This window comes from Schistocerca americana, unplaced genomic scaffold (genome assembly GCF_021461395.2).
Source record: "Schistocerca americana isolate TAMUIC-IGC-003095 unplaced genomic scaffold, iqSchAmer2.1 HiC_scaffold_13, whole genome shotgun sequence".
NCBI lineage: Eukaryota > Metazoa > Arthropoda > Insecta > Orthoptera > Acrididae > Schistocerca > Schistocerca americana.
Window position 1 is genome coordinate 10320447 of NW_025725371.1, and position 72089 is coordinate 10392535.

Below are 72089 nucleotides of genomic sequence, written 5' to 3' on the forward strand. Positions count from 1 at the left end.
TTGACGATGAAACACAGAAATCGCATCGGAATGAAATAAAAAAGGCAAACTGCCGCGTAAGTACAAGAATAGAGACTCTTCTTACAGTCGGTGCTTTCAGCATTCCCTGTGAGACCAGTATTAGTTTTCCGATACATCTGAGCAGGTTCAATGTATTCCTAGGACCTTCACATTGACGATGAAACACAGAAATCGCATCGGAATGTAATACAAAAGGCACAATGTCGCCTTAAGTACAAGAATAGAGACTCTTCTTACAGTCGGTGCTTTGAGCATTCCCTGTGAGACCAGTATTAGTTTCCGATACACCACTGCAGGTTCAATGTATTCCTTGCACCTTCACATTGACGATGAAACACAGAAATCGCATCGAAATGAAATAAAAAAGGCAAACTGCCGCGTAAGTACAAGAATTGAGACTCTTCTTACAGTCGGTGTTTTGAGCATTCCCTTTGAGACCAGTATTAGTTTCTGATACACCACTGCAGGTTCAATGTATTCCTTGGACCTTCACATTGACGATGAAACGCAGAAATCGCATCGGAATTAATTACAAAAGGCGCAATGCCGCCTTAAGTACAAGAATAGAGACTCTTCTTATAGTCGGTGCTTTGAGCATTCCCTGTGAGACCAGTATTAGTTTCCGATACACCACTGCAGGTTCAATGTATTCCTTGGACCATCACAATGACAATGAAGCACAGAAATCGCATCGGCATTAAATACAAAAGGCACAATTCCGTCTTAAGTACAAGAATAGACACTCTTCCTACAGTCGGTGCTTTCAGCATTCCCTGTGAAACCAGTATTAGTTTCCGATACACCTCAGCAAGTACAATGTATTCCTAGACCTTCACATTGACGATGAAACACAGAAATCGCATCGGAATTAAATACAAAAGGCACAATGTCGCCTTAAGTACAAGAATAGAGACTCTTCTTACAGTCGGTGCTTTGAGCATTCCCTGTCAGCCCAGTATTAGTTTCCGATACACCAGTGCAGGTTCAATGTATTCCTAGGACCTTGACATTGACGATGAAACACAGAATTCGCATCGGAATGAAATAGAAAAGGCAAACTGCCGCGTAAGTATAAGAATAGAGACTCTTCTTACAGTCGGTGCTTTCAGCTTTCCCTGTGAGACCAGTATTAGTTTCCGATACACCTCAGCATCCTCAATGTATTCCTAGGACCTTCACATTGACGATGAAACACAGAAATCGCATCGGAATTAAATACAAAAGGCGCAATGCCGCCTTAAGTACAAGAATAGAGACTCTTCTTACAGTCGGTGCTTTGAGCAGTCCCTGTCAGACCAGAATTAGTTTCCGATACACCACTCCAGGTCCAATGTATTCCTTGGACATTGACATTGACGATGCAACACAGATATCGCATCGGAATGAAATACAAAAGGCAAACTGCCGCGTAAGTACAAGAATAGAGACTCTTCTTACAGTCGGTGCTTTGAGCATTCCCTGTGAGAGCAGCATTAGCTTCCGATACACCTCTGCAGGTTCAATGTATTCCCAGGACCATCACATTGACGATGAAACACAGAAATCGCATCGGAATGAAATACAAAATGCACAATGTCGCCTTAAGTACAAGAATAGAGACTCATCTTACAGTCGGTGCTTTGAGCATTCCCTGTGAGACCAGTATTAGTTTCCGATACACCACTGCAATTTCAATGTATTCCTTGGACCTTCACATTGACGATGAAACACAGAAATCGCATCGGAATTAAATACAAAAGGCACAATGCCGTCTTAAGTACAAGAATAGAGACTCTTCTTACAGTCGGTGCTTTCAGCACTCCCTGTGAGACCAGTATTAGTTTCCGATACACCTCAGCAGGTTCAATGTATTCCTAGGACCTTCACATTGACGATGAAATACAGAAATCGCATCGGAAATAAATACAAAAGGCACAATGCCGCCTTACGTACAAGAATAGAGACTCTTCTTACAGTCGGTGCTTTGAGCATTCCCTGTGAGACCAGTATTAGTTTCCGATACACCACTGCAGGCACAATGTATTCCTTGGACCTTCACATTGACGATGAAACACAGAAATCGCATCGGAATTAAATTCTAAAGGCACAATGCCGCCTTAAGTACAAGAATAGAGACCCTTCCTACAGTCGGTGCTATGAGCATTCCCTGTGAGACCAGTATTAGTTTCTGATACACCATTGCAGGTTCAATGTATTCCTTGGACCTTCACATTGACGATGAAACACAGAAATCGCATCGGAATTAATTACAAAATGCACAATGCCGTCATAAGTACACGAATAGAGACTCGTCTTACAGTCGGTGGTTTGGGCATTCCCTGTGAGACCAGTATTAATTTACGATACACCACTGCAGGTTCAATGTATTCCTTGGACCTTCACATTGACCATGAAACATAGAAATCGCATCGGAATTAAATACAAATTGTGCAATGCCGCCTTAAGTACAGGAATAGAGACTCTCCTTACAGTCGGTGCTTTGAGCATTCCCTGTGAGACCAGTATTAGTTTCCGATACACCACCGCAGGTTCAATGTATTCCTTGCACCTTCACATTGACGATGAAACACAGATATCGCATCGGAATTAAATACAAAATGCGCAATTCCGCCTTAAGTACAAGAATAGAGACTCTTCTTACAGTCGGTGCTTTGAGCATTTCCTTTGAGACAAGTATTAGCGTCTGATACACCACTACAGGTTCAATGTATTCCTTAGACCTTCACATTGACGATGAAATACAGATACCGCATCGGAATTAAATACAAAAGGCTCAATGCCGTCTTAAGTCCAAGAATAGAGACTCTTATTACAGTCGGTGCTATGAACTTTCCCTGTGAGACCAGTATTAGTTTCCGATACACCACTGCAGGTTCAATGTATTCCTTGGACCTTCACATTGACGATGAAACACAGAAATCGCATCGGAATTAAATACAAGAGGCGCAATGCCGCCTTAAGTACAAGAATAGAGACTCTTCTTACAGTCGGTGCTTTGAGCATTCCCTGTGAGACCAGTATTAGTTTCCGATACACCACTGCATGTTCAATGTATTCCTTGGACCTTCACATTGACGATGAAACACAGAAATCGCATCGGAATAAAATACATAAGGCACAATGCCGTCTTAAGTACAAGAATAGAGACACTTCCTACAGTCGGTGATTTCAGCATTCTCTGTGAGACCAGTATTAGTTTCCGATACACCTCAGCAGGTTCAATTTATTCCTAGGACCTTCACATTGACGATGAAACACAGAAATCGCATCGGATTTTAATACAAAAGGCACAATGTCGCCTTAAGTACAAGAATAGAGACTCTTCTTACAGTCGGTGCTTTGAGCATTCCCTGTCAGACCAGTGTTAGTTTCCGATACACCACTGCAGGTTCAATGTATTCCTTGGACCTTCACATTGAAGATGAAACACAGTAATAGCATCGGAATGAAATACAAAAGGCAAACTGCCGCGTAAGTACAAGAATAGAGACTCTTCTTAAAGTCGGTGCTTTCAGCTTCCCTGTGAGACCAGTATTAGTTTCCGATACACCTCAGCAGGTTCGATGTATTATTAGGACCTTCACATTGATGATGAAACACAGAAATCGCATCGGAATTAAATACAAAAGGCACAATGTCGCCTTAAGTACAAGAATAGAGACTCTTCTTACAGTCGGTGCTTTGAGCATACCCTGTGAGACCAGTATTAGTTTCCGATACACCACTCCAGGTTCAATGTTTTCCTTGGACATTCACAATGACGATGAAACACAGAAATCGCATCGGAATGAAATACAAAAGCCAAACTGCCGCGTAAGTACAAGAATAGAGACTCTTCTTAAAGTCGGTGCTTTCAGCTTCCCTGTGAGACCAGTATTAGTTTCCGATACACCTCAGCAGGTTCGATGTATTATTAGGACCTTCACATTGATGATGAAACACAGAAATCGCATCGGAATTAAATACAAAAGGCACAATGTCGCCTTAAGCACAAGAATAGTGACTCTTCTTACAGTCGGTGGTTTGAGCATTCCCTGTGAGACCAGTTTTAGTTTCCGATACACCACTGCAGGTTCTATGTATTCCTTGGACCTTCACATTGACGATGAAACACAGAAATCGCATCGGAATGAAAAACAAAAGGCAAACTGCCGCATAAGTACAAGAATAGAGACTCTTCTTACAGTCGGTGCTCTCAGCATTCCCTGTGAAACCAGTATTAGTTTCCGATACACCTCAGCAGGTTCAATGTATTCCTAGGACCATCACATTGACGATGAAACACATAAATCGCATCAGAATTAAATACAAAAGGAGCAATGCCGCCTTAAGTACAAGAATAGAGACTCTTCTTACAGTCGGTGCTTTGAGCATTCCCTGAGAGACCAGAATTAGTTTCCGATACACCACTGCAGGTTCAATGTATTCCTTGGACATTCACATTGACGATGAAACACAGATATCGCATTGGAATTAAATTCAAAAGGCACAATGCCGCCTTAAGTACAAGAATAGAGACCATTCATACAGTCGGTGCTTTGAGCATTCCCTGTGAGACCAGTATTACTTTCCGATACACCACTGCAGGTCCAATGTATTCCTTGGACCTTCTCATTGACGATGAAACACAGAAATCGCATCGGAATTAGGTACAAAAGGCACAATGCCGCCTTATGTACAAGAATAGAGACTCTTCTTACGGTCGGTGCTTTGAGCATTCCCTGTGAGACCAGTATTAGTTTCCGATACACCACTGCATGTACAATATATTCCTTGGACCTTCACATTGATGATGAAACACAGAAATCGCATCGGAATGAAATACAAACGGCAAACTGCCGCGTAAGTACAAGAATAAAGACTCGTCTTACAGTCTGTGTTTTGAGCATTCCCTGTGAGACCAGTATTAGTTTCCGATACACCACTGCAATTTCAATGTATTCCTTGGACCTTCACATTGACGATGAAACACAGAAATCGCATCGGAATTAAATACAAAAGGCACAATGCCGTCTTAAGTACAAGAATAGAGACTCTTCTTTCAGTCGGTGCTTTCAGCACTCCCTGTGAGACCAGTATTAGTTTCCGATACACCTCAGCAGGTTCAATGTATTCCTAGGACCTTCACATTGACGATGAAATACAGAAATCGCATCGGAAATAAATAGAAAAGGCACAATGCCGCCTTACGTACAAGAATAGAGACTCTTCTTACAGTCGGTGCTTTGAGCATTCCCTGTGAGACCAGTATTAGTTTCTGATACACCACTGCAGGTTCAATGTATTCCTTGGACCTTCACATTGACGATGAAACACAGAAATCGCATCGGAATTAATTACAAAATGCACAATGCCGTCATAAGTACACGAATAGAGACTCGTCTTACAGTCGGTGGTTTGGGCATTCCCTGTGAGACCAGTATTAATTTCCGATACACCACTGCAGGTTCAATGTATTCCTTGGACCTTCACATTGACCATGAAACATAGAGATCGCATCGGAATTAAATACAAATTGTGCAATGCCGCCTTAAGTACAAGAATAGAGACTCTCCTTACAGTCGGTGCTTTGAGCATTCCCTGTGAGACCAGTATTAGCTTCCGATACACCACCGCAGGTTCAATGTATTCCTTGCACCTTCACATTGACGATGAAACACAGAAATCGCATCGGAATTAAATACAAAAGGCGCAATTCCGCCTTAAGTACAAGAATAGAGACTCTTCTTACAGTCGGTGCTTTGAGCATTTCCTTTGAGACCAGTATTAGCGTCTGATACACCACTACAGGTTTAATGTATTCCTTAGACCTTCACATTGACGATGAAATACAGATATCGCATCGGAATTAAATACAAAAGGCTCAATGCCGTCTTAAGTCCAAGAATAGAGACTCTTATTACAGTCGGTGCTATGAACATTCCCTGTGAGACCAGTATTAGTTTCCGATACACCACTGCAGGTTCAATGTATTCCTTGGACCTTCACATTGACGATGAAACACAGAAATCGCATCGGAATTAAATACAAAAGGCGCAATTCCGCCTTAAGTACAAGAATAGAGACTCTTCTTACAGTCGGTGCTTTGAGCATTCCCTGTGAGACCAGTATTAGTTTCCGATACACCACTGCTTGTTCAATGTATTCCTTGGACCTTCACATTGACGATGAAACACAGAAATCGCATCGGAATAAAATACATAAGGCACAATGCCGTCTTAAGTACAAGAATAGAGACACTTCCTACAGTCGGTGATTTCAGCATTCCCTGTGAGACCAGTATTAGTTTCCGATACACCTCAGCAGGTTCAATGTATTCCTAGGACCTTCACATTGACGATGAAACACAGAAATCGCATCGGATTTAATTACAAAAGGCACAATGTCGCCTTAAGTACAAGAATAGAGACTCTTCTTACAGTCGGTGCTTTGAGCATTCCCTGTCAGACCAGTGTTAGTTTCCGATACACCACTGCAGGTTCAATGTATTCCTTGGACCTTCACATTGAAGATGAAACACAGTAATCGCATCGGAATGAAATACAAAAGGCAAACTGCCGCGTAAGTACAACAATAGAGACTCCTCTTACAGTCGGTGCTTTCAGCATTCCCTGTGAGACCAGTATTAGTTTCCGATACTCCTCAGCAGGTTCAATGTATTCCTAGGACCTTCATATTGACGATGAAACACAGAAATCGCATCGGAATTAAATACAAAAGGCACAATTTCGCCTTCAGTACAAGAATAGAGACTCTTCTTACAGTCGGTGCTTTGAGCATTCCCTGTGAGACCAGTATTAGTTTCCGATACACCACTCCAGGTTCAATGTTTTCCTTGGACATTCACAATGACGATGAAACACAGAAATCGCATCGGAATGAAATACAAAAGCCAAACTGCCGCGTAAGTACAAGAATAGAGACTCTTCTTAATGTCGGTGCTTTCAGCTTCCCTGTGAGACCAGTATTAGTTTCCGATACACCTCAGCAGGTTCGATGTATTAATAGGACCTTCACATTGATGATGAAACACAGAAATCGCATCGGAATTAAATACAAAAGGCACAATGTCGCCTTAAGCACAAGAATAGTGACTCTTCTTACAGTCGGTGGTTTGAGCATTCCCTGTGAGACCAGTTTTAGTTTCCGATACACCACTGCAGGTTCAATGTATTCCTTGGACCTTCACATTGACGATGAAACACAGAAATCGCATCGGAATGAAAAACAAAAGGCAAACTGCCGCATAAGTACAAGAATAGAGACTCTTTTACAGTCGGTGCTCTCAGCATTCCCTGTGAAACCAGTATTAGTTTCCGATACACTTCAGCAGGTTCAATGTATTCCTAGGACCATCACATTGACGATGAAACACATAAATCGCATCAGAATTAAATACAAAAGGAGCAATGCCGCCTTAAGTACAAGAATAGAGACTCTTCTTACAGTCGGTGCTTTGAGCATTCCCTGAGAGACCAGAATTAGTTTCCGATACACCACTCCAGGTTCAATGTATTCCTTGGACATTCACATTGACGATGAAACACAGATATCGCATTGGAATTAAATTCAAAAGGCACAATGCCACCTTAAGTACAAGAATAGAGACCATTCATACAGTCGGTGCTTTGAGCATTCCCTGTGAGACCAGTATTACTTTCCGATACACCACTGCAGGTTCAATGTATTCCTTGCACCTTCTCATTGACGATGAAGCACAGAAATCGCATCGGAATTATGTACAAAAGGCACAATGCCGCCTTATGTACAAGAATAGAGACTCTTCTTACGGTCGGTGCTTTGAGCATTCCCTGTGAGACCAGTATTAGTTTCCGATACACCACTGCATGTACAATATATTCCTTGGACCTTCACATTGATGATGAAACACAGAAATCGCATCGGAATGAAATACAAACGGCAAACTGCCGCGTAAGTACAAGAATAAAGACTCGTCTTACAGTCTGTGTTTTGAGCATTCCCTGTGAGACCAGTATTAGTTCCCGATACACCACTGCAGGTTCAATGTATTCCTTGGACCTTCACATTGACGAAGAGACACAGATATCGCATCGGAATTAAATACAAAAGGCACAATGTCACCAAGAACAAGAATAGAGACTCTCTTTACAGTCGGTGCTTTGAGCATTCCCTGTGAGACCAGTATTAGTTTCCGATACACCACTGCTGGTTCAATGTATTCCTTGGACCTTCACATTGACGATGAAACACATAAACCGCATCGGAATTAAATACAAAAGGCACAATGCCGCCTTAAGTACAAGAATAGAGACTCTTCTTACGGTCGGTGCATTGAGCATTCCCTGTGAGACCGGTATTAGTTTCCGATACACCACTGCAGGTTCAATGTATTCCTCGGACCTTCACATTGACGCTGAAACACAGATATTACATCGGAATTAAATACAAAAGGCACAATGCCGCCTTAAGTACAAGAATAGAGACTCTTCTTACAGTCGGTGTTTTGAGCATTCCCTGTGAGACCAGTATTAGTTTCCAATACACCACTGCAGGTTCAATGAATTCCTTGGACAAACACATTGCCGATGAAAAACAGAAATTATATCGGAATAAAATACAAAAGACACAATGCCGTCTTAAGAGCAAGAATAGGGACTCTTCTTACTGTCGGTGCTTTGAGCATTCCCTGTGAGACCAAAATTAGTTTCCGATACACCACTGCAAGTTCAATGTATTCCTTGGACATACACATTGACGATGAAACACTGAAATTACATCGGAGTTAAATACAAAAGACTCAATGCCGTCTTAAGTACAAGAGGAGTGAGGCTTCTTAGAGTCTGTGTTTTATCCATTCCTGTGAGACCAGTATTAGTTTCCGATACACCACTGCAGGTTCAATGTATTCCTTGGACCTTCACATTGACGATGAAACACAGATATCGCATCGGAATTAAGTACAAAAGGTGCAATGCCGCCTTAAGTACAAGAATAGAGACTCTTCTTACAGTCGGTGCTTTGAGCATTCCCTGTGAGACCAGTATTAGTTTCCGATACACCACTGCAGGTTCAATGTATTCCTTGGACCTTCACATTGACGATGAAACACAGAAATCGCATCGGAATTAAATACAAAACGCACAATGCCGCATTAAGTACAATAATAGAGACTCTTCTTACAGTCGGTGATTTGAGCATTCCCTTTGAGACCAGTATTAGTTTCTGATACACCACTGCAGGTTCAATGTATTCCTTGGACCTTCACATTGACGAAGAGACACAGAAATCGCATCGGAATTAAATACAAAAGGCACAATGTCACCAAGAACAAGAATAGAGACTCTCTTTACAGTCGGTGCTTTGAGCATTCCCTGTGAGACCAGTATTAGTTTCCGATACACCTCAGCAGGTTCAATGTATTCCTAGGACCATCACATTGACGATGAAACACATAAATCGCATCAGAATTAAATACAAAAGGAGCAATGCCGCCTTAAGTACAAGAATAGAGACTCTTCTTACAGTCGGTGCTTTGAGCATTCCCTGAGAGACCAGAATTAGTTTCCGATACACCACTCCAGGTTCAATGTATTCCTTGGACATTCACATTGACGATGAAACACAGATATCGCATTGGAATTAAATTCAAAAGGCACAATGCCGCCTTAAGTACAAGAATAGAGACCATTCATACAGTCGGTGCTTTGAGCATTCCCTGTGAGACCAGTATTACTTTCCGATACACCACTGCAGGTTCAATGTATTCCTTGCACCTTCTCATTGACGATGAAACACAGAAATCGCATCGGAATTAAGTACAAAAGGCACAATGCCGCCTTATGTACAAGAATAGAGACTCTTCTTACGGTCGGTGCTTTGAGCATTCCCTGTGAGACCAGTATTAGTTTCCGATACACCACTGCATGTACAATATATTCCTTGGACCTTCACATTGATGATGAAACACAGAAATCGCATCGGAATGAAATACAAACGGCAAACTGCCGCGTAAGTACAAGAATAAAGACTCGTCTTACAGTCTGTGTTTTGAGCATTCCCTGTGAGACCAGTATTAGTTCCCGATACACCACTGCAGGTTCAATGTATTCCTTGGACCTTCACATTGACGAAGAGACACAGAAATCGCATCGGAATTAAATACAAAAGGCACAATGTCACCAAGAACAAGAATAGAGACTCTCTTTACAGTCGGTGCTTTGAGCATTCCCTGTGAGACCAGTATTAGTTTCCGATACACCACTGCTGGTTCAATGTATTCCCTGCACCTTCACATTGACGATGAAACACAGAAATCGCATCGGAATTAAATACAAAAGGCGCAATTCCGCCTTAAGTACAAGAATAGAGACTCTTCTTACAGTCGGTGCTTTGAGCATTCCCTGTCAGACCAGTGTTAGTTTCCGATACACCACTGCAGGTTCAATGTATTCCTTGGACCTTCACATTGAAGATGAAACACAGTAATCGCATCGGAATGAAATACAAAAGGCAAACTGCCGCGTAAGTACAACAATAGAGACTCCTCTTACAGTCGGTGCTTTCAGCATTCCCTGTGAGACCAGTATTAGTTTCCGACACTCCTCAGCAGGTTCAATGTATTCCTAGGACCTTCATATTGACGATGAAACACAGAAATCGCATCGGAATTAAATACAAAAGGCACAATGTCGCCTTAAGTACAAGAATAGAGACTCTTCTTACAGTCGGTGCTTTGAGCATTCCCTGTGAGACCAGTATTAGTTTCCGATACACCACTCCAGGTTCAGTGTTTTCCTTGGACATTCACAATGACGATGAAACACAGAAATCGCATCGGAAAGAAATACAAAAGCCAAACTGCCGCGTAAGTACAAGAATAGAGACTCTTCTTAATGTCGGTGCTTTCAGCTTCCCTGTGAGACCAGTATTAGTTTCCGATACACCTCAGCAGGTTCGATGTATTAATAGGACCTTCACATTGATGATGAAACACAGAAATCGCATCGGAATTAAATACAAAAGGCACAATGTCGCCTTAAGCACAAGAATAGTGACTCTTCTTACAGTCGGTGGTTTGAGCATTCCCTGTGAGACCAGTTTTAGTTTCCGATACACCACTGCAGGTTCTATGTATTCCTTGGACCTTCACATTGACGATGAAACACAGAAATCGCATCGGAATGAAAAACAAAAGGCAAACTGCCGCATAAGTACAATAATAGAGACTCTTTTACAGTCGGTGCTCTCAGCATTCCCTGTGAAACCAGTATTAGTTTCCGATACACCTCAGCAGGTTCAATGTATTCCTACGACCATCACATTGACGATGAAACACATAAATCGCATCAGAATTAAATACAAAAGGAGCAATGCCGCCTTAAGTACAAGAATAGAGACTCTACTTACAGTCGGTGCTTTGAGCATTCCCTGAGAGACCAGAATTAGTTTCCGATACACCACTCCAGGTTCAATGTATTCCTTGGACATTCACATTGACGATGAAACACAGATATCGCATTGGAATTAAATTCAAAAGGCACAATGCCACCTTAAGTACAAGAATAGAGACCATTCATACAGTCGGTGCTTTGAGCATTCCCTGTGAGACCAGTATTACTTTCCGATACACCACTGCAGGTTCAATGTATTCCTTGCACCTTCTCATTGACGATGAAACACAGAAATCGCATCGGAATTAAGTACAAAAGGCACAATGCCGCCTTATGTACAAGAATAGAGACTCTTCTTACGGTCGGTGCTTTGAGCATTCCCTGTGAGACCAGTATTAGTTTCCGATACACCACTGCATGTACAATATATTCCTTGGACCTTCACATTGATGATGAAACACAGAAATCGCATCGGAATGAAATACAAACGGCAAACTGCCGCGTAAGTACAAGAATAAAGACTCGTCTTACAGTCTGTGCTTTGAGCATTCCCTGTGAGACCAGTATTAGTTCCCGATACACCACTGCCGGTTCAATGTATTCCTTGGACCTTCACATTGACGAAGAGACACAGAAATCGCATCGGAATTAAATACAAAAGGCACAATGTCACCAAGAACAAGAATAGAGACTCTCTTTACAGTCGGTGCTTTGAGCATTCCCTGTGAGACCAGTATTAGTTTCCGATACACCACTGCTGGTTCAATGTATTCCTTGGACCTTCACATTGACGATGAAACACATAAACCGCATCGGAATTAAATACAAAAGGCACAATGCCGCCTTAAGTACAAGAATAGAGACTCTTCTTACGGTCGGTGCATTGAGCATTCCCTGTGAGACCGGTATTAGTTTCCGATACACCACTGCAGGTTCAATGTATTCCTCGGACCTTCACATTGACGCTGAAACACAGATATTACATCGGAATTAAATACAAAAGGCACAATGCCGCCTTAAGTACAAGAATAGAGACTCTTCTTACAGTCGGTGTTTTGAGCATTCCCTGTGAGACCAGTATTAGTTTCCAATACACCACTGCAGGTTCAATGAATTCCTTGGACAAGCACATTGCCGATGAAAAACAGAAATTATATCGGAATAAAATACAAAAGACACAATGCCGTCTTAAGAGCAAGAATAGGGACTCTTCTTACAGTCGGTGCTTTGAGAATTCCCTGTGAGACCAAAATTAGTTTCCGATACACCACTGCAAGTTCAATGTATTCCTTGGACATACACATTGACGATGAAACACTGAAATTACATCGGAATTAAATACAAAAGACTCAATGCCGTCTTAAGTACAAGAGGAGTGAGGCTTCTTAGAGTCTGTGTTTTATCCATTCCTGTGAGACCAGTATTAGTTTCCGATACACCACTGCAGGTTCAATGTATTCCTTGGACCTTCACATTGACGATGAAATACAGATATCGCATCGGAATTAAGTACAAAAGGTGCAATGCCGCCTTAAGTACAAGAATAGAGACTCTTCTTACAGTCGGTGCTTTGAGCATTCCCTGTGAGACCAGTATTAGTTTCCGATACACCACTGCAGGTTCAATGTATTCCTTGGACCTTCACATTGACGATGAAACTCAGAAATCGCATCGGAATTAAATACAAAAGGCACAATGCCGCATAAAGTACAATAATAGAGACTCTTCTTACAGTCGGTGATTTGAGCATTCCCTTTGAGACCAGTATTAGTTTCTGATACACCACTGCAGGTTCAATGTATTCCTTGGAACTTCACATTGACGATGAAACACAGAAATCGCATCGGAATTAAATACAAAAGGCACAATGCCGTCTTAAGTACAAGAATAGGGACTCTTCTTACAGTCGGTGCTATGAGCATTCCCTGTGAGACCAGTATTAGTTTCCGATACACCACTGCAGGTTCAATGTATTCCTTGGACCTTCACATTGACGATGAAACACAGAAATGGCATGGGAATTAAATTCAAAAGGCACTATGCCATCTTAAGTACAAGAATAGAGACTCTTCTTACAGTCGGTGCTTTGAGCATTCCCTGTGAGACCAGTATTAGTTTCCGATACACCACTGAAGGTTCAATGTATTCCTTGGACCTTGACATTGACGATGAAACACAGAAATCGCATCGGAATTAAATACAAAAAGCACAATGCCGCCTTAAGTACAAGAATGGAGACTCTTCTTACAGTCGGTGCTTTGAGCATTCCCTGTGAGACCAGTATCAGTTTCCGATACACCACTGCAGGTTCAATGTATTTCTTGGACCTTCACATTGACGAAGAGACACAGAAATCGCATCGGAATTAAATACAAAAGGCACAATGTCACCAAGAACAAGAATAGAGACTCTCTTTACAGTCGGTGTTTTGAGCATTCCCTGTGGGACCAGTATTAGTTTCCGATACACCACTGCTGGTTCAATGTATTCCTTGGACCTTCACATTGACGATGAAACACATAAACCGCATCGGAATTAAATACAAAAGGCACAATGCCGCCTTAAGTATAAGAATAGAGACTCTTCTTACGGTCGGTGCATTGAGCATTCCCTGTGAGACCGGTATTAGTTTCCGATACACCACTGCAGATTCAATGTATTCCTCGGACCTTCACATTGACGCTGAAACACAGATATTACATCGGAATTAAATACAAGAGGCACAATGTCACCGAGAACAAGAATAGAGACTCTTCTTACAGTCGGTGCTTTGAGCATTCCCTGTGAGATCAGTATCAGTTTCCGATACACCACTGCAGGTTCAATGTATTTCTTGGACCTTCACATTGACGAAGAGACACAGAAATCGCATCGGAATTAAATACAAAAGGCACAATGTCACCAAGAACAAGAATAGAGACTCTCTTTACAGTCGGTGCTTTGAGCATTCCCTGTGAGACCAGTATTAGTTTCCGATACACCTCAGCAGGTTCAATGTATTCCTAGGACCATCACATTGACGATGAAACACATAAATCGCATCAGAATTAAATACAAACGGAGCAATGCCGCCTTAAGTACAAGAATAGAGACTCTTCTTACAGTCGGTGCTTTGAGCATTCCCTGAGAGACCAGAATTAGTTTCCGATACACCACTCCAGGTTCAATGTATTCCTTGGACATTCACATTGACGATGAAACACAGATATCGCATTGGAATTAAATTCAAAAGGCACAATGCCGCCTTAAGTACAAGAATAGAGACCATTCATACAGTCGGTGCTTTGAGCATTCCCTGTGAGACCAGTATTACTTTCCGATACACCACTGCAGGTTCAATGTATTCCTTGCACCCTCTCATTGACGATGAAACACAGAAATCGCATCGGAATTAAGTACAAAAGGCACAATGCCGCCTTATGTACAAGAATAGAGACTCTTCTTACGGTCGGTGCTTTGAGCATTCCCTGTGAGACCAGTATTAGTTTCCGATACACCACTGCATGTACAATATATTCCTTGGACCTTCACATTGATGATGAAACACAGAAATCGCATCGGAATGAAATACAAACGGCAAACTGCCGCGTAAGTACAAGAATAAAGACTCGTCTTACAGTCTGTGTTTTGAGCATTCCCTGTGAGACCAGTATTAGTTCCCGATACACCACTGCAGGTTCAATGTATTCCTTGGACCTTCACATTGACGAAGAGACACAGAAATCGCATCGGAATTAAATACAAAAGGCACAATGTCACCAAGAACAAGAATAGAGACTCTCTTTACAGTCGGTGCTTTGAGCATTCCCTGTGAGACCAGTATTAGTTTCCGATACACCACTGCTGGTTCAATGTATTCCTTGGACCTTCACATTGACGATGAAACACATAAACCGCATCGGAATTAAATACAAAAGGCACAATGCCGCCTTAAGTACAAGAATAGAGACTCTTCTTACGGTCGGTGCAATGAGCATTCCCTGTGAGACCGGTATTAGTTTCCGATACACCACTGCAGGTTCAATGTATTCCTCGGACCTTCACATTGACGCTGAAACACAGATATTACATCGGAATTAAATACAAAAGGCACAATGCCGCCTTAAGTACAAGAATAGAGACTCTTCTTACAGTCGGTGTTTTGAGCATTCCCTGTGAGACCAGTATTAGTTTCCAATACACCACTGCAGGTTCAATGAATTCCTTGGACAAACACATTGCCGATGAAAAACAGAAATTATATCGGAATAAAATACAAAAGACACAATGCCGTCTTAAGAGCAAGAATAGGGACTCTTCTTACAGTCGGTGCTTTGAGCATTCCCTGTGAGACCAAAATTAGTTTCCGATACACCACTGCAAGTTCAATGTATTCCTTGGACATACACATTGACGATGAAACACTGAAATTACAACGGAATTAAATACAAAAGACTCAATGCCGTCTTAAGTACAAGAGGAGTGAGGCTTCTTAGAGTCTGTGTTTTATCCATTCCTGTGAGACCAGTATTAGTTTCCGATACAAAACTGCAGGTTCAATGTATTCCTTGGAACTTCACATTGACGATGAAACACAGATATCGCATCGGAATTAAGTACAAAAGGTGCAATGCCGCCTTAAGTACAAGAATAGAGACTCTTCATACAGTCGGTGCTTTGAGCATTCCCTGTGAGACCAGTATTAGTTTCCGATACACCACTGCAGGTTCAATGTATTCCTTGGACCTTCACATTGACGATGTAACTCAGAAATCGCATCGGAATTAAATACAAAAGGCACAATGCCGCATTAAGTACAATAATAGAGACTCTTCTTACAGTCGGTGATTTGAGCATTCCCTTTGAGACCAGTATTAGTTTCTGATACACCACTGCAGGTTCAATGTATTCCTTGGAACTTCACATTGACGATGAAACACAGAAATCGCATCGGAATTAAATACAAAAGGCACAATGCCGTCTTAAGTACAAGAATAGGGACTCTTCTTACAGTCGGTGCTATGAGCATTCCCTGTGAGACCAGTATTAGTTTCCGATACACCACTGCAGGTTCAATGTATTCCTTGGACCTTCACATTGACGATGAAACACAGAAATGGCATGGGAATCAAATTCAAAAGGCACTATGCCATCTTAAGTACAAGAATAGAGACTCTTCTTACAGTCGGTGCTTTGAGCATTCCCTGTGAGACCAGTATTAGTTTGCGATACACCACTGAAGGTTCAATGTATTCCTTGGACCTTGACATTGACGATGAAACACAGAAATCGCATCGGAATTAAATACAAAAAGCACAATGCCGCCTTAAGTACAAGAATGGAGACTCTTCTTACAGTCGGTGCTTTGAGCATTCCCTGTGAGACCAGTAACAGTTTCCGATACACCACTGCAGGTTCAATGTATTTCTTGGACCTTCACATTGACGATGAAACGCAGAAATCGCATTGGAATTAATTACAAAAGGCGCAATGCCGCCTTAAGTACAAGAATAGAGACTATTCTTACAGTCGGTGCTTTGAACATTCCCTGTGAGACCAGTATTAGTTTCTGATACACCACTGCAGGTTCAATGTATTCCTTGCACCTTTAGATTGACGATGAAGCACAGAAATCGCATCGGAGTTAAATACAGAAGGCACAATGCCGCCTTAAGTACAAGAACAGAGACTCTTCTTACAGTCGGTGCCTTGAGCATTCCCTATGAGACCAGTATTAGTTTCCGATACACCACTGCCGGTTCAATGTGTTCCTTGGACCTTCACATTGACGATGAAACACAGAAATCGCATTGGAATTAAATACCAAAGGCGCAATGCCGCCTTAACTACAAGAATAGAGACTCTTCTTACAGTCGGTGATTTGAGCATTTTCTGTGAGAAAAGTATTACTTTCCGATACACCACTGCAGGTTCAATGTATTCCTTGGACCTTCATATTGACAATGAAACACAGAAATCGCATCGGAATTAAATTGAAAAGGCGCAATGCCGCCTTAAGAACAAGAATAGAGACTCTTCTTACAGTTGGTGCTTTGAGCACTCCCTGTGAGACCAGTATTACTTTCTGATACACAACTGCAGGTTCAATGTGATCTTTGGACCTTCACATTGACGATGAAACACAGAAATCGCATCGAATTAAGTACAAAAGGCACAATGCCGTCATCAGTACAAGAATAGAGACTCTTCTTACAGTCGGTGCTTTGAGCATTCCCTGTGAGACCAGTATTAGTTTCCGATACACCACTGCATGTTCAATGTATTCCTTGGACCTTCACATTGACGATGAAACACAGAAATCGCATCGGAATAAAATACATAAGGCACAATGCCGTCTTAAGTACAAGAATAGAGACACTTCCTACAGTCGGTGATTTCAGCATTCCCTGTGAGACCAGTATTAGTTTCCGATACACCTCAGCAGGTTCAATGTATTCCTAGGACTTTCTCATTGACGATGAAACACAGAAATCGCATCGGATTTAAATACAAAAGGCACAATGTCGCCTTAAGTACAAGAATAGAGACTCTTCTTACAGTCGGTGCTTTGAGCATTCCCTGTCAGACCAGTGTTAGTTTCCGATACACCACTGCAGGTTCAATGTATTCCTTGGACCTTCACATTGAAGATGAAACACAGAAATCGCATCGGAATGAAATACAAAAGGCAAACTGCCGCGTAAGTACAAGAATAGAGACTCTTCTTAGAGTCGGTGCTCTCAGCATTCCCTGTGGGACCATTATTAGTTTCCAATACACCTCAGCAGGTTCAATGTATTCCTAGGACCTTCACATGGAATATGAACCACAGAAATCACATCGGAATTAAATACAAAAGGCGCAATGCCGCCTTAAGTACAAGAATAGAGACTCTTTTTACAGTCGGTGCTTTGAGCATTCCCTGTGAGACCAGTATTAGTGTCCGATACACCACTCCAGGTTCAATGTATTCCTTGGACATTCACATTGACGATGAAACACAGAAATCGCATCGGAATGAAATACAAAAGGCAAACTGCCGCGTAAGTACAAGAATAGAGACTCCTCTTACAGTCGGTGCTTTCAGCATTCCCTGTGAGACCAGTCTTAGTTTCCGATACTCCTCAGCAGGTTCAATGTATTCCTAGGACCTTCAAATTGACGATGCAACACAGAAATCGCATCGGAATTAAATACAAAAGGCACAATGTCGCCTTAAGTACAAGAATAGAGACTCTTCTTACAGTCGGTGCTTTGAGCATTCCCTGTGAGACCAGTATTAGTTTCCGATACACCACTTCAGGTTCAATGTATTCCTTGGACATTCACAATGACGATGAAACACAGAAATCGCATCGGAATGAAATACAAAAGCCAAACTGCCGCGTAAGTACAAGAATAGAGACTCTTCTTACAGTCGGTGCTTTCAGCTTCCCTGTGAGACCAGTATTAGTTTCCGATACACCTCAGCAGGCTCAATGTATTCCTAGGACCTTCACATTGACGATGAAACACAGACATCGCATCGGAATTAAATACAAAAAGCACAATGTCGCATTAAGTACAAAAATAGAGACTCTTTTTGCAGTCGGTGTTTTGAGCATTCCCTGTGAGACCAGAATTAGTTTCCGATACACCACTCCAGGTTCAACGTAATCCTTGGACCTTCACATTGACGATGAAACACAGAAATCGCATCGGAATGAAATACATAAGACAAACTCCCGTGTAAGTACAAGAATAGAGACTCTTCTTACAGTCGGTGTTTTCAGCATTCCCTGTGAGACCAGTATATGTTTCCGATAAACCTCAGCATGTTCGATGTATTCCTAGGACCTTCACATTGATGATGAAACACAGAAATCGCATCGGAATTAAATACAAAAGGCACAATGTCGCCTTAAGCACAAGAATAGTGACTCTTCTTACAGTCGGTGGTTTGAGCATTCCCTGTGAGACCAGTTTTAGTTTCCGATACACCACTGCAGGTTCTATGTATTCCTTGGACCTTCACATTGACGATGAAACACAGAAATCGCATCGGAATGAAATACAAAAGGCAAACTGCCGCATAAGTACAAGAATAGAGACTCTTCTTACAGTCGGTGCTCTCAGCATTCCCTGTGAAACCAGTATTAGTTTCCGATACACCTCAGCAGTTTCAATGTATTCCTAGGACCATCACATTGACGATGAAACACATAAATCGCAACAGAATTAAATACAAAAGGAGCAATAACGCCTTACGTACAAGAATAGAGACTCTTCTTACAGTCGCTGCTTTGAGCATTCCCTGAGAGACCAGAATTAGTTTCCGATACACCACTCCAGGTTCAATGTATTCCTTGGACATTCACATTGACGATGAAACACAGATATCGCATTGGAATTAAATTCAAAAGGCACAATGCCGCCTTAAGTACAAGAATAGAGACCATTCATACAGTCGGTGCTTTGAGCATTCCCTGTGAGACCAGTATTACTTTCCGATACACCACTGCAGGTCCAATGTATTCCTTGGACCTTCTCATTGACGATGAAACACAGAAATCGCATCGGAATTAAGTACAAAAGGCACAATGCCGCCTTATGTACAAGAATAGAGACTCTTCTTACGGTCGGTGCTTTGAGCATTCCTTGTGAGACCAGTATTAGTTTCCGATACACCACTGCATGTACAATATATTCCTTGGACCTTCACATTGATGATGAAACACAGAAATCGCATCGGAATGAAATACAAACGGCAAACTGCCGCGTAAGTACAAGAATAAAGACTCGTCTTACAGTCTGTGTTTTGAGCATTCCCAGTGAGACCAGTATTAGTTCCCGATACACCACTGCAGGTTCAATGTATTCCTTGGACCTTCACATTGACGAAGAGACACAGAAATCGCATCGGAATTAAATACAAAAGGCACAATGTCACCAAGAACAAGAATAGAGACTCTCTTTACAGTCGGTGCTTTGAGCATTCCCTGTGAGACCAGTATTAGTTTCCGATACACCACTGCTGGTTCAATGTATTCCTTGGACCTTCACATTGACGATGAAACACATAAACCGCATCGGAATTAAATACAAAAGGCACAATGCCGCCTTAAGTACAAGAATAGAGACTCTTCTTACGGTCGGTGCATTGAGCATTCCCTGTGAGACCGGTATTAGTTTCCGATACACCACTGCAGGTTCAATGTATTCCTCGGACCTTCACATTGACGCTGAAACACAGATATTACATCGGAATTAAATACAAAAGGCACAATGCCGCCTTAAGTACAAGAATAGAGACTCTTCTTACAGTCGGTGTTTTGAGCATTCCCTGTGAGACCAGTATTAGTTTCCAATACACCACTGCAGGTTCAATGAATTCCTTGGACAAACACATTGCCGATGAAAAACAGAAATTATATCGGAATAAAATACAAAAGACACAATGCCGTCTTAAGAGCAAGAATAGGGACTCTTCGTACAGTCGGTGCTTTGAGCATTCCCTGTGAGACCAAAATTAGTTTCCGATACACCACTGCAAGTTCAATGTATTCCTTGGACATACACATTGACGATGAAACACTGAAATTACATCGGAATTAAATACAAAAGACTCAATGCCGTCTTAAGTACAAGAGGAGTGAGGCTTCTTAGAGTCTGTGTTTTATCCATTCCTGTGAGACCAGTATTAGTTTCCGATACACCACTGCAGGTTCAATGTATTCCTTGGACCTTCACATTGACGATGAAACACAGATATCGCATCGGAATTAAGTACAAAAGGTGCAATGCCGCCTTAAGTACAAGAATAGAGACTCTTCTTACAGTCGGTGCTTTGAGCATTCCCTGTGAGACCAGTATTAGTTTCCAATACACCACTGCAGGTTCAATGTATTCCTTGGACCTTCACATTGACGATGTAACTCAGAAATCGCATCGGAATTAAATACAAAAGGCACAATGCCGCATTAAGTACAATAATAGAGACTCTTCTTACAGTCGGTGATTTGAGCATTCCCTTTGAGACCAGTATTAGTTTCTGATACACCACTGCAGGTTCAATGTATTCCTTGGAACTTCACATTGACGATGAAACACAGAAATCGCATCGGAATTAAATACAAAAGGCACAATGCCGTCTTAAGTACAAGAATAGGGACTCTTCTTACAGTCGGTGCTATGAGCATTCCCTGTGAGACCAGTATTAGTTTCCGATACACCACTGCAGGTTCAATGTATTCCTTGGACCTTCACATTGACGATGAAACACAGAAATGGCATGGGAATCAAATTCAAAAGGCACTATGCCATCTTAAGTACAAGAATAGAGACTCTTCTTACAGTCGGTGCTTTGAGCATTCCCTGTGAGACCAGTATTAGTTTCCGATACACCACTGAAGGTTCAATGTATTCCTTGGACCTTGACATTGACGATGAAACACAGAAATCGCATCGGAATTAAATACAAAAAGCACAATGCCGCCTTAAGTACAAGAATGGAGACTCTTCTTACAGTCGGTGCTTTGAGCATTCCCTGTGAGACCAGTATCAGTTTCCGATACACCACTGCAGGTTCAATGTATTTCTTGGACCTTCACATTGACGATGAAACGCAGAAATCGCATTGGAATTAATTACAAAAGGCGCAATGCCGCCTTAAGTACAAGAATAGAGACTATTCTTACAGTCGGTGCTTTGAACATTCCCTGTGAGACCAGTATTAGTTTCTGATACACCACTGCAGGTTCAATGTATTCCTTGCACCTTTAGATTGACGATGAAGCACAGAAATCGCATCGGAGTTAAATACAGAAGGCACAATGCCGCCTTAAGTACTAGAACAGAGACTCTTCTTACAGTCGGTGCCTTGAGCATTCCCTATGAGACCAGTATTAGTTTCCGATACACCACTGCCGGTTCAATGTGTTCCTTGGACCTTCACATTGACGATGAAACACAGAAATCGCATTGGAATTAAATACCAAAGGCGCAATGCCGCCTTAACTACAAGAATAGAGACTCTTCTTACATTCGGTGATTTGAGCATTTCCTGTGAGAAAAGTATTACTTTCCGATACACCACTGCAGGTTCAATGTATTCCTTGGACCTTCATATTGACAATGAAACACAGAAATCGCATCGGAATTAAATTGAAAAGGCGCAATGCCGCCTTAAGAACAAGAATAGAGACTCTTCTTACAGTTGGTGCTTTGAGCACTCCCTGTGAGACCAGTATTACTTTCTGATACACAACTGCAGGTTCAATGTGATCTTTGGACCTTCACATTGACGATGAAACACAGAAATCGCATCGAATTAAGTACAAAAGGCACAATGCCGTCATCAGTACAAGAATAGAGACTCTTCTTACAGTCGGTGCTTTGAGCATTCCCTGTGAGACCAGTATTAGATTCCGATACACCACTGCATGTTCAATGTATTCCTTGGACCTTCACATTGACGATGAAACACAAAAATCGCATCGGAATAAAATACATAAGGCACAATGCCGTCTTAAGTACAAGAATAGAGACACTTCCTACAGTCGGTGATTTCAGCATTCCCTGTGAGACCAGTATTAGTTTCCGATACACCTCAGCAGGTTCAATGTATTCCTAGGACCTTCTCATTGACGATGAAACACAGAAATCGCATCGGATTTAAATACAAAAGGCACAATGTCGCCTTAAGTACAAGAATAGAGACTCTTCTTACAGTCGGTGCTTTGAGCATTCCCTGTCAGACCAGTGTTAGTTTCCGATACACCACTGCAGGTTCAATGTATTCCTTGGACCTTCACATTGAAGATGAAACACAGAAATCGCATCGGAATGAAATACAAAAGGCAAACTGCCGCGTAAGTACAAGAATAGAGACTCTTCTTAGAGTCGGTGCTCTCAGCATTCCCTGTGGGACAAGTATTAGTTTCCAATACACCTCAGCAGGTTCAATGTATTCCTAGGACCTTCACATGGAATATGAACCACAGAAATCACATCGGAATTAAATACAAAAGGCGCAATGCCGCCTTAAGTACAAGAATAGAGACTCTTTTTACAGTCGGTGCTTTGAGCATTCCCTGTGAGACCAGTATTAGTTTCCGATACACCACTCCAGGTTCAATGTATTTCTTGGACATTCACATTGACGATGAAACACAGAAATCGCATCGGAATGAAATACAAAAGGCAAACTGCCGCGTAAGTACAAGAATAGAGACTCCTCTTACAGTCGGTGCTTTCAGCATTCCCTGTGAGACCAGTCTTAGTTTCCGATACTCCTCAGCAGGTTCAATGTATTCCTAGGACCTTCATATTGACGATGCAACACAGAAATCGCATCGGAATTAAATACAAAAGGCACAATGTCGCCTTAAGTACAAGAATAGAGACTCTTCTTACAGTCGGTGCTTTGAGCATTCCCTGTGAGACCAGTATTAGTTTCCGATACACCACTTCAGGTTCAATGTATTCCTTGGACATTCACAATGACGATGAAACACAGAAATCGCATCGGAATGAAATACAAAAGCCAAACTGCCGCGTAAGTACAAGAATAGAGACTCTTCTTACAGTCGGTGCTTTCAGCTTCCCTGTGAGACCAGTATTAGTTTCCGATACACCTCAGCAGGCTCAATGTATTCCTAGGACCTTCACATTGACGATGAAACACAGACATCGCATCGGAATTAAATACAAAAAGCACAATGTCGCATTAAGTACAAAAATAGAGACTCTTTTTGCAGTCGGTGTTTTGAGCATTCCCTGTGAGACCAGAATTAGTTTCCGATACACCACTCCAGGTTCAACGTAATCCTTGGACCTTCACATTGACGATGAAACACAGAAATCGCATCGGAATGAAATACAAAAGACAAACTGCCGTGTAAGTACAAGAATAGAGACTCTTCTTACAGTCGGTGTTTTCAGCATTCCCTGTGAGACCAGTATATGTTTCCGATAAACCTCAGCATGTTCGATGTATTCCTAGGACCTTCACATTGATGATGAAACACAGAAATCGCATCGGAATTAAATACAAAAGGCACAATGTCGCCTTAAGCACAAGAATAGAGACTCTTCTTACAGTCGGTGCTCTCAGCATTCCCTGTGAAACCAGTATTAGTTTCCGATACACCTCAGCAGTTTCAATGTATTCCTAGGACCGTCACATTGACGATGAAACACATAAATCGCAACAGAATTAAATACAAAAGGAGCAATAACGCCTTACGTACAAGAATAGAGACTCTTCTTACAGTCGCTGCTTTGAGCATTCCCTGAGAGACCAGAATTAGTTTCCGATACACCACTCCAGGTTCAATGTATTCCTTGGACATTCACATTGACGATGAAACACAGATATCGCATTGGAATTAAATTCAAAAGGCACAATGCCGCCTTAAGTACAAGAATAGAGACCATTCATACAGTCGGTGCTTTGAGCATTCCCTGTGAGACCAGTATTACTTTCCGATACACCACTGCAGGTCCAATGTATTCCTTGGACCTTCTCGTTGACGATGAAACACAGAAATCGCATCGGAATTAAGTACAAAAGGCACAATGCCGCCTTATGTACAAGAATAGAGACTCTTCTTACGGTCGGTGCTTTGAGCATTCCCTGTGAGACCAGTATTAGTTTCCGATACACCACTGCATGTACAATATATTCCTTGGACCTTCACATTGATGATGAAACACAGAAATCGCATCGGAATGAAATGCAAACGGCAAACTGCCGCGTAAGTACAAGAATAAAGACTCGTCTTACAGTCTGTGTTTTGAGCATTCCCTCTGAGACCAGTATTAGTTCCCGATACACCACTGCAGGTTCAATGTATTCCTTGGACCTTCACATTGACGATGAGACACAGAAATCGCATCGGAATTAAATACAAAAGGCACAATGTCACCAAGAACAAGAATAGAGACTCTCTTTACAGTCGGTGCTTTGAGCATTCCCTGTGAGACCAGTATTAGTTTCCGATACACCACTGCTGGTTCAATGTATACCTTGGACCTTCACATTGACGATGGAACACATAAACCGCATCGGAATTAAATACAAACGGCACAATGCCGCCTTAAGTACAAGAATAGAGACTCTTCTTACGGTCGGTGCTTTGAGCATTCCCTGTGAGACCAGTATCAGTTTCCGATACACCACTGCAGGTTCAATGTATTTCTTGGACCTTCACATTGACGAAGAGACACAGAAATCGCATCGGAATTAAATACAAAAGGCACAATGTCACCAAGAACAAGAATAGAGACTCTCTTTACAGTCGGTGCTTTGAGCATTCCCTGTGAGACCAGTATTAGTTTCCGATACACCTCAGCAGGTTCAATGTATTCCTAGGACCATCACATTGACGATGAAACACATAAATCGCATCAGAATTAAATACAAACGGAGCAATGCCGCCTTAAGTACAAGAATAGAGACTCTTCTTACAGTCGGTGCTTTGAGCATTCCCTGAGAGACCAGAATTAGTTTCCGATACACCACTCCAGGTTCAATGTATTCCTTGGACATTCACATTGACGATGAAACACAGATATCGCATTGGAATTAAATTCAAAAGGCACAATGCCGCCTTAAGTACAAGAATAGAGACCATTCATACAGTCGGTGCTTTGAGCATTCCCTGTGAGACCAGTATTACTTTCCGATACACCACTGCAGGTTCAATGTATTCCTTGCACCTTCTCATTGACGATGAAACACAGAAATCGCATCGGAATTAAGTACAAAAGGCACAATGCCGCCTTATGTACAAGAATAGAGACTCTTCTTACGGTCGGTGCTTTGAGCATTCCCTGTGAGACCAGTATTAGTTTCCGATACACCACTGCATGTACAATATATTCCTTGGACCTTCACATTGATGATGAAACACAGAAATCGCATCGGAATGAAATACAAACGGCAAACTGCCGCGTAAGTACAAGAATAAAGACTCGTCTTACAGTCTGTGTTTTGAGCATTCCCTCTGAGACCAGTATTAGTTCCCGATACACCACTGCAGGTCCAATGTATTCCTTGGACCTTCACATTGACGATGAGACACAGAAATCGCATCGGAATTAAATACAAAAGGCACAATGTCACCAAGAACAAGAATAGAGACTCTCTTTACAGTCGGTGCTTTGAGCATTCCCTGTGAGACCAGTATTAGTTTCCGATACACCACTGCTGGTTCAATGTATACCTTGGACCTTCACATTGACGATGAAACACATAAACCGCATCGGAATTAAATACAAACGGCACAATGCCGCCTTAAGTACAAGAATAGAGACTCTTCTTACGGTCGGTGCTTTGAGCATTCCCTGTGAGACCAGTATCAGTTTCCGATACACCACTGCAGGTTCAATGTATTTCTTGGACCTTCACATTGACGAAGAGACACAGAAATCGCATCGGAATTAAATACAAAAGGCACAATGTCACCAAGAACAAGAATAGAGACTCTCTTTACAGTCGGTGCTTTGAGCATTCCCTGTGAGACCAGTATTAGTTTCCGATACACTTCAGCAGGTTCAATGTATTCCTAGGACCATCACATTGACGATGAAACACATAAATCGCATCAGAATTAAATACAAACGGAGCAATGCCGCCTTAAGTACAAGAATAGAGACTCTTCTTACAGTCGGTGCTTTGAGCATTCCCTGAGAGACCAGAATTAGTTTCCGATACACCACTCCAGGTTCAATGTATTCCTTGGACATTCACATTGACGATGAAACACAGATATCGCATTGGAATTAAATTCAAAAGGCACAATGCCGCCTTAAGTACAAGAATAGAGACCATTCATACAGTCGGTGCTTTGAGCATTCCCTGTGAGACCAGTATTACTTTCCGATACACCACTGCAGGTTCAATGTATTCCTTGCACCTTCTCATTGACGATGAAACACAGAAATCGCATCGGAATTAAGTACAAAAGGCACAATGCCGCCTTATGTACAAGAATAGAGACTCTTCTTACGGTCGGTGCTTTGAGCATTCCCTGTGAGACCAGTATTAGTTTCCGATACACCACTGCATGTACAATATATTCCTTGGACCTTCACATTGATGATGAAACACAGAAATCGCATCGGAATGAAATACAAACGGCAAACTGCCGCGTAAGTACAAGAATAAAGACTCGTCTTACAGTCTGTGTTTTGAGCATTCCCTGTGAGACCAGTATTAGTTCCCGATATACCACTGCAGGTTCAATGTATTCCTTGGACCTTCACATTGACGAAGAGACACAGAAATCGCATCGGAATTAAATACAAAAGGCACTATGTCACCAAGAACAAGAATAGAGACTCTCTTTACAGTCGGTGCTTTGAGCATTCCCTGTGAGACCAGTATTAGTTTCCGATACACCACTGCTGGTTCAATGTATTCCTTGGACCTTCACATTGACGATGAAACACATAAACCGCATCGGAATTAAATACAAAAGGCACAATGCCGCCTTAAGTACAAGAATAGAGACTCTTCTTACGGTCGGTGCATTGAGCATTCCCTGTGAGACCGGTATTAGTTTCCGATACACCACTGCAGGTTCAATGTATTCCTCGGACCTTCACATTGACGCTGAAACACAGATATTACATCGGAATTAAATACAAAAGGCACAATGCCGCCTTAAGTACAAGAATAGAGACTCTTCTTACAGTCGGTGTTTTGAGCATTCCCTGTGAGACCAGTATTAGTTTCCAATACACCACTGCAGGTTCAATGAATTCCTTGGACAAACACATTGCCGATGAAAAACAGAAATTATATCGGAATAAAATACAAAAGACACAATGCCGTCTTAAGAGCAAGAATAGGGACTCTTCTTACAGTCGGTGCTTTGAGCATTCCCTGTGAGACCAAAATTAGTTTCCGATACACCACTGCAAGTTCAATGTATTCCTTGGACATACACATTGACGATGAAACACTGAAATTACATCGGAATTAAATACAAAAGACTCAATGCCGTCTTAAGTACAAGAGGAGTGAGGCTTCTTAGAGTCTGTGTTTTATCCATTCCTGTGAGACCAGTATTAGTTTCCGATACACCACTGCAGGTTCAATGTATTCCTTGGAACTTCACATTGACGATGAAACACAGATATCGCATCGGAATTAAGTACAAAAGGTGCAATGCCGCCTTAAGTACAAGAATAGAGACTCTTCTTACAGTCGGTGCTTTGAGCATTCCCTGTGAGACCAGTATTAGTTTCCGATACACCACTGCAGGTTCAATGTATTCCTTGGACCTTCACATTGACGATGTAACTCAGAAATCGCATCGGAATTAAATACAAAAGGCACAATGCCGCATTAAGTACAATAATAGAGACTCTTCTTACAGTCGGTGATTTGAGCATTCCCTTTGAGACCAGTATTAGTTTCTGATACACCACTGCAGGTTCAATGTATTCCTTGGAACTTCACATTGACGATGAAACACAGAAATCGCATCGGAATTAAATACAAAAGGCACAATGCCGTCTTAAGTACAAGAATAGGGACTCTTCTTACAGTCGGTGCTATGAGCATTCCCTGTGAGACCAGTATTAGTTTCCGATACACCACTGCAGGTTCAATGTATTCCTTGGACCTTCACATTGACGATGAAACACAGAAATGGCATGGGATTCAAATTCAAAAGGCACTATGCCATCTTAAGTACAAGAATAGAGACTCTTCTTAAAGTCGGTGCTTTGAGCATTCCCTGTGAGACCAGTATTAGTTTGCGATACACCACTGAAGGTTCAATGTATTCCTTGGACCTTGACATTGACGATGAAACACAGAAATCGCATCGGAATTAAATACAAAAAGCACAATGCCGCCTTAAGTACAAGAATGGAGACTCTTCTTACAGTCGGTGCTTTGAGCATTCCCTGTGAGACCAGTAACAGTTTCCGATACACCACTGCAGGTTCAATGTATTTCTTGGACCTTCACATTGACGATGAAACGCAGAAATCGCATTGGAATTAATTACAAAAGGCGCAATGCCGCCTTAAGTACAAGAATAGAGACTATTCTTACAGTCGGTGCTTTGAACATTCCCTGTGAGACCAGTATTAGTTTCTGATACACCACTGCAGGTTCAATGTATTCCTTGCACCTTTAGATTGACGATGAAGCACAGAAATCGCATCGGAGTTAAATACAGAAGGCACAATGCCGCCTTAAGTACAAGAACAGAGACTCTTCTTACAGTCGGTGCTTTGAGCATTCCCTATGAGACCAGTATTAGTTTCCGATACACCACTGCCGGTTCAATGTGTTCCTTGGACCTTCACATTGACGATGAAACACAGAAATCGCATAGGAATTAAATACCATAGGCGCAATGCCGCCTTAACTACAAGAATAGAGACTCTTCTTACAGTCGGTGATTTGAGCATTTTCTGTGAGAAAAGTATTACTTTCCGATACACCACTGCAGGTTCAATGTATTCCTTGGACCTTCATATTGACAATGAAACACAGAAATCGCATCGGAATTAAATTGAAAAGGCGCAATGCCGCCTTAAGAACAAGAATAGAGACTCTTCTTACAGTTGGTGCTTTGAGCACTCCCTGTGAGACCAGTATTACTTTCTGATACACAACTGCAGGTTCAATGTGATCTTTGGACCTTCACATTGACGATGAAACACAGAAATCGCATCGAATTAAGTACAAAAGGCACAATGCCGTCATCAGTACAAGAATAGAGACTCTTCTTACAGTCGGTGCTTTGAGCATTCCCTGTGAGACCAGTATTAGTTTCCGATACACCACTGCATGTTCAATGTATTCCTTGGACCTTCACATTGACGATGAAACACAGAAATCGCATCGGAATAAAATACATAAGGCACAATGCCGTCTTAAGTACAAGAATAGAGACACTTCCTACAGTCGGTGATTTCAGCATTCCCTGTGAGACCAGTATTAGTTTCCGATACACCTCAGCAGGTTCAATGTATTCCTAGGACTTTCTCATTGACGATGAAACACAGAAATCGCATCGGATTTAAATACAAAAGGCACAATGTCGCCTTAAGTACAAGAATAGAGACTCTTCTTACAGTCGGTGCTTTGAGCATTCCCTGTCAGACCAGTGTTAGTTTCCGATACACCACTGCAGGTTCAATGTATTCCTTGGACCTTCACATTGAAGATGAAACACAGAAATCGCATCGGAATGAAATACAAAAGGCAAACTGCCGCGTAAGTACAAGAATAGAGACTCTTCTTAGAGTCGGTGCTCTCAGCATTCCCTGTGGGACCATTATTAGTTTCCAATACACCTCAGCAGGTTCAATGTATTCCTAGGACCTTCACATGGAATATGAACCACAGAAATCACATCGGAATTAAATACAAAAGGCGCAATGCCGCCTTAAGTACAAGAATAGAGACTCTTTTTACAGTCGGTGCTTTGAGCATTCCCTGTGAGACCAGTATTAGTTTCCGATACACCACTCCAGGTTCAATGTATTCCTTGGACATTCACATTGACGATGAAACACAGAAATCGCATCGGAATGAAATACAAAAGGCAAACTGCCGCGTAAGTACAAGAATAGAGACTCCTCTTACAGTCGGTGCTTTCAGCATTCCCTGTGAGACCAGTCTTAGTTTCCGATACTCCTCAGCAGGTTCAATGTATTCCTAGGACCTTCATATTGACGATGCAACACAGAAATCGCATCGGAATTAAATACAAAAGGCACAATGTCGCCTTAAGTACAAGAATAGAGACTCTTCTTACAGTCGGTGCTTTGAGCATTCCCTGTGAGACCAGTATTAGTTTCCGATACACCACTTCAGGTTCAATGTATTCCTTGGACATTCACAATGACGATGAAACACAGAAATCGCATCGGAATGAAATACAAAAGCCAAACTGCCGCGTAAGTACAAGAATAGAGACTCTTCTTACAGTCGGTGCTTTCAGCTTCCCTGTGAGACCAGTATTAGTTTCCGATACACCTCAGCAGGCTCAATGTATTCCTAGGACCTTCACATTGACGATGAAACACAGACATCGCATCGGAATTAAATACAAAAAGCACAATGTCGCATTAAGTACAAAAATAGAGACTCTTTTTGCAGTCGGTGTTTTGAGCATTCCCTGTGAGACCAGAATTAGTTTCCGATACACCACTCCAGGTTCAACGTAATCCTTGGACCTTCACATTGACGATGAAACACAGAAATCGCATCGGAATGAAATACATAAGACAAACTCCCGTGTAAGTACAAGAATAGAGACTCTTCTTACAGTCGGTGTTTTCAGCATTCCCTGTGAGACCAGTATATGTTTCCGATAAACCTCAGCATGTTCGATGTATTCCTAGGACCTTCACATTGATGATGAAACACAGAAATCGCATCGGAATTAAATACAAAAGGCACAATGTCGCCTTAAGCACAAGAATAGTGACTCTTCTTACAGTCTGTGGTTTGAGCATTCCCTGTGAGACCAGTTTTAGTTTCCGATACACCACTGCAGGTTCTATGTATTCCTTGGACCTTCACATTGACGATGAAACACAGAAATCGCATCGGAATGAAATACAAAAGGCAAACTGCCGCATAAGTACAAGAATAGAGACTCTTCTTACAGTCGGTGCTCTCAGCATTCCCTGTGAAACCAGTATTAGTTTCCGATACACCTCAGCAGTTTCAATGTATTCCTAGGACCATCACATTGACGATGAAACACATAAATCGCAACAGAATTAAATACAAAAGGAGCAATAACGCCTTACGTACAAGAATAGAGACTCTTCTTACAGTCGCTGCTTTGAGCATTCCCTGAGAGACCAGAATTAGTTTCCGATACACCACTCCAGGTTCAATGTATTCCTTGGACATTCACATTGACGATGAAACACAGATATCGCATTGGAATTAAATTCAAAAGGCACAATGCCGCCTTAAGTACAAGAATAGAGACCATTCATACAGTCGGTGCTTTGAGCATTCCCTGTGAGACCAGTATTACTTTCCGATACACCACTGCAGGTCCAATGTATTCCTTGGACCTTCTCATTGACGATGAAACACAGAAATCGCATCGGAATTAAGTACAAAATGCACAATGCCGCCTTATGTACAAGAATAGAGACTCTTCTTACGGTCGGTGCTTTGAGCATTCCTTGTGAGACCAGTATTAGTTTCCGATACACCACTGCATGTACAATATATTCCTTGGACCTTCACATTGATGATGAAACACAGAAATCGCATCGGAATGAAATACAAACGGCAAACTGCCGCGTAAGTACAAGAATAAAGACTCGTCTTACAGTCCGTGTTTTGAGCATTCCCAGTGAGACCAGTATTAGTTCCCGATACACCACTGCAGGTTCAATGTATTCCTTGGACCTTCACATTGACGAAGAGACACAGAAATCGCATCGGAATTAAATACAAAAGGCACAATGTCACCAAGAACAAGAATAGAGACTCTCTTTACAGTCGGTGCTTTGAGCATTCCCTGTGAGACCAGTATTAGTTTCCGATACACCACTGCTGGTTCAATGTATTCCTTGGACCTTCACATTGACGATGAAACACATAAACCGCATCGGAATTAAATACAAAAGGCACAATGCCGCCTTAAGTACAAGAATAGAGACTCTTCTTACGGTCGGTGCATTGAGCATTCCCTGTGAGACCGGTATTAGTTTCCGATACACCACTGCAGGTTCAATGTATTCCTCGGACCTTCACATTGACGCTGAAACACAGATATTACATCGGAATTAAATACAAAAGGCACAATGCCGCCTTAAGTACAAGAATAGAGACTCTTCTTACAGTCGGTGTTTTGAGCATTCCCTGTGAGACCAGTATTAGTTTCCAATACACCACTGCAGGTTCAATGAATTCCTTGGACAAACACATTGCCGATGAAAAACAGAAATTATATCGGAATAAAATACAAAAGACACAATGCCGTCTTAAGAGCAAGAATAGGGACTCTTCTTACAGTCCGTGCTTTGAGCATTCCCTGTGAGACCAAAATTAGTTTCCGATACACCACTGCAAGTTCAATGTATTCCTTGGACATACACATTGACGATGAAACACTGAAATTACATCGGAATTAAATACAAAAGACTCAATGCCGTCTTAAGTACAAGAGGAGTGAGGCTTCTTAGAGTCTGTGTTTTATCCATTCCTGTGAGACCAGTATTAGTTTCCGATACACCACTGCAGGTTCAATGTATTCCTTGGACCTTCACATTGACGATGAAACACAGATATCGCATCGGAATTAAGTACAAAAGGTGCAATGCCGCCTTAAGTACAAGAATAGAGACTCTTCTTACAGTCGGTGCTTTGAGCATTCCCTGTGAGACCAGTATTAGTTTCCAATACACCACTGCAGGTTCAATGTATTCCTTGGACCTTCACATTGACGATGTAACTCAGAAATCGCATCGGAATTAAATACAAAAGGCACAATGCCGCATTAAGTACAATAATAGAGACTCTTCTTACAGTCGGTGATTTGAGCATTCCCTTTGAGACCAGTATTAGTTTCTGATACACCACTGCAGGTTCAATGTATTCCTTGGAACTTCACATTGACGATGAAACACAGAAATCGCATCGGAATTAAATACAAAAGGCACAATGCCGTCTTAAGTACAAGAATAGGGACTCTTCTTACAGTCGGTGCTATGAGCATTCCCTGTGAGACCAGTATTAGTTTCCGATACACCACTGCAGGTTCAATGTATTCCTTGGACCTTCACATTGACGATGAAACACAGAAATGGCATGGGAATCAAATTCAAAAGGCACTATGCCATCTTAAGTACAAGAATAGAGACTCTTCTTACAGTCGGTGCTTTGAGCATTCCCTGTGAGACCAGTATTAGTTTCCGATACACCACTGAAGGTTCAATGTATTCCTTGGACCTTGACATTGACGATGAAACACAGAAATCGCATCGGAATTGAATACAAAAAGCACAATGCCGCCTTAAGTACAAGAATGGAGACTCTTCTTACAGTCGGTGCTTTGAGCATTCCCTGTGAGACCAGTATCAGTTTCCGATACACCACTGCAGGTTCAATGTATTTCTTGGAAATTCACATTGACGATGAAACGCAGAAATCGCATTGGAATTAATTACAAAAGGCGCAATGCCGCCTTAAGTACAAGAATAGAGACTATTCTTACAGTCGGTGCTTTGAACATTCCCTGTGAGACCAGTATTAGTTTCTGATACACCACTGCAGGTTCAATGTATTCCTTGCACCTTTAGATTGACGATGAAGCACAGAAATCGCATCGGAGTTAAATACAGAAGGCACAATGCCGCCTTAAGTACTAGAACAGAGACTCTTCTTACAGTCGGTGCCTTGAGCATTCCCTATGAGACCAGTATTAGTTTCCGATACACCACTGCCGGTTCAATGTGTTGCTTGGACCTTCACATTGACGATGAAACACAGAAATCGCATTGGAATTAAATACCAAAGGCGCAATGCCGCCTTAACTACAAGAATAGAGACTCTTCTTACATTCGGTGATTTGAGCATTTCCTGTGAGAAAAGTATTACTTTCCGATACACCACTGCAGGTTCAATGTATTCCTTGGACCTTCATATTGACAATGAAACACAGAAATCGCATCGGAATTAAATTGAAAATTCGCAATGCCGCCTTAAGAACAAGAATAGAGACTCTTCTTACAGTTGGTGCTTTGAGCACTCCCTGTGAGACCAGTATTACTTTCTGATACACAACTGCAGGTTCAATGTGATCTTTGGACCTTCACATTGACGATGAAACACAGAAATCGCATCGAATTAAGTACAAAAGGCACAATGCCGTCATCAGTACAAGAATAGAGACTCTTCTTACAGTCGGTGCTTTGAGCATTCCCTGTGAGACCAGTATTAGATTCCGATACACCACTGCATGTTCAATGTATTCCTTGGACCTTCATATTGACGATGCAACACAGAAATCGCATCGGAATTAAATACAAAAGGCACAATGTCGCCTTAAGTACAAGAATAGAGACACTTCTTACAGTCGGTGCTTTGAGCATTCCCTGTGAGACCAGTATTAGTTTCCGATACACCACTTCAGGTTCAATGTATTCCTTGGACATTCACAATGACGATGAAACACAGAAATCGCATCGGAATGAAATACAAAAGCCAAACTGCCGCGTAAGTACAAGAATAGAGACTCTTCTTACAGTCGGTGCTTTCAGCTTCCCTGTGAGACCAGTATTAGTTTCCGATACACCTCAGCAGGCTCAATGTATTCCTAGGACCTTCACATTGACGATGAAACACAGACATCGCATCGGAATTAAATACAAAAAGCACAATGTCGCATTAAGTACAAAAATAGAGACTCTTTTTGCAGTCGGTGTTTTGAGCATTCCCTGTGAGACCAGAATTAGTTTCCGATACACCACTCCAGGTTCAACGTAATCCTTGGACCTTCACATTGACGATGAAACACAGAAATCGCATCGGAATGAAATACAAAAGACAAACTGCCGTGTAAGTACAAGAATAGAGACTCTTCTTACAGTCGGTGTTTTCAGCATTCCCTGTGAGACCAGTATATGTTTCCGATAAACCTCAGCATGTTCGATGTATTCCTAGGACCTTCACATTGATGATGAAACACAGAAATCGCATCGGAATTAAATACAAAAGGCACAATGTCGCCTTAAGCACAAGAATAGAGACTCTTCTTACAGTCGGTGCTCTCAGCATTCCCTGTGAAACCAGTATTAGTTTCCGATACACCTCAGCAGTTTCAATGTATTCCTAGGACCATCACATTGACGATGAAACACATAAATCGCAACAGAATTAAATACAAAAGGAGCAATAACGCCTTACGTACAAGAATAGAGACTCTTCTTACAGTCGCTGCTTTGAGCATTCCCTGAGAGACCAGAATTAGTTTCCGATACACCACTCCAGGTTCAATGTATTCCTTGGACATTCACATTGACGATGAAACACAGATATCGCATTGGAATTAAATTCAAAAGGCACAATGCCGCCTTAAGTACAAGAATAGAGACCATTCATACAGTCGGTGCTTTGAGCATTCCCTGTGAGACCAGTATTACTTTCCGATACACCACTGCAGGTCCAATGTATTCCTTGGACCTTCTCGTTGACGATGAAACACAGAAATCGCATCGGAATTAAGCACAAAAGGCACAATGCCGCCTTATGTACAAGAATAGAGACTCTTCTTACGGTCGGTGCTTTGAGCATTCCCTGTGAGACCAGTATTAGTTTCCGATACACCACTGCATGTACAATATATTCCTTGGACCTTCACATTGATGATGAAACACAGAAATCGCATCGGAATGAAATACAAACGGCAAACTGCCGCGTAAGTACAAGAATAAAGACTCGTCTTACAGTCTGTGTTTTGAGCATTCCCTCTGAGACCAGTATTAGTTCCCGATACACCACTGCAGGTTCAATGTATTCCTTGGACCTTCACATTGACGATGAGACACAGAAATCGCATCGGAATTAAATACAAAAGGCACAATGTCACCAAGAACAAGAATAGAGACTCTCTTTACAGTCGGTGCTTTGAGCATTCCCTGTGAGACCAGTATTAGTTTCCGATACACCACTGCTGGTTCAATGTATACCTTGGACCTTCACATTGACGATGAAACACATAAACCGCATCGGAATTAAATACAAACGGCACAATGCCGCCTTAAGTACAAGAATAGAGACTCTTCTTACGGTCGGTGCTTTGAGCATTCCCTGTGAGACCAGTATCAGTTTCCGATACACCACTGCAGGTTCAATGTATTTCTTGGACCTTCACATTGACGATGAAACGCAGTAATCGCATTGGAATTAATTACAAAAGGCGCAATGCCGCCTTAAGTACAAGAATAGAGACCCTTCTTACAGTCGGTGCTTTGAACATTCCCTGTGAGACCAGTATTAGTTTCTGATACACCACTGCAGGTTCAATGTATTCCTTGCACCTTTAGATTGACGATGAAGCACAGAAATCGCATCGGAGTTAAATACAGAAGGCACAATGCCGCCTTAAGTACAAGAACAGAGACTCTTCTTACAGTCGGTGCCTTGAGCATTCCCTATGAGACCAGTATTAGTTTCCGATACACCACTGCCGGTTCAATGTGTTCCTTGGACCTTCACATTGACGATGAAACACAGAAATCGCATTGGAATTAAATACCAAAGGCGCAATGCCGCCTTAACTACAAGAATAGAGACTCTTCTTACAGTCGGTGCTTTGAGCGTTTCCTGTGAGAAAAGTATTACTTTCCGATACACCACTGCAGGTTCAATGTATTCCTTGGACCTTCATATTGACAATGAAACACAGAAATCGCATCGGAATTAAATTGAAAAGGCGCAATGCCGCCTTAAGAACAAGAATATAGACTCTTCTTACAGTTGGTGCTTTGAGCACTCCCTGTGAGACCAGTATTACTTTCTGATACACAACTGCAGGTTCAATGTGATCTTTGGACCTTCACATTGACGATGAAACACAGAAATCGCATCGAATTAAGTACAAAAGGCACAATGCCGTCATCAGTACAAGAATAGAGACTCTTCTTACAGTCGGTGCTTTGAGCATTCCCTGTGAGACCAGTATTAGTTTCCGATACACCACTGCATGTTCAATGTATTCCTTGGACCTTCACATTGACGATGAAACACAGAAATCGCATCGGAATAAAATACATAAGGCACAATGCCGTCTTAAGTACAAGAATAGAGACACTTCCTACAGTCGGTGATTTCAGCATTCCCTGTGAGACCAGTATTAGTTTCCGATACACCTCAGCAGGTTCAATGTATTCCTAGGACCTTCTCATTGACGATGAAACACAGAAATCGCATCGGATTTAAATACAAAAGGCACAATGTCGCCTTAAGTACAAGAATAGAGACTCTTCTTACAGTCGGTGCTTTGAGCATTCCCTGTCAGACCAGTGTTAGTTTCCGATACACCACTGCAGGTTCAATGTATTCCTTGGACCTTCACATTGAAGATGAAACACAGAAATCGCATCGGAATGAAATACAAAAGGCAAACTGCCGCGTAAGTACAAGAATAGAGACTCTTCTTAGAGTCGGTGCTCTCAGCATTCCCTGTGGGACAAGTATTAGTTTCCAATACACCTCAGCAGGTTCAATGTATTCCTAGGACCTTCACATGGAATATGAACCACAGAAATCACATCGGAATTAAATACAAAAGGCGCAATGCCGCCTTAAGTACAAGAATAGAGACTCTTTTTACAGTCGGTGCTTTGAGCATTCCCTGTGAGACCAGTATTAGTTTCCGATACACCACTCCAGGTTCAATGTATTCCTTGGACATTCACATTGACGATGAAACACAGAAATCGAATCGGAATGAAATACAAAAGGCAAACTGCCGCGTAAGTACAAGAATAGAGACTCCTCTTACAGTCGGTGCTTTCAGCATTCCCTGTGAGACCAGTATTAGTTTCCGATACTCCTCAGCAGGTTCAATGTATTCCTAGGACCTTCATATTGACGATGCAACACAGAAATCGCATCGGAATTAAATACAAAAGGCACAATGTCGCCTTAAGTACAAGAATAGAGACTCTTCTTACAGTCGGTGCTTTGAGCATTCCCTGTGAGACCAGTATTCGTTTCCGATACACCACTTCAGGTTCACTGTATTCCTTGGACATTCACAATGACGATGAAACACAGAAATCGCATCGGAATGAAATACAAAAGCCAAACTGCCGCGTAAGTACAAGAATAGAGACTCTTCTTACAGTCGGTGTTTTCAGCATTCCCTGTGAGACCAGTATATGTTTCCGATAAACCTCAGCAGGTTCGATGTATTCCTAGGACCTTCACATTGATGATGAAACACAGAAATCGCATCGGAATTAAATACAAAAGGCACAATGTCGCCTTAAGCACAAGAATAGTGACTCTTCTTACAGTCGGTGGTTTGAGCATTCCCTGTGAGACCAGTTTTAGTTTCCGATACACCACTGCAGGTTCTATGTATTCCTTGGACCTTCACATTGACGATGAAACACAGAAATCGCATCGGAATGAAATACAAAAGGCAAACTTGCCGCATAAGTACAAGAATAGAGACTCTTCTTACAGTCGGTGCTCTCAGCATTCCCTGTGAAACCAGTATTAGTTTCCGATACACCTCAGCAGGTTCAATGTATTCCTAGGACCATCAAATTGACGATGAAACACATAAATCGCAACAGAATTAAATACAAAAGGAGCAATGCCGGCTTACGTACAAGAATAGAGACTCTTCTTACAGTCGGTGCTTTGAGCATTCCCTGAGAGACCAGAATTAGTTTCCGATACACCACTCCAGGTTCAATGTATTCCTTGGACATTCACATTGACGATGAAACACAGATATCGCATTGGAATTAAATTCAAAAGGCACAATGCCGCCTTATGTACAAGAATAGAGACCATTCATACAGTCGGTGCTTTGAGCATTCCCTGTGAGACCAGTATTACTTTCCGATACACCACTGCAGGTCCAATGTATTCCTTGGACCTTCTCATTGACGATGAAACACAGAAATCGCATCGGAATTAAATACAAAAGGCACAATGCCGCCTTATGTACAAGAATAGAGACTCTTCTTACGGTCGGTGCTTTGAGCATTCCCTGTGAGACCAGAATTAGTTTCCGATACACCACTGCATGTACAATATATTCCTTGGACCTTCACATTGATGATGAAACACAGAAATCGCATCGGAATGAAATACAAACGGCAAACTGCCGCGTAAGTACAAGAATAAAGACTCGTCTTACAGTCTGTGTTTTGAGCATTCCCTCTGAGACCAGTATTAGTTCCCGATACACCACTGCAGGTTCAATGTATTCCTTGGACCTTCACATTGACGATGAGACACAGAAATCGCATCGGAATTAAATACAAAAGGCACAATGTCACCAAGAACAAGAATAGAGACTCTCTTTACAGTCGGTGCTTTGAGCATTCCCTGTGAGACCAGTATTAGTTTCCGATACACCACTGCTGGTTCAATGTATTCCTTGGACCTTCACATTGACGATGAAACACATAAACCGCATCGGAATTAAATACAAAAGGCACAATGCCGCCTTAAGTACAAGAATAGAGACTCTTCTTACGGTCGGTGCTTTGAGCATTCCCTGTGAGACCGGTATTAGTTTCCGATACACCACTGCAGGTTCAATGTATTCCTCGGACCTTCACATTGACGCTGAAACACAGATATTACATCGGAATTAAATAAAAAAGGCACAATGCCGCCTTAAGTACAAGAATAGAGACTCTTCTTACAGTCGGTGTTTTGAGCATTCCCTGTGAGACCAGTATTAGTTTCCAATACACCACTGCAGGTTCAATGTATTCCTTGGACAAACACATTGCCGATGAAAAACAGAAATTATATCGGAATTAAATACAAAAGACACAATGCCGTCTTAAGAGCAAGAATAGGGACTCTTCTTACAGTCGGTGCTTTGAGCATTCCCTGTGAGACCAAAATTAGTTTCCGATACACCACTGCAAGTTCAATGTATTCCTTGGACATACACATTGACGATGAAACACTGAAATTACATCGGAATTAAATACAAAAGACTCAATTCCGCCTTAAGTACAAGAGGAGTGAGGCTTCTTAGAGTCTGTGTTTTATCCAATCCTGTGAGACCAGTATTAGATTCCGATACACCACTGCAGGCACAATGCATCCCTTGGACCTTCACATTGACGATGAAACACAGAAATCGCATCGGAATTAAATTCAAAAGGCACAATGCCGCCTTAAGTACAAGAATAGAGACCCTTCTGACAGTCGGTGCTATGAGCATTCCCTGTGAGACCAGTATTAGTTTCCCATACACCACTGCATGTTAAAAGTATCCCTTGGACCTTCACATTGACGATGAAACACAGATATCGCATTGGAACTAAATTCAAAAGGCACAATGCCGTCATAAGTACACGAATAGAGACTTATCTTTCAGTCGGTGCTTTGAGCATTCGCTGTGAGACCAGTAATAGTTTCCGATACACAACTGCAGGTTCAATGTATTCCTTGGACCTTCACATTGTCGATGAAACACAGAATTCGCATCGGAATTAAATACAAAATGCACAATGCCGCATTAAGTACAAGAATAGAGGCCCTTCTTACAGTCGGTGCTTTGAGCATTCCCTGTGAGACCAGTATTAGTTTAAAATACACCACTGCAGGTTCAATGTATTCCTTGAACCTTCACATTGACGATGAAACACAGAAATCGCATCGGAATTAAATACAAAAGGCACAATGCCACCTTAAGTGCAAGAATAGAAACTCCTCTTACTGTCGGTGCTTTAAGAATTCCCTGTGAGACCAGTAATAGTTTCCGATACACCACTGCAGGTTCAATGTATTCCTTGGACCTTCACATTGACGTTGAAACACAGAAATCGCATCGGAATTAAATACAAAAGGCGCAATGCCGCCTTAAGTAAAAGAATAGAGACTCTTCTTACGGTCGGTGCTTTGAGCATTGCCTGTGAGACCAGTATTAGTTTCTGATACACCACTGCAGGTTCAATGTATTCCTTGGACCTTCACATTGACGATGAAACACAGAAATCACATCGGAATTAATTACAAAAGGCACAATGCCATCGTAAGTACAAGAATAGAGACTCTTCTTACAGTCTGTGCTTCGAGCATTCCCTGTGAGACCAGTATTAGTTTCCGATACACCACTGCAGGTTCAATGTATTCCTTGGACCTTCACATTGACGATGAAACACAGAAATCGCATCGGAATTAAGTACAAAAGGTGCAATGCCGCCTTAAGTACAAGAATAGAGACTCTTCTTACAGTCGGTGCTTTGAGCATTCCCTGTGAGACCAGTATTAGTTTCCGATACACCACTGCAGGTTCAATGTATTCCTTGGACCTTCACATTGACGATGAAACTCAGAAATCGCATCGGAATTAAATACAAAAGGCACAATGCCGCATTAAGTACAATAATAGAGACTCTTCTTACAGTCGGTGCTTTGAGCATTCCCTTTGAGACCAGTATTAGTTTCTGATACACCTCTGCAGTTTCAATGAATTCCTTGGAACTTCACATTGACGATGAAACACAGAAATCGCATCGGAATTAAATACAAAAGGCACAATGCCGTCTTAAGTACAAGAATAGAGACTCTTCTTACAGTCGGTGCTATGAGCATTCCCTGTGAGACCAGTATTAGTTTCCGATACACCACTGCAGGTTCAATGTATTCCTTGGACCTTCACATTGACGATGAAACACAGAAATGGCATGGGAATTAAATTCGAAAGGCACTATGCCATCTTAAGTACAAGAATAGAGACTCTTCTTACAGTCGGTGCTTTGAGCATTCCCTGTGAGACCAGTATTAGTTTCCGATACACCACTGAAGGTTCAATGTATTCCTTGGACCTTGACATTGACGATGAAACACAGAAATCGCATCGGAATTAAATACAAAAGGCACAATGCCGCCTTAAGTACAAGAATGCAGACTCTTCTTACAGTCGGTGCTTTGAGCATTCCCTGTGAGACCAGTATCAGTTTCCGATACACCACTGCAGGTTCAATGTATTCCTTGGACCTTCACATTGACGATGAAACGCAGAAATCGCATTGGAATTAATTACAAAAGGCGCAATGCCACCTTAAGTACAAGAATAGAGACTCTTCTTACAGTCGGTGCTTTGAACATTCCCTGTGAGACCAGTATTAGTTTCTGATACACCACTGCAGGTTCAATGTATTCCTTGCACCTTTAGATTGACGATGAAACACAGAAATCGCATCGGAGTTAAATACAGAAGGCACAATGCCGCCTTAAGTACAAGAACAGAGACTCTTCTTACAGTCGGTGCCTTGATCATTCCCTATGAGACCAGTATTTGTTTCCGATACACCACTGCCGGTTCAATGTGTTCCTTGGACCTTCACATTGACGATGAAACACAGAAATCGCATTGGAATTAAATACCAAAGGCGCAATGCCGCCTTAACTACAAGATTAGAGACTCTTCTTACAGTCGGTGCTTTGAGCATTCCCTGTGAGAAAAGTATTACTTTCCGATACACCACTGCAGGTTCAATGTATTCCTTGGACCTTCATATTGACAATGAAACACAGAAATCGCATCGGTATTAAATTGAAAAAGCGCAATGCCGCCTTAAGAACAAGAATAGAGACTCTTCTTACAGTTGGTGCTTTGAGCACTCCATGTGAAACCAGTATTACTTTCTGATACACAACTGCAGGTTCAATGTGATCTTTGGACCTTCGCATTGACGATGAAACACAGAAATCGCATCGAATTAAGTACAAAAGGCACAATACCGTCATCAGTGCAAGAATAGAGACTCTTCTTACAGTCGGTGCTTTGAGCATTCCCTGTGAGACCAGAATTAGTTTCCGATACACGACTGCAGGTTCTATGTATTCCTTGGACATTCACATTGATAATGAACCACAGAAGTCCCATCGGAATTAAATACAAAAGGCGCAATGCCGCCTTAAGTACAAGAATAGAGACTCTTTTCACAGTCGGTGCTTTGGGCATTCCCTGTGAGACCAGAATTAGTTTCCGATACACCACTCCAGGTTCAATGTATTCCTTGGACATTCACATTGACGATGAAACACAGAAATCACATCGGAATGAAATACAAAAGGCAAACTGCAGCGTTAGTACAAGAATAGAGACTCCTCTTACAGTCGGTGCTTTCAGCATTCCCTGTGAGACCAGTATTAGTTTCCGATACTCCTCAGCAGGTTCAATGTATTCCTAGGACCTTCATATTGACGATGAAACACAGAAATCGCATCGGAATTAAATACAAAAGGCACAATGTCGCCTTAAGTACAAGAATAGAGACACTTCTTACAGTCGGTGCTTTGAGCATTCCCTGTGAGACCAGTATTAGTTTCCGATACACCACTCCAGGTTCAATGTATTCCTTGGACATTCACAATGACGATTAAACACAGAAATCGCATCGGAATGAAATACAAAAGCCAAACTGCCGCGTAAGTACAAGAATAGAGACTCTTCTTACAGTCGGTGCTTTCAGCTTCCCTGTGAGACCAGTATTAGTTTCCGATACACCTCAGCAGGTTCAATGTATTCCTAGGACCTTCACATTGACGATGAAACACAGAAATCGCATCGGAATTAAATACAAAAAGCACAATGTCGCATTAAGTACAAAAATAGAGACTCTTCTTGCAGTCGGTGTTTTGAGCATTCGCTGTGAGACCAGAATTAGTTTCCGATACACCACTCCAGGTTCAACGTAATCCTTGGACCTTCACATTGATGATGAAACACAGAAATCGCATCGGAATGAAATACAAACGGCAAACTGCCGCGTAAGTACAAGAATAAAGACTCGTCTTACAGTCTGTGTTTTGAGCATTCCCTGTGAGACCAGTATTAGTTCCCGATACACCACTGCTGGTTCAATGTATTCCTTTGACCTTCACATTGACGATGAAACACAGAAATCGAATCGGAATTAAATACAAAAGGCACAATGTCACCAAGAACAAGAATAGAGACTCTCTTTACAGTCGGTGCTTTGAGCATTCCCTGTGAGACCAGTATTAGTTTCCGATACACCACTGCCGGTTCAATGTATTCCTTGGACCTTCACATTGACGATGAAACACATAAACCGCATCGGAATTAAATACAAAAGGCACAATGCCGCCTTAAGTACAAGAATAGCGACTTTTCTTACGGTCGGTGCTTTGAGCATTCCCTGTGAGACCAGTATTAGTTTCCGATACACCACTGCAGGTTCAATGTATTCCTCGGACCTTCACATTGACGCTGAAACACAGATATTACATCGGAATTAATTACAAAAGGCACAATGCCGCCTTAAGTACAAGAATAGAGACTCTTCTTACAGTCGGTGTTTTGAACATTCCCTGTGAGACCAGTATTAGTTCCCGATACACCACTGCAGGTTCAATGTATTCCTTGGACCTTCACATTAACGATGAAACACAGAAATCGCATCCGAATTAAATACAATTGGCACAATGCCGTCTTAAGTACAAGAATAGAGACTCTTCTTACAGTCGATGCTATGAGCTTTCCCTGTGAGACCTGTATTAGTTTCCGATACACCTCTGCAGGTTCAATGTATTCCTTGGACCTTCACATTGACGATGAAACACAGAAATCGCATCGGAATTAAATACAAAAGGCACAATGTCACCAAGAACAAGAATAGAGACTCTCTTTACAGTCGGTGCTTTGAGCATTCCCTGTGAGACCAGTATTAGTTTCCGATACACCACTGCCGGTTCAATGTATTCCTTGGACAAACACATTGCCGATGAAAAACAGAAATTATATCGGAATTAAATACAAAAGACACAATGCCGTCTTAAGAGCAAGAATAGGGTCTCTTCTTACAGTCGGTGCTTTGAGCATTCCCTGTGAGACGAAAATTTGTTTCCGATACACCACTGCAAGTTCAATGTATTCCTTGGACATACACATTGACGATGAAACACTGAAATTACATCGTAATTAAATACAAAAGACTCAATGCCGCCTTAAGTACAAGAGGAGTGAGGCTTCTTAGAGTCTGTGTTTTATCCATTCCTGTGAGACCAGTATTAGTTTCCGATACACCACTGCAGGCACAATGTATCCCTTGGACCTCCACATTGACGATGAAACACAGAAATCGCATCGGAATTAAATTCAAAAGGCACAATGCCGCCTTAAGTACAAGAATAGAGACCCTTCTGTCAGTCGGTGCTATGAGCATTCCCTGTGAGACCAGTATTAGTTTCCGATACACCACTGCGGGTTAAAAGTATCCCTTGGACCTTCACATTGACGATGAAACACGGATATCGCATTGGAATTAAATTCAAAAGGCACAATGCCGTCATAAGTACACGAATAGAGACTCATCTTGCAGTCGGTGCTTTGAGCATTCCCTGTGAGACCAGTATTAGTTACCGATACACAACTGCAGGTTCAATGTATTCCTTGGACCTTCACATTGACGATGAAACACAGAAATCGCATCGGAATTAAATACAAAAGGCACAATGCCGCATTAAGTACAAGAATAGAGGCCCTTCTTACAGTCGGTGCTTTGAGCATTCCCTGTGAGACCAGTATTAGTTTAAGATACACCACTGCAGGTTCAATGTATTCCTTGGACCTTCACATTGACGATGAAACACAGAAATCGCATCGGAATAAAATACAAAAGGTGCAATGCCGCCTTAAGTACAAGAATAGAGACTCTTCTTACACTCGGTGCTTTGAGCACTCCCTGTGAGACCAGTATTAGTTTCTGATACACCACTGCAGGTTCAATGTATTCCTTGGACCTTCACATTGACGATGAAACACAGATATCGCATCGGAATTAAATACAAAAGGCGCAATGCCGCCTTATGTACAAGTATAGAAACTCTTCTTACAGTCGGTGATTTGAGCATTCCCTGTGAGACCAGTATTCGTTTCTGATACACCACTGCAGGTTCAATGTATTGCTTGGACCTTCACATTGACGATGAAACAGAGAAATCGCATCGGAATTAATTACACAACACACAATGCCATCATAAGTACAAGAATAGAGACTCTTCTTACAGTCTGTGCTTTGAGCATTCCCTGTGAGACCAGTATTAGTTTCCGATACACCACTGCAGGTTCAATGTATTCCTTGGACCTTCACATTGACGATGAAACACAGAAATCGCATCGGAATTAAGTACAAAAGGTGCAATGCCGCCTTAAGTACAAGAATAGAGACTCTTCTTACTGTCGGTGCTTTGAGCATTCCCTTTGAGACCAGTATTAGTTTCTGATACACCACTGCAGGTTCAATGTATTCCTTGGAACTTCACATTGATGATGAAACACAGAAATCGCATCGGAATTAAATACAAAAGGCACAATGCCGTCTTAAGTACAAGAATAGAGACTCTTCTTACAGTCGGTGCTATGAGCATTCCCTGTGAGACCAGTATTAGTTTCCGATACACCACTGCAGGTTCAATGTATTCCTTGGACCTTCACATTGACGATGAAACACAGAAATGGCAACGGAATTAAATTCAAAAGGCACTATGCCATCTTAAGTACAAGAATAGAGACTCTTCTTACAGTCGGTGCTTTGAGCAGTCCCTGTGAGACCAGTATTAGTTTCCGATACACCACTGAAGGTTCAATGTATTCCTTGGACCTTGACATTGACGATGAAACACAGAAATCGCATCGGAATTAAATACAAAACTCACAATGCCGCCTTAAGTACAAGAATGGAGACTCTTCTTACAGTCGGTGCTTTGAGCATTCCCTGTGAGACCAGTATCAATTTCCGATACACCACTGCAGGTTCAATGTATTCCTTGGACCTTCACATTGACGATGAAACGCAGAAATCGCATTGGAATTAATTACAAAAGGCGCAATGCCGCCTTAAGTACAAGAATAGAGACTCTTCTTACAGTCGGTGCTTTGAACATTCATTGTGTGACCAGTATTAGTTTCTGATACACCACTGCAGGTTCAATGTATTCCTTGCACCTTTAGATTGACCATGAAACACAGAAATCGCATCGGAGTTAAATACAGAAGGCACAATGCCGCCTTAAGTACAAGAACAGAGACTCTTCTTACAGTCGGTGCCTTGAGCATTCCCTATGAGACCAGTATTAGTTTCCGATACACCACTGCCGGTTCAATGTGTTCCTTGGACCTTCACATTGACGATGAAACACAGAAATCGCATTGGAATTAAATACAAAAGGCGCAATGCCGCCTTAACTACAAGAATAGAGACTCTTCTTACAGTCGGTGCTTTGAGCATTCCCTGTGAGAAAAGTATTACTTTCCGATACACCACTGCAGGTTCAATGTATTCCTTGGACCTTCATATTGACAATGAAACACAGAAATCGCATCGGAATTAAATTGAAAAGGCGCAATGCCGCCTTAAGAACAAGAATAGAGACTCTTCTTACAGTTGGTGCTTTGAGCACTCCCTGTGAGACCAGTAATACTTTCTGATACACAACTGCAGGTTCAATGTGATCTTTGGACCTTCACATTGACGATGAAACACAGAAATCGCATCGGAATTAAGTACAAAAGGCACAATGCCGTCATCAGTACAAGAATAGAGACTCTTCTTACAGTCGGTGCTTTAAGCATTCCCTGTGAGACCAGAATTAGTTTCCGATACACCACTGCAGGTTCTATGTATTCTCTGGACATTCACATTGACGATGAAACCCAGAAATCGCATCGGAATTAAATACAAAAGGCGCAATGCCACCTTACGTACAAGCATAGAGACTCCTCTTACAGTCGATGCTTTGAGCATTCCCTGTGAGACCAGTATTAGTTTCCGATACACCACTGCAGGTTCAATGTATTCCTTGGACCTTCACATTGACGATGAAACACAGAAATCGCATCCGAATTAAATACAATTGGCACAATGCCGTGTTAAGTACAAGAATAAAGACTCTTCTTACAGTCGGTGCTATGAGCATTCCCTGTGAGACCTGTATTAGTTTCCGATACACCACTGCAGGTTCAATGTATTCCTTGGACCTTCACATTGACGATGAAACACAGAAATCGCATCGGAATTAAATAAAAATCGCACAATGCCGCCTTAAGTACAAGAATTGCGACTCTTCTTACAGTCGGTGCTTTGAGCATTCCCTGTGAGACCAGTATTAGTTTCCGATACACAACTGCAGGTTAAATGTATTCCTTGGACCTTCACATTGACGATGAAACACAGAATTCGCATCGGAATTAAATTCAAAAGGCACTATGCCATCTTAAGTACAAGAATAGAGACTCTTCTTACAGTCGGTGCTTTGAACACTCCCTGTGAGACCAGTATTAGTTTCCGATACACCACTGAAGGTTCAATGTATTCCTTGGACTTGACATTGACGATGAAACACAGAAATCGCATCGGAATTAAATACAAAAGGCACATTGCCGCCTTAAGTACAGGAATAGAGACTCTTCTTACAGTCGGTGCTTTGAGCATTCCCTGTGAGACCAGTATTAGTTTCCGATACACCACTGCAGGTTCAATGTATTCCTTGGACCTTCACATTGACGATGAAACGCAGAAATCGCATTGGAATTAATTACAAAAGGCGCTATCCCGCCTTAAGTACAAGAATAGAGACTCTTCTTACAGTCGGTGCTTTGAACATTCCCTGTGAGACCAGTATTAGATTGTGATACACCACTGCAGGTTCAATGTATTTCTTGCACTTTTACATTGACGATGAAACACAGAAATGGCATCGGAGTTAAATACAGAAGGCACAATGCCGCCTTAAGTACAAGAACAGAGACTCTTCTTACTGTCGGTGCCTTGAGCATTCCCTTTGAGTCCAGTATTAGTTTCCGATACACCACTGCCGGTTCAATGTTTTCCTTGGACCTTCACATTGACGGTGAAACACAAAAATCGCATTATAATTAAATACAAAAGGTGCAATGCCGCCTGAATTACAGGAATAGAGACTCTTCTTACAGTCGGTGATTTGAGCAATCCCTGTGAGAAAAGTATTACTTTCCGATACACCACTGCAGGTTCAATGTATTCCTTGGACCTTCATATTGACAATGAAACACAGAAATCGCATCTGAATTAAATTGAAAAGGCGCAATGCCGCCTTAAGGACAGGAATAGAGACTCTTCTTACAGTCGGTGCTTTGAGCACTCCCTGTGAGGCCAGTATTACTTTCTGATACACAACTGCAGGTTCAATGTGATCCTTGGACCTTCACATTGACGATGAAACAAAGAAATCGCATCGGAATTAAGTACAAAAGGCACAATGCCGTCATCAGTACAAGAATAGAGACTCTTCTTACAGTCGGTGCTTTGAGCATTCCCTGTGAGACCAGAATTAGTTTCCGATACACGACTGCAGGTTCTATGTATTCCTTGGACATTCACATTGACGATGAAACCCAGAAATCGCATCGGAATGAAATACAAAAGGCGCAATGCCACCTTAAGTACAAGCATAGACACTCTTCTTACAGTCGATGCTTTGAGCATTCCGTGTGAGACCAGTATTAGTTTCCGATACACCACTGCAGGTTCAATGTATTCCTTGGACCTTCACATTAACGATGAAACACAGAAATCGCATCCGAATTAAATACAATTGGCACAATGCCGTCTTAAGTACAAGAATAGAGACTCTTCTTACAGTCGATGCTATGAGCTTTCCCTGTGAGACCTGTATTAGTTTCCGATACACCTCTGCAGGTTCAATGTATTCCTTGGACCTTCACATTGGCGATGAAACACCGAAATCGCATCGGAACTAAATACAAATCGCACAATGCCGCCTTAAGTACAAGAATTGTGACTCTTCTTACAGTCGGAGCTTTCAGCATTCCCTGTGAGACCAGCATTAGTTTCCGATACACCACTGCAGGTACAATATATTCCTTGGACCTTCACATTGATGATGAAACACAGAAATCGCATCGGAATGAAATACAAACGGCAAACTGCCACGTAAGTACAAGAATAAAGACTCGTCTTACAGTCTGTGTTTCGAGCATTCCCTGTGAGACCAGTATTAGTTCCCGATACACCACTGCAGGTTCAATGTATTCCTTGGACCTTCACATTGACGATGAAACACAGAAATCGCATCGGAATTAAATACAAATGGCACAATGTCACCAAGAACAAGAATAGAGACTCTCTTTACAGTCGGTGCTTTGAGCATTCCCTGTGAGACCAGTATTAGTTTCCGATACACCACTGCCGGTTCAATGTATTCCTTGGACCTTCACATTGACGATGAAACACATAAACCGCATCGGAATTAAATACAAAAGGCACAATGCCGCCTTAAGTACAAGAATAGAGACTTTTCTTACGGTCGGTGCTTTGAGCATTCCCTGTGAGACCGGTATTAGTTTCCGATACACCACTGCAGGTTCAATGTATTCCTCGGACCTTCACATTGACGCTGAAACACAGATATTACATCGGAATTAAATACAAAAGGCACAATGCCGCCTTAAGTACAAGAATAGAGACTCTTCTTACAGTCGGTGTTTTGAGCATTCCCTGTGAGACCAGTATTAGTTTCCAATACACCACTGCAGGTTCAATGTATTCCTTGGACAAACACATTGCCGATGAAAAACAGAAATTATATCGGAATTAAATACAAAAGACACAATGCCGTCTTAAGAGCAAGAATAGGGACTCTTCTTACAGTCGGTGCTTTGAGCATTCCCTGTGAGACCAAAATTAGTTTCCGATACACCACTGCAAGTTCAATGTATTCCTTGGACATACACATTGACGATGAAACACTGAAATTACATCGGAATTAAATACAAAAGACTCAATGCCGCCTTAAGTACAAGAGGAGTGAGGCTTCTTAGAGTCTGTGTTTTATCCATTCCTGTGAGACCAGTATTAGTTTCCGATACACCACTGCAGGCACAATGTATCCCTTGGACCTTCACATTGACGATGAAACACAGAAATCGCATCGGAATTAAATTCAAAAGGCACAATGCCGCCTTAAGTACAAGAATAGAGACCCTTCTGACAGTCGGTGCTATGAGCATTCCCTGTGAGACCAGTATTAGTTTCCGATACACCACTGCGGGTTAAAAGTATCCCTTGGACCTTCACATTGACGATGAAACACAGATATCGCATTGGAATTAAATTCAAAAGGCACAATGCCGTCATAAGTACACGAATAGAGACTCATCTTGCAGTCGGTGCTTTGAGCATTCCCTGTGACACCAGTATTAGTTTCCGATACACAACTGCAGGTTCAATGTATTCCTTGGACCTTCACATTGACGATGAAACACAGAAATCGCATCGGAATTAAATACAAAAGGCACAATGCCGCATTAAGTACAAGAATAGAGGCCCTTCTTACAGTCGGTGCTTTGAGCATTCCCTGTGAGACCAGTATTAGTTTAAGATACACCACTGCAGGTTCAATGTATTCCTTGGACCTTCACATTGACGATGAAACACAGAAATCGCATCGGAATTGAATACAAAAGTGCAATGCCGCCTTAAGTACAAGAATAGAGACTCTTCTTACACTCGGTGCTTTGGGCACTCCCTGTGAGACCAATATTAGTTTCTGATACACCACTGCAGGTTCAATGTATTCCTCGGACCTTCACATTGACGATGAAACACAGATATCGCATCGGAATTAAATACAAAAGGCGCAATGCCGCCTTAAGTACAAGTATAGAGACTCTTCTTACAGTCGGTGATTTGAGCATTCCCTGTGAGACCAGTATTAGTTTCTGATACACCACTGCAGGTTCAATGTATTGCTTGGACCTTCACATTGACGATGAAACAGAGAAATCGCATCGGAAATAATTACAGAAGGCACAATGCCATCATAAGAACAAGAATAGAGACTCTTCTTACAGTCTGTGCTTTGAGCATTCCCTGTGAGACCAGTATTAGTTTCCGATACACCACTGCAGGTTCAATGTATTCCTTGGACCTTCACATTGACGATGAAACACAGAAATCGCATCGGAATTAAGTTCAAAAGGTGCAATGCCGCCTTAAGTACAAGAATAGAGACTCTTCTTAGAGTCGGTGCTTTGAGCATTCCATGTGAGACCGGTATTAGTTTCCGATACACCACTGCAGGTTCAATGTATTCCTTGGACCTTCACATTGACGATGAAACTCAGAAATCGCATCGGAATTAAATACAAAAGGCACAATGCCGCATTAAGTACAATAATAGAGACTCTTCTTACAGTCGGTGCTTTGAGCATTCCCTTTGAGACCAGTATTAGTTTCTGATACACCACTGCAGGTTCAAAGTATTCCTTGGAACTTCACATTGTCGATGAAACACAGAAATCGCATCGGAATTAAATACAAAAGGCACAATTCCGTCTTAAGTACAAGAATGGAGACTCTTCTTACAGTCGGTGCTATGAGCATTCCCTGTGAGACCAGTATTAGTTTCCGATACACCACTGCAGGTTCAATGTATTCCTTGGACCTTCACATTGACGATGAAACACAGAAATGGCATCGGAATTAAATTCAAAAGGCACTATGCCATCTTAAGTACAAGAATAGAGACTCTTCTTACAGTCGGTGCTTTGAGCAGTCCCTGTGAGACCAGTATTAGTTTCCGATACACCACTGAAGGTTCAATGTATTCCTTGGACCTTGACATTGACGATGAAACACAGAAATCGCATCTGTATTAAATTGAAAAGGCGCAATGCCGCCTTAAGAACAAGAATAGAGACTCTTCTTACAGTTGGTGCTTTGAGCATTCCCTGTGAGACCAGAATTAGTTTCCGATACACGACTGCAGGTTCTATGTACTCCTTGGACATTCACATTGAATATGAACCACAGAAATCACATCGGAATTAAATACAAAAGGCGCAATGCCGCCTTAAGTACAAGAATAGAGACTCTTTTTACAGTCGGTGCTTTGAGCATTCCCTGTGAGACCAGAATTAGTTTCCGATACACCACTCCAGGTTCAATGTATTCCTTGGACATTCACATTGACGATGAAACACAGAAATCACATCGGAATGAAATACAAAAGGCAAACTGCCGCGTAAGTACAAGAATAGAGACTCCTCTTACAGTCGGTGCTTTCAGCATTCCTGTGAGACCAGTATTAGTTTCCGATACTCCTCAGCAGGTTCAATGTATTCCTAGGACCTTCATATTGACGATGAAACACAGAAATCGCATCGGAATTAAATACAAAAGGCACAATGTCGCCTTAAGTACAAGAATAGAGACTCTTTTTACAGTCGGTGCTTTGAGCATTCCCTGTGAGACCAGAATTAGTTTCCGATACACCACTCCAGGTTCAATGTATTCCTTGGACATTCACATTGACGATGAAACACAGAAATCACATCGGAATGAAATACAAAAGGCAAACTGCCGCGTAAGTACAAGAATAGAGACTCCTCTTACAGTCGGTGCTTTCAGCATTCCCTGTGAGACCAGTATTAGTTTCCGATACTCCTCAGCAGGTTCAATGTATTCCTAGGACCTTCATATTGACGATGAAACACAGAAATCGCATCGGAATTAAATACAAAAGGCACAATGTCGCCTTAAGTACAAGAATAGAGACTCTTCTTACAGTCGGTGCTTTGAGCATTCCCTGTGAGACCAGTATTAGTTTCCGATACACCACTCCAGGTTCAATGTATTCCTTGGACATTCACAATGACGATGAAACACAGAAATCGCATCGGAATGAAATACAAAAGCCAAACTGCCGCGTAAGTACAAGAATAGAGACTCTTCTTACAGTCGGTGCTTTCAGCTTCCCTGTGAGACCAGTATTAGTTTCCGATACACCTCAGCAGGTGCAATGTATTCCTAGGACCTTCACATTGACGATGAAACACAGAAATCGCATCGGAATTAAATACAAAAAGCACAATGTCGCATTAAGTACAAAAATAGAGACTCTTCTTGCAGTCGGTGTTTTGAGCATTCCCTGTGAGACCAGAATTAGTTTCCGATACACCACTCCAGGTTCAACGTAATCCTTGGACCTTCACATTGACGATGAAACACAGAAATCGCATCGGAATGAAATACAAAAGCCAAACTGGCGTGTAAGTACAAGAATAGAGGCTCTTCTTACAGTCGATGCTTTCAGCTTCCCTGTGAGACCAGTATTAGTTTCCGATACACCACTCCAGGTTCAATGTATTCCTTGGACATTCACATTGACGATGAAACACAGAAATCGCATCGGAATTAAGTACAAAAGGCACAATGCCGCCTTATGTACAAGAATAGAGACTCTTCTTACGGTAGGTGCTTTGAGCATTCCCTGTGAGACCAGTATTAGTTTCCGATACACCACTGCAGGTACAATATATTCCTTGGACCATCACATTGATGATGAAACACAGAAATCGCATCGGAATGAAATACAAACGGCAAACTGCCGCGCAAGTACAAGAATAAAGACTCGTCTTACAGTCTGAGTTTTGAGCATTCTATGTGAGACCAGTATTAGTTCCCGATACACCACTGCAGGTTCAATGTATTCCTTGGACCTTCACATTGACGATGAAACACAGAAATCGCATCGGAATTAAATACAAAAGGCACAATGTCACCAAGAACAAGAATAGAGACTCTCTTTACAGTCGGTGCTTTGAGCATTCCCTGTGAGACCAGTATTAGTTTCCGATACACCACTGCCGGTTCAATGTATTCCTTGGACCTTCACATTGACGATGGAACACATAAACCGCATCGGAATTAAATACAAAAGGCACAATGCCGCCTTAATTACAAGAATAGTGACTTTTCTTACGGTCGGTGCTTTGAGCATTCCCTGTGAGACCGGTATTAGTTTCCGATACACCACTGCAGGTTCAATGTATTCCTCGGACCTTCACATTGACGCTGAAACACAGATATTACATCGGAATTAAATACAAAAGGCACAATGCCGCCTTAAGTACAAGAATAGAGACTCTTCTTACAGTCGGTGTTTTGAGCATTCCCTGTGAGACCAGTATTAGTTTCCAATACACCAATGCAGGTTCAATGTATTCCTTGGACAAACACATTGCCGATTAAAAAAACAGAAATTATATCGGAATTAAATACAAAAGACACAATGCCGTCTTAAGAGCAAGAATAGGGACTCTTCTTACAGTCGGTGCTTTGAGCATTCCCTGTGAGACCAAAATTAGTTTCCGATACACCACTGCAAGTTCAATGTATTCCTTGGACATACACATTGACGATGAAACACTGAAATTACATCGGAATTAAATACAAAAGACTCAATGCCGCCTTAAGTACAAGAGGAGTGAGGCATCTTAGAGTCTGTGTTTTATCCATTCCTGTGAGACCAGTATTAGTTTCCGATACACCACTGCAGGCACAATGTATCCCTTGGACCTTCACATTGACGATGAAACACAGATATCGCATTGGAATTAAATTCAAAAGGCACAATGCCGTCATAAGTACACGAATAGAGACTCATCTTGCAGTCGGTGCTTTGAGCATTCCCTGTGAGACCAGTATTAGTTTCCGATACACAACTGCATGTTCAATGTATTCCTTGGACCTTCACATTGACGATGAAACACAGAAATCGCATCGGAATTAAATACAAAAGGCACAATGCCGCATTAAGTACAAGAATAGAGGCCCTTCTTACAGTCGGTGCTTTGAGCATTCCCTGTGAGACCAGTATTAGTTTAAGATACACCACTGCAGGTTCAATGTATTCCTTGGACCTTCACATTGACGATGAAACACAGAAATCGCATCGGAATTAAATACAAAAGGTGCAATGCCGCCTTAAGTACAAGAATAGAGACTCTTCTTACACTCGGTGCTTTGAGCACTCCCTGTGAGACCAGTATTAGTTTCTGATACACCACTGCAGGTTCAATGTATTCCTCGGACCTTCACATTGACGATGAAACACAGATATCGCATCGGAATTAAATACAAAAGGCGCAATGCCGCCTTAAGTACAAGTATAGAGACTCTTCTTACAATCGGTGATTTGAGCATTCCCTGTGAGACCAGTACTAGTTTCTGATACACCACTGCAGGTTCAATGTATTGCTTGGACCTTCACATTGACGATGAAACAGAGAAATCGCATCGGAATTAAGTACAAAAGGTGCAATGCCGCCTTAAGTACAAGAATAGAGACTCTTCTTACAGTCGGTGCTTTGAGCATTCCCTGTGAGACCAGTATTAGTTTCCGATACACCACTGCAGGTTCAATGTATTCCTTGGACCTTCACATTGACGATGAAACTCAGAAATCGCATCGGAATTAAATACAAAAGGCACAATGCCGCATTAAGTACAATAATAGAGACTCTTCTTACAGTCGGTGCTTTGAGCATTCCCTTTGAGACCAGTATTAGTTTCTGATACATTACTGCAGGTTCAATGTATTCCTTGGAACTTCACATTGACGATGAAACACAGAAATCGCATCGGAATTAAATACAAAAGGCACAATGCCGTCTTAAGTACAAGAATAGAGACTCTTCTTACAGTCGGTGCTATGAGCATTCCCTGTGAGACCAGTATTAGTTTCCGATACACCACTGCAGGTTCAATGTATTCCTTGGACCTTCACATTGACGATGAAACACAGAAATGGCATCGGAATTAAATTCAAAAGGCACTATGCCATCTTAAGTACAAGAATAGAGACTCTTCTTACAGTCTGTGCTTTGAGCAGTCCCTGTGAGACCAGTATTAGTTTCCGATACACCACTGAAGGTTCAATGTATTCCTTGGACCTTGACATTGACGATGAAACACAGAAATCGCAATGGAATTAAATACAAACGGCACAATGCCGCCTTAAGTACAAGAATGGAGACTCTTCTTACAGTCGGTGCTTTGAGCATTCCCTGTGAGACCAGTATCAGTTTCCGATACACCACTGCAGGTTCAATGTATTCCTTGGACCTTCACATTGACGATGAAACGCAGAAATCGCATTGGAATTAATTACAAAAGGCGCAATGCCGCCTAAAGTACAAGAATAGAGACTCTTCTTACAGTCGGTGCTTTGAACATTCCCTGTGAGACCAGTATTAGTTTCTGATACACCACTCCAGGTTCAATGTATTCCTTGCACCTTTAGATTGACCATGAAACACAGAAATCGCATCGGAGTTAAATACAGAAGGCACAATGCCGCCTTAAGTACAAGAACAGAGACTCTTCTTACAGTCGGTGCCTTGAGCATTCCCTATGAGACCAGTATTAGTTTCCGATACACCACTGCCGGTTCAATGTGTTCCTTGGACCTTCACATTGACGATGAAACACAGAAATCGCGTTGGAATTAAATACAAAAGGCGCAATGCCGCCTTAACTACAAGAATAGAGACTCTTCTTACAGTCGGTGCTTTGAGCATTCCCTGTGAGAAAAGTACTACTTTCCGATACACCACTGCAGGTTCAATGTATTCCTTGGAGCTTCATATTGACAATGAAACACAGAATTCGCATCGGAATTAAATTCAAAAGGCACTATGCCATCTTAAGTACAAGAATAGAGACTCTTCTTACAGTCGGTGCTTTGAACATTCCCTGTGAGACCAGTATTAGTTTCCGATACACCACTGAAGGTTCAATGTATTCCTTGGACTTGACATTGACGATGAAACACAGAAATCGCATCGGAATTAAATACAAAAGGCACAATGCCGCCTTAAGTACAGGAATAGAGACTCTTCTTACAGTCGGTGCTTTGAGCATTCCCTGTGAGACCAGTATTAGTTTCCGATACACCACTGCAGGTTCAATGTATTCCTTGGACCTTCACATTGACGATGAAACGCAGAAATCGCATTGGAATTAATTACAAAAGGCGCAATCCCGCCTTAAGTACAAGAAAAGAGACTCTTCTTACAGTCGGTGCTTTGAACATTCCCTGTGAGACCAGTATTAGTTTGTGATACACCACTGCAGGTTCAATGTATTTCTTGCACCTTTACATTGACGGTGAAACACAGAATTTGCATCGGAGTTAAATACAGAGGGCACAATGCCGCCTTAAGTACAAGAACAGAGACTCTTCTTACTGTCGGTGCCTTGAGCATTCCCTTTGAGTCCAGTATTAGTTTCCGATACACCACTGCCGGTTCAATGTGTTCCTTGGACCTTCACATTGACGGTGAAACACAAAAATCGCATTATAATTAAATACAAAAGGCGCAATGCCACCTGAACTACAGGAATAGAGACTCTTCTTACAGTCGGTGCTTTGAGCATTCCCTGTGAGAAAAGTATTACTTTCCGATACACCACTGCAGGTTCAATGTATTCCTTGGACCTTCATATTGACAATGAAACACAGAAATCGAATCTGAATTAAATTGAAAAGGCGCAATGCCGCCTTAAGGACAAGAATAGAGACTCTTCTTACAGTCGGTGCTTTGAGCACTCCCTGTGAGACCAGTATTACTTTCTGATACACAACTGCAGGTTCAATGTGATCCTTGGACCTTCACATTGACGATGAAACAAAGAAATCGCATCGGAATTAAGTACAAAAGGCACAATGCCGTCATCAGTACAAGAATAGAGACTCTTCTTACAGTCGGTGCTTTGAGCATTCCCTGTGAGACCAGAATTAGTTTCCGATACACGACTGCAGTTTCTATGTATTCCTTGGACATTCACAGTGACGATGAAACCCAGAAATCGCATCGGAATTAAATACAAAAGGCGCAATGCCACCTTAAGTACAAGCATAGAGACTCTTCTTACAGTCGATGCTTTGAGCATTCCGTGTGAGACCAGTATTAGTTTCCGATACACCACTGCAGGTTCAATGTATTCCTTGGACCTTCACATTAACGATGAAACACAGAAATCGCATCGGAATTAAATACAAATCGCACAATGCCGCCTTAAGTACAAGAATTGTGACTCTTCTTACAGTCGGTGCTTTCAGCATTCCCTGTGAGACCAGTATTAGTTTCCGATACACCACTGCAGGTACAATATATTCCTTGGACCTTCACATTGATGATGAAACACAGAAATCGCATCGGAATGAAATACAAACGGCAAACTGCCGCGTAAGTACAAGAATAAAGACTCGTCTTACAGTCTGTGTTTTGAGCATTCCCTGTGACACCAGAATTACTTTCCGATACACCACTGCAGGTTCAATGTATTCCTTGGACCTTCATATTGACAATGAAACACAGAAATCGAATCTGAATTAAATTGAAAAGGCGCAATGCCGCCTTAAGGACAAGAATAGAGACTCTTCTTACAGTCGGTGCTTTGAGCACTCCCTGTGAGACCAGTATTACTTTCTGATACACAACTGCAGGTTCAATGTGATCCTTGGACCTTCACATTGACGATGAAACAAAGAAATCGCATCGGAATTAAGTACAAAAGGCACAATGCCGTCATCAGTACAAGAATAGAGACTCTTCTTACAGTCGGTGCTTTGAGCATTCCCTGTGAGACCAGAATTAGTTTCCGATACACGACTGCAGGTTCTATGTATTCCTTGGACATTCACAGTGACGATGAAACCCAGAAATCGCATCGGAATTAAATACAAAAGGCACAATGTCGCCTTAAGTACAAGAATAGAGACTCTTCTTACAGTCGGTGCTTTGAGCATTCCCTGTGAGACCAGTATTAGTTTCCGATACACCACTCCAGGTTCAATGTATTCCTTGGACATTCACAATGACGATGAAACACAGAAATCGCATCGGAATGAAATACAAAAGCCAAACTGCCGCGTAAGTACAAGAATAGAGACTCTTCTTACAGTCGGTGCTTTCAGCTTCCCTGTGAGACCAGTATTAGTTTCCGATACACCTCAGCAGGTTCAATGTATTCCTAGGACCTTCACATTGACGATGAAACACAGAAATCGCATCGGAATTAAATACAAAAAGCACAATGTCGCATTAAGTACAAAAATTGAGACTCTTCTTGCAGTCGGTGTTTTGAGCATTCCCTGTGAGACCAGAATTAGTTTCCGATACACCACTCCAGGTTCAACGTAATCCTTGGACCTTCACATTGACGATGAAACACAGAAATCGCATCGGAATGAAATACAAAAGCCAAACTGGCGCGTAAGTACAAGAATAGAAGCTCTTCTTACAGTCGATGCTTTCAGCTTCCCTGTGAGACCAGTATTAGTTTCCGATACACCACTCCAGGTTCAATGTATTCCTTGGACATTCACATTGACGATGAAACACAGAAATCGCATCGGAATTAAGTACAAAAGGCACAATGCCGCCTTATGTACAAGAATAGAGACTCTTCTTACGGTAGGTGCTTTGAGCATTCCCTGTGAGACCAGTATTAGTTTCCGATACACCACTGCAGGTACAATATATTCCTTGGACCTTCACATTGATGATGAAACACAGAAATCGCATCGGAATGAAATACAAACGGCAAACTGCCGCGTAAGTACAAGAATAAAGACTCGTCTTACAGTCTGTGTTTTGAGCATTCCCTGTGAGACCAGTATTAGTTCCCGATACACCACTGCAGGTTCAATGTATTCCTTGGACCTTCACATTGACGATGAAACACAGAAATCGCATCGGAATTAAATACAAAAGGCACAATGTCACCAAGAACAAGAATAGAGACTCTCTTTACAGTCGGTGCTTTGAGCATTCCCTGTGAGACCAGTATTAGTTTCCGATACACCACTGCCGGTTCAATGTATTCCTTGGACCTTCACATTGACGATGAAACACATAAACCGCATCGGAATTAAATACAAAAGGCACAATGCCGCCTTAAGTACAAGAATAGTGACTTTTCTTACGGTCGGTGCTTTGAGCATTCCCTGTGAGACCGGTATTAGTTTCCGATACACCACTGCAGGTTCAATGTATTCCTCGGACCTTCACATTGACGCTGAAACACAGATATTACATCGGAATTAAATACAAAAGGCACAATGCCGCCTTAAGTACAAGAATAGAGACTCTTCTTACAGTCGGTGTTTTGAGCATTCCCTGTGAGACCAGTATTAGTTTCCAATACACCCCTGCAGGTTCAATGTATTCCTTGGACAAACACATTGCCGATGAAAAACAGAAATTATATCGGAATTAAATACAAAAGACACAATGCCGTCTTAAGAGCAAGAATAGGGACTCTTCTTACAGTCGGTGCTTTGAGCATTCCCTGTGAGACCAAAATTAGTTTCCGATACACCACTGCAAGTTCAATGTATTCCTTGGACATACACATTGACGATGAAACACTGAAATTACATCGGAATTAAATACAAAAGACTCAATGCCGCCTTAAGTACAAGAGGAGTGAGGCTTCTTAGAGTCTGTGTTTTATCCATTCCTGTGAGACCAGTATTAGTTTCCGATACACCACTGCAGGCACAATGTATCCCTTGGACCACCACATTGACGATGAAACACAGAAATCGCATCGGAATTAAATTCAAAAGGCACAATGCCGTCATAAGTACACGAATAGAGACTCATCTTGCAGTCGGTGCTTTGAGCATTCCCTGTGAGACCAGTATTAGTTTCCGATACACAACTGAAGGTTCAATGTATTCCTTGGACCTTCACATTGACGATGAAACACAGAAATCGCATCGGAATTAAATACAAAAGGCACAATGCCGCATTAAGTACAAGAATAGAGGCCCTTCTTACAGTCGGTGCTTTGAGCATTCCCTGTGAGACCAGTATTAGTTTAAGATACACCACTGCAGGTTCAATGTATTGCTTGGACCTTCACATTGACGATGAAACAGAGAAATCGCATCGGAATTAATTACAAAAGGCACAATGCCATCATAAGTACAAGAAAAAGAGACTCTTCTTACAGTCTGTGCTTTGAGCATTCCCTGTGAGACCAGTATTAGTTTCCGATACACCACTGCAGGTCCAATGTATTCCTTGGACCTTCACATTGACGATGCAACACAGAAATCGCATCGGAATTAAGTACAAAAGGTGCAATGCCGCCTTAAGTACAAGAATAGAGACTCTTCTTACAGTCGGTGCTTTGAGCATTCCCTGTGAGACCAGTATTAGTTTCCGATACACCACTGCAGGTTCAATGTATTCCTTGGACCTTCACATTGACGATGAAACTCAGAAATCGCATCGGAATTAAATACAAAAGGCACAATGCCGCATTAAGTACAATAATAGAGACTCTTCTTACAGTCGGTGCTTTGAGCATTCCCTTTGAGACCAGTATTAGTTTCTGATACACCACTGCAGGTTCAATGTATTCCTTGGAACTTCACATTGACGATGAAACACAGAAATCGCATCGGAATTAAATACAAAAGGCACAATGCCGTCTTAAGTACAAGAATAGAGACTCTTCTTACAGTCGGTGCTATGAGCATTCCCTGTGAGACCAGTATTAGTTTCCGATACACCACTGCAGGTTCAATGTATTCCTTGGACCTTCACATTGACGATGAAACACAGAAATGGCATCGGAATTAAATTCAAAAGGCACTATGCCATCTTAAGTACAAGAATAGAGACTCTTCTTACAGTCGGTGCTTTGAGCAGTCCCTGTGAGACCAGTATTAGTTTCCGATACACCACTGAAGGTTCAATGTATTCCTTGGACCTTGACATTGACGATGAAACACAGAAATCGCATCGGAATTAAATACAAACGGCACAATGCCGCCTTAAGTACAAGAATCAAGACACTTCTTACAGTCGGTGCTTTGAGCATTCCCTGTGAGACCAGTATCAGTTTCCGATACACCACTGCAGGTTCAATGTATTCCTTGGACCTTCACATTGACGATGAAACGCAGAAAACGCATTGGAATTAATTACAAAAGGCGCAATGCCGCCTAAAGTACAAGAATAGAGACTCTTCTTACAGTCGGTGCTTTGAACATTCCCTGTGAGACCAGTATTAGTTTCTGATACACCACTGCAGGTTCAATGTATTCCTTGCACCTTTAGATTGACCATGAAACACAGGAATCGCATCGGAGTTAAATACAGAAGGCACAATGCCGCCATAAGTACAAGAACAGAGACTCTTCTTACAGTCGGTGCCTTGAGCATTCCCTATGAGACCAGTATTAGTTTCCGATACACCACTGCCGGTTCAATGTGTTCCTTGGACCTTCACATTGACGATGAAACACAGAAATCGCATTGGAATTAAATACAAAAGTCGTAATGCCGCCTTAACTACAAGAATAGAGACTCTTCTTACAGTCGGTGCTTTGAGCATTCCCTGTGAGAAAAGTACTACTTTCCGATACACCACTGCAGGTTCAATGTATTCCTTGGAGCTTCATATTGACAATGAAACACAGAAATCGCATCGGAATTAAATTGAAAAGGCGCAATGCCGCTTAAGAACAAGAATAGAGACTCTTCTTACAGTTGTAGCTTTGAGCACTCCCTGTGAGACCAGTATTACTTTCTGATACACAACTGCAGGTTCAATGTGATCTTTGGACCTTCACATTGACGATGAAACACAGAAATCGCATCGGAATTAAGTACAAAAGGCACAATGCCGTCATCAGTACAAGAATAGAGACTCTTCTTACAGTCGGTGCTTTGAGCATTCCCTGTGAGACCAGAATTAGTTTCCGATACACCACTGCAGGTTCTATGTATTCCTTGGACATTCACATTGACGATGAAACCCAGAAATCGCATCGGAATTAAATACAAAAGGCGCAATGCCACCTTAAGTACAAGCATAGAGACTCTTCTTACAGTCGATGCTTTGAGCATTCCCTGTGAGACCAGTATTAGTTTCCGATAAACCACTGCAGGTTCAATATATTCCTTGGACCTTCACATTGACGATGAAACGCAGAAACCGCATTGGAATTAATTACAAAAGGCGCAATCCCGCCTTAAGTACAAGAATAGAGACTCTTCTTACAGTCGGTGCTTTGAACATTCCCTGTGAGACCAGTATTAGTTTCCGATACACCACTGAAGGTTCAATGTATTCCTTGGACTTGACATTGACGATGAAACACAGAAATCGCATCGGAATTAAATACAAAAGGCACAATGCCGCCTTAAGTACAGGAATAGAGACTCTTCTTACAGTCGGTGCTTTGAGCATTCCCTGTGAGACCAGTATTAGTTTCCGATACACCACTGCAGGTTCAATGTATTCCTTGGACCTTCACATTGACGATGAAACGCAGAAACCGCATTGGAATTAATTACAAATGGCGCAATCCCGCCTTAAGTACAAGAATAGAGACTCTTCTTACAGTCGGTGCTTTGAACATTCCCTGTGAGACCAGTATTAGTTTGTGATACTCCACTCCAGGTTCAATGTATTTCTTGCACCTTTACATTGACGGTGAAACACAGAATTTGCATCGGAGTTAAATACAGAAGGCACAATGCCGCCTTAAGTACAAGAACAGAGACTCTTCTTACTGTCGGTGCCTTGAGCATTCCCTTTGAGTCCAGTATTAGTTTCCGATACACCACTGCCGGTTCAATGTGTTCCTTGGACCTTCACATTGACGGTGAAACACAAAAATCGCATTATAATTAAATACAAAAGGCGCAATGCCGCCTGAACTACAGGAATAGAGACTCTTCCTACAGTCGGTGCTTTGAGCAATCCCTGTGAGAAAAGTATTACTTTCCGATACACCACTGCAGGTTCAATGTATTCCTTGGACCTTCATATTGACAATGCAACACAGAAATAGAATCTGAATTAAATTGAAAAGGCGCAATGCCGCCTTAAGGACAAGAATAGAGACTCTTCTTACAGTCGGTGCTTTGAGCACTCCCTGTGAGACCAGTATTACTTTCTGATACACAACTGCAGGTTCAATGTGATCCTTGGACCTTCACATTGACGATGAAACAAAGAAATCGCATCGGAATTAAGTACAAAAGGCACAATGCCGTCATCAGTACAAGAATAGAGACTCTTCTTACAGTCGGTGCTTTGAGCATTCCCTGTGAGACCAGAATTAGTTTCCGATACACGACTGCAGGTTCTATGTATTCCTTGGACATTCACAGTGACGATGAAACCCAGAAATCGCATCGGAATTAAATACAAAAGGCGCAATGCCACCTTAAGTACAAGCATAGAGACTCTTCTTACAGTCGATGCTTTGAGCATTCCGTGTGAGACCAGTATTAGTTTCCGATACACCACTGCCGGTTCAATGTATTCCTTGGACCTTCACATTGTCGATGAAACACATAAACCGCATCGGAATTAAATACAAAAGGCACAATGCCGCCTTAAGTACAAGAGGAGTGAGGCTTCTTAGAGTCTGTGTTTTATCCATTCCTGTGAGACCAGTATTAGTTTCCGATACACCACTGCAGGCACAATGTATCCCTTGGACCTTCACATTGACGATGAAACACAGAAATCGCATCGGAATTAAATTCAAAAGGCACAATGCCGCCTTAAGTAGAAGAATAGAGACCCTTCTGACAGTCGGTGCTATGAGCATTCCCTGTGAGACCAGTATTAGTTTCCGATACACTACTGCGGTTTAAAAGTATCCCTTGGACCTTCACATTGACGATGAAACACAGATATCGCATTGGAATTAAATTCAAAAGGCACAATGCCGTCATAAGTACACGAATAGAGACTCATCTTGCAGTCGGTGCTTTCAGCATTCCCTGTGAGACCAGTATTAGTTTCCGATACACAACTGCAGGTTCAATTTATTCCTTGGACCTTCACATTGACGATGAAACACAGAAATCGCATCGGAATTAAATACAAAAGGCACAATGCCGCATTAAGTACAAGAATAGAGGCCCTTCTTACAGTCGGTGCTTTGAGCATTCCCTGTGAGACCAGTATTAGTTTAAGATACACCACTGCAGGTTCAATGTATTCCTTGGAGCTTCACATTGACGATGAAACAGAGAAATCGCATCGGAATTAATTACAAAAGGCACAATGCCATCATAAGTACAAGAATAGAGACTCTTCTTACAGTCTGTGCTTTGAGCATTCCCTGTGAGACCAGTATTAGTTTCCGATACACCACTGCAGGTTCAATGTATTCCTTGGACCTTCACATTGACGATGAAACACTGAAATCGCATCGGAATTAAGTACAAAAGGTGCAATGCCGCCTTAAGTACAAGAATAGAGACTCTTCTTACAGTCGGTGCTTTGAGCATTCCCTGTGAGACCAGTATTAGTTTTCGATACACCACTGCAGGTTCAATGTATTCCTTGGACCTTCACATTGACGATGAAACTCAGAAATCGCATCGGAATTAAATACAAAAGGCACAATGCCGCACTAAGTACAATAATAGAGACTCTTCTTACAGTCGGTGCTTTGAGCATTCCCTTTGAGACCAGTATTAGTTTCTGATACACCACTGCAGGTTCAATGTATTCCTTGGAACTTGACATTGACGATGAAACACAGAAATCGCATCGGAATTAAATACAAAAGGCACAATGCCGTCTTAAGTACAAGAATAGAGACTCTTCTTACAGTCGGTGCTATGAGCATTCCCTGTGAGACCAGTATTAGTTTCCGATACACCACTGCAGGTTCAATGTATTCCTTGGACCTTCACATTGACGATGAAACACAGAAATGGCATCGGAATTAAATTCAAAAGGCACTATTCCATCTTAAGTACAAGAGTAGAGACTCTTCTTACAGTCGGTGATTTGAGCAGTCCCTGTGAGACCAGTATTAGTTTCCGATACACCACTGAAGGTTCAATGTATTCCTTGGACCTTGACATTGACGATGAAACACAGAAATCGCATCGGAATTAAATACAAAAGGCACAATGCCGCCTTAAGTACAAGAATGGAGACTCTTCTTACAGTCGGTGCTTTGAGCATTCCCTGTGAGACCAGTATCAGTTTCCGATACACCACTGCAGGTTCAATGTATTCCTTGGACCTTCACATTGACGATGAAACGCAGAAATCGCATAGGAATTAATTACAAAAGGCGCAATGCCGCCTTAAGTACAAGAATAGAGACTCTTCTTACAGTCGGTGCTTTGAACATTCCCTGTGAGACCAGTATTAGTTTCTGATACACCACTGCAGGTTCAATGTATTCCTTGCACCTTTAGATTGACCATGAAACACAGAAATCGCATCGGAGTTAAATACAGAAGGCACAATGCCGCCTTAAGTACAAGAACAGAGACTCTTCTTACAGTCGGTGCCTTGAGCATTCCCTATGAGACCAGTATTAGTTTCCGATACACCACTGCCGGTTCAATGTGTTCCTTGGACCTTCACATTGACGATGAAACACAGAAATCGCTTTGTAATTAAATACAAAAGGCGCAATGCCGCCTTAACTACAAGAATAGATACTCTTCTTACAGTCGGTGCTTTGAGCATTCCCTGTGAGAAAAGTATTACTTTCCGATACACCACTGCAGGTTCAATGTATTCCTTGGACCTTCATATTGACAATGAAACACAGAAATCGCATCGGAATTAAATTGAAAAGGCGCAATGCCGCCTTAAGAACAAGAATAGAGACTCTTCTTACAGTTGGTGCTTTGAGCACTCCCTGTGAGACCAGTATTACTTTCTGATACACAACTGCAGGTTCAATGTGAACTTTGGACCTTCACATTGACGATGAAACACAGAAATCGCATCGGAATTAAGTACAAAAGGCACAATGCCGTCATCAGTACAAGAATAGAGACTCTTCTTACAGTCGGTGCTTTGAGCATTCCCTGTGAGACCAGAATTAGTTTCCGATACACCACTGCAGGTTCTATGTATTCCTTGGACATTCACATTGACGATGAAACCCAGAAATCGCATCGGAATTAAATACAAAAGGCGCAATGCCACTTTAAGTACAAGCATAGAGACTCTTCTTACAGTCGATGCTTTGAGCATTCCCTGTGAGACCAGTATTAGTTTCCGATACACCACTGCAGGTTCAATGTATTCCTTTGAACTTCACATTGACGATGAAACACAGAAATCGCATCCGAATTAAATACAATTGGCACAATGCCGTCTTAAGTACAAGAATAGAGACTCTTCTTACAGTCGGTGCTATGAGCATTCCCTGTGAGACCTGTATTAGTTTCCGATACACCACTGCAGGTTCATTGTATTCCTTGGACCTTCACATTGACGATGAAACACAGAAATCGCATCGGAATTAAATACAAATCGCACAATGCCGCCTTAAGTACAAGAATTGTGACTCTTCTTACAGTCGGTGCTTTGAGCATTCCCTGTGAGACCAGTATTAGTTTCCGATACACAACTGCAGGTTAAATGTATTCCTTGGACCTTCACATTGACGATGAAACACAGAAATCGCATCCGAATTAAATACAATTGGCACAATGCCGTCTTAAGTACAAGAATAGAGACTCTTCTTACAGTCGGTGCTATGAGCATTCCCTGTGAGACCTGTATTAGTTTCCGATACACCACTGCAGGTTCATTGTATTCCTTGGACCTTCACATTGACGATGAAACACAGAAATCGCATCGGAATTAAATACAAATCGCACAATGCCGCCTTAAGTACAAGAATTGTGACTCTTCTTACAGTCGGTGCTTTGAGCATTCCCTGTGAGACCAGTATTAGTTTCCGATACACAACTGCAGGTTAAATGTATTCCTTGGACCTTCACATTGACGATGAAACACAGAATTCGCATCGGAATTAAATTCAAAAGGCACTATGCCATCTTAAGTACAAGAATAGAGACTCTTCTTACAGTCGGTGCTTTGAACATTCCCTGTGAGACCAGTATTAGTTTCCGCTACACCACTGAAGGTTCAACGTATTCCTTGGACTTGACATTGACGATGAAACACAGAAATCGCATCGGAATTAAATACAAAAGGCACAATGCCGCCTTAAGTACAGGAATAGAGACTCTTCTTACAGTCGGTGCTTTGAGCATTCCCTGTGAGACCAGTATTAGTTTCCGATACACCACTGCAGGTTCAATGTATTCCTTGGACCTTCACATTGACGTTGAAACGCAGAAATCGCATTGAAATTAATTACAAAAGGCGCAATCCCGCCTTAAGTACAAGAATAGAGACTCTTCTTACAGTCGGTGCTTTGAACATTCCCTGTGAGACCAGTATTAGTTTGTGATACACCACTGCAGGTTCAATGTATTTCTTGCACCTTTACATTGACAATGAAACACAGAAATGGCATCGGAGTTAAATACAGAAGGCACAATGCCGCCTTAAGTACAAGAACAGAGACTCTTCTTACTGTCGGTGCCTTGAGCATTCGCTTTGAGTCCAGTATTAGTTTCCGATACACCACTGCCGGTTCAATGTGTTCCTTGGACCTTCACATTGACGGTGAAACACAAAAATCGCATTATAATTAAATACAAAAGGCGCAATGCCGCCTTAACTACAAGAATAGAGACTCTTCTTACAGTCGGTGCTTTGAGCATTCCCTGTGAGAAAAGTATTACTTTCCGATACACCACTGCAGGTTCAATGTATTCCTTGGACCTTCATATTGACAATGAAACACAGAAATCGCATCTGAATTAAATTGAAAAGGCGCAATGCCGCCTTAAGGACAAGAATAGAGACTCTTCTTACAGTCGGTGCTTTGAGCCTTCCCTGTGAGACCAGTATTACTTTCTGATACACAACTGCAGGTTCAATGTGATCCTTGGACCTTCACATTGACGATGAAACAAAGAAATCGCATCGGAATTAAGTACAAAAGGCACAATGCCGTCATCAGTACAAGAGTAGTGACTCTTCTTACAGTCGGTGCTTTGAGCATTCCCTGTGAGACCAGAATTAGTTTCCGATACACGACTGCAGGTTCTATGTATTCCTTGGACATTCACATTGACGATGAAACCCAGAAATCGCATCGGAATTAAATACAAAAGGCGCAATGCCACCTTAAGTACAAGCATAGAGACTCTTCTTACAGTCGATGCTTTGAGCATTCCGTGTGAGACCAGTATTAGTTTCCGATACACCACTGCAGGTTCAATGTATTCCTTGGACCTTCACATTAACGATGAAACACAGAAATCGCATCCGAATTAAATACAATTGGCACAATGCCGTCTTAAGTACAAGAATAGAGACTCTTCTTACAGTCGGTGCTATGAGCATTCCCTGTGAGACCTGTATTAGTTTCCGATACACCACTGCAGGTTCATTGTATTCCTTGGACCTTCACATTGACGATGAAACACAGAAATCGCATCGGAATTAAATACAAATCGCACAATGCCGCCTTAAGTACAAGAATTGTGACTCTTCTTACAGTCGGTGCTTTGAGCATTCCCTGTGAGACCAGTATTAGTTTCCGATACACAACTGCAGGTTAAATGTATTCCTTGGACCTTCACATTGACGATGAAACACAGAAATCGCATCCGAATTAAATACAATTGGCACAATGCCGTCTTAAGTACAAGAATAGAGACTCTTCTTACAGTCGGTGCTATGAGCATTCCCTGTGAGACCTGTATTAGTTTCCGATACACCACTGCAGGTTCATTGTATTCCTTGGACCTTCACATTGACGATGAAACACAGAAATCGCATCGGAATTAAATACAAATCGCACAATGCCGCCTTAAGTACAAGAATTGTGACTCTTCTTACAGTCGGTGCTTTGAGCATTCCCTGTGAGACCAGTATTAGTTTCCGATACACAACTGCAGGTTAAATGTATTCCTTGGACCTTCACATTGACGATGAAACACAGAATTCGCATCGGAATTAAATTCAAAAGGCACTATGCCATCTTAAGTACAAGAATAGAGACTCTTCTTACAGTCGGTGCTTTGAACATTCCCTGTGAGACCAGTATTAGTTTCCGCTACACCACTGAAGGTTTAACGTATTCCTTGGACTTGACATTGACGATGAAACACAGAAATCGCATCGGAATTAAATACAAAAGGCACAATGCCGCCTTAAGTACAGGAATAGAGACTCTTCTTACAGTCGGTGCTTTGAGCATTCCCTGTGAGACCAGTATTAGTTTCCGATACACCACTGCAGGTTCAATGTATTCCT